Source organism: Stenella coeruleoalba (genome assembly GCF_951394435.1).
Source record: "Stenella coeruleoalba genome assembly, chromosome: 7".
Taxonomy (NCBI): Eukaryota; Metazoa; Chordata; class Mammalia; order Artiodactyla; family Delphinidae; genus Stenella; species Stenella coeruleoalba.
Genome location: NC_137153.1, coordinates 96,054,670 through 96,126,758, shown reverse-complemented (window position 1 = coordinate 96,126,758; position 72,089 = coordinate 96,054,670). Strand labels below are relative to the sequence as shown.

Below are 72,089 nucleotides of genomic sequence, written 5' to 3'. Positions count from 1 at the left end.
TCTGGGAAGTATGCCTTGGCGTGAGCCCTCCCAGAGTCTGTCATTAGCCCCATAAAAGAGCCCAGGTAGGCTCCGGTGTTGGGTTGCCTCAGGCCAAACAACCAACTGGGAGGGAATTCAGCCCCACCCATCAACAGTCAAGTGGATTAAAGTTTTACTGAGCTCTGCCTACCAGAAGAACAGTCAGCTCTACCCACCACCAGTCCCTCCCAACAAGCCTCTTAGATACGCCCACCCACCAGAGGGCAGATAGCAGAAGCAAGAAGAACTACAATCCTGCAGCCTGTGGAACAAAAACCACATTCACAGAAAGACAGACAAGATGAAAAGGCAGAGGGCTATATACCAGAAGAAGGAACAAGATAAAACCCCAGAAAAACAACTAAATGAAGTGGAGATAGGCAACCTTCCAGAAAAACGATTCAGAATAAGGATAGTGAGGATGATCCAGGACCTCGGAAAAAGAATGGAGGCAAAGATCGAGAAGATGCAAGAAATGTTTAACAATACAAGAAACGTTTAACAAAGACTTAGAAGAATTAAAGAACAAACAAAAAGAGACGAACAATACAATAACTGAAATGAAAACTACTAGAAGGAATCAATAGCAGAATAAATGAGGCAGAAGAACCGATAAGTGACCTGGAAGACAGAATGGTGGAATTCACTGCAGCAGAACAGAATAAAGAAAAAAGAATGAAAAGAATTGAAGACAGCCTAAGAGACCTCTGGGACAACATTAAACACAACAACATTCGCATTATAGAAGTCCCAGAAGAAGAAGAGAGAGAGAAAGGACCAGAGAAAATACTGAAGAGATTATAGTCAATAACTTCCCTAACATGGGAAAGAAAACAGCCACCCAAGTGCAGGAAGTGCAGCGAGTCCCATACAGGATATACCCAAGGAGAAACACACTGAGAAACATAGTAATCAAATTGGCAAAAATTAAAGACAAAGAAAAATTATTGAAAGCAGAAAGGGAAAAACAAAATATAACATACAAGGGAACTCCCATAAGGTTAACAGCTGATTTCTCAGCAGAAACTATACAAGCCAGAAGGGCGTAGCATGATATACTTAAAGTGATGAAAGGGAAGAACCTACAACCAAGACTACTCTACCTGGCAAGGATCTCATTCAGATTCGATGGAGAAATCAAAAGCTTTACAGACAAGCAAAAGCTAAGAGAATTCAGCATCACAAAACCAGCTCTACAACAAATGCTAAAGGAACTTCTCTAAGTGGGAAACCCAAGAGAAGAAAAGGACCTACAAAAACAAACCCAAAACAATTAAGAAAATGGTCATAGGAACATACATATCGATAATTACCTTAAACATGAATGGATTAAATGCTCCAACTAAAAGACACAGGCTTGCTGAATGGATACAAAAACAAGACCTATATATATATATATGCTGTCTACAAGAGACCCACTTCAGACCTAGGGACACATACAGATGGAAAGTGAGGGTATGCAAAAAGATATCCCATGCAAATGGAAATCAAAAGAAAGCTGGAATAGTTATACTCGTATCAGATAAAATAGATTTTAAAATTAAGAATGTTACAAGAGACAAGGAAGGACACTATGTAATGATGAAGGGAACAATCCAAGAAGAAGATATAACAATTATAAATATATAAGCACCCAACATAGGAGCACCTCAATACATAAGGCAACTGCTAACAGCTATAAAAGAGGACATCGACAGTAACACAATAATAGTGGGGGACTTTAACACCTCATTTACACCAATGGACAGATCATCCAAAATGAAAATTAATAAGGAAACAGAAGCTATAATTGACACAATAGAACAGATAGATTTAATTGATATTTATAGGACATTCCACCCCAAAACAGCAGATTACAGTTTCTTCTCAAGTGCACACGGAACATTCTCCAGGATAGATCACATCTTGGGTCACAAATCAAGACTCAGTAAATTTAAGAAAACTGAAATCATATCCAGCATCTTTCTGAACAAAACGCTATGAGATGAAAAGTAAATTACAGGGAAAAAACCATAAAAAACACAAACACATGGAGGCTAAACAATACGTTACTAAATAACCAAGAGATCACTGAAGAAAAAAGGGAGAAAATCAAAAAATACCTAGAGACAAATGACAAGGAAAACACGACGATTCAAAACCTATGGGATGCAGCAAAACCAGTTCTAAGAGGCAAGTTTATAGCTATACAAGCCTACCTCAAGAAACAAGAAAAACCTCAAGTAAACAATCTAACCTTACACCTAAAGGAACTAGAGAAAGATAAACAACAAAACCCAAAGTTAGCAGAAGGAAAGAAATCATAAAGACCAGAGCAGAAATAAATGAAATAGAAACAAAGAAAACAATAGCAAAGATCAATAAAACTAAAAGCTGGTTCTTTGAGAAGATAAACAAAATTGATAAACCATTAGCCAGACTCATCAAGAAAAAAGAGGGAGAGGACTCAAATCAATAAAATTACAAGTGGAAAAGGAGAAGTTACAACAGACACCACAGAAATACAAAGCATCCTAAGAGACTACTACAAGTAACTCTATGCCAATAAAATGGACAACCTGGAAGAAATGGACAAATTCTTAGAAAGGTATAAACTTCCGAGACTGAACCTGGAAGAAACAGAAAATATGAACAGACCAATCACAAGGAATGAAATCGAAACTGTGATTAAAAATCTTCCAACAAACAAAAGCCCAGGGCCAGATGGCTTCACAGGTGAATTCTATCAAACATTTAGAGAAGAGCTCATACCCATCCTTCTCAAACTCTTCAAAAAATTGCTGAAGAAGGAATACTCCCAAACTCATTCTATGAGGCCATCATCACCCTGATACCAAAACCAGACAAAGATACTACAAAAATAGAAAATTACAGACCAATATCACTGATTAATATAGAGGCAAAAATCCTCAACAAAATACTAGCAAACAGAATCCAACAACACATTAAAAGGATCATACACCATGGTCAAGTGGGATTTGTCCCAGGGATGCAAGGATTCTTCAATATACGAAAATCAATCAATGTGACACACCATATTAACAAATTGAAGAAGAAAAACCATATGATCATCTCAATAGATGCAGAAAAAGGTTTTGACAAAATTCAACACACAGTTATGATAAAAACTCTCCAGAAAGTGGGCACAGAAGGAAACTACCTCAACATAATAAAGGTCATATATGACAAACCCACAGCAAACATCATTCTCAATGGTGAAAAACTGAAAGCATTTCCTCTAAGTTCAGGAATGAGACAAGAATGTCCACTCTCACCACTATTATTCAACATAGTTTTGGAAGTCCTAGCCACGGCAATCAGAGAAGAAAAAGAAATAAAAGGAATACAAATTGGAAAAGAAGAAGTAAAACTGTCACTGTTCGCAGATGACATGATACTATACATAGAGAATCCTAAAGATGCCACCAGAAAACTACCAGAGCTAATCAATGAATTTGGTAAAGTTGCAGGATACAAAATTAATGCACAGAAATCTCTTGCATTCCTACACACTAATGATGAAAAATCTGAAAGAGAAATTATGGAAACACTCCCATTTACCATTGGAACAAAAAGAATAAAATACCTAGGAATAAACCTACCTAGGGAGACAAAAGACCTGTATGCAGAAAACTCTAAGACACTGATGAAAGAAATTAAAGATGATACCAACAGATGAAGAGATACATCATGTTCCTGGATTGGAAGAATCAATATTGTGAAAATGACTATACTACCCAAAGCAATCTACAGATTCAATGCAATCCCTATCAACTTACCAATGGCACTTTTTACAGAATTAGGACAAATCATTTTAAAATTTGTATGGAGACACAAAAGACCCCGAATAGCCAAAGCAGTCTTGAAGGAAAAAAACGGACCTGGAGGAATCAGACTCCCTGACTTTAGACTATACTACAAACCTACAGTAATCAAGACAATATGGTACTGGCACAAAAACAGAAATACAGATCAATGGAACAAGACAGAAAGCCCAGAGATAAACCCACGTACCTATGGTCAACTAATCTATGACAAAGGAGGCAAAGATATACAATGGAGAAAAGACAGTCTGTTCAATAAATGGTGTTGGGAAAGCTGGACAGCTACATGTAAAAGAATGAAATTAGAACACTCCCTAACACCATACACAAAAATAAACTCAAAATGGATTTGTGACCTAAATGTAAGACCGGACACTATAAAACTCTTAGAGGAAAACATAGGAAGAACACTCTTTGACATAAATCACAGCAAGATCTTTTTTGATCCACCTCCTAGAGTAATGGAAATAAAAACAAAAATAAACAAATGGAACCTAATGAAACTTTAAAGCTTTTCCACAGCAAAGGAAACCATAAACAAGATAAAAAGACAACCCTAAGAATGGGAGAAAATATTCACAAATGAATCAACGGACAAAGGATTTATCTCCAAAATATATAAACAGCTCATGCAGCTCAATATTAAAGAAACAAACAACCCAATACAAAAATGCGCCGAAGACCTAAATAGACATTTCTCCAAAGAAGACATACAGATGGCCAAGAAGCACATGAAAAGCTGCTCAACATCACTAATTATTAAAGAAATGCAAATCAAAACTACAACGAGGTATCACCTCACACCAGTTAGAATGGGCATCATCAGAAAATCTACAAACAACAAATGCTGGAGAAGGTGTGGAGAAAAAGGAACCCTCGTGTACTGTTGATTGGAATGTAAATTGATACAGCCACTATGGAGAACAATATGGAGGTTCCTTAAAAAACTAAAAATAGAATTACCGTATGATCCAGCAATCCCACTTCTGGGCATATACCCAGAGAAAACCATAATTCAAAAAGACACGTGCACCCCAATGTTCATTGCAGCACTATTTACAATAGCCAGGTCATGGAAGCAACCTAAATGCCCATCGACAAAGAATGGATAAAGAAGTTGTGGTACATATATACAATGGAATATTACTCAGCCACAAAAAGGAACGAAATTGAGTCATTTGTTGAGACATGAATGGATCTAGAGACTGTCATACAGAGTGAAGTAAGTCAGAATGAGAAAAACAAATATTGTATATTAACGCATGTATGTGGAACCTAGAAAAATGGTACAGATGAACCGGTTTGCAGGGCAGAAGTTGAGACACAGATGTAGAGAACAAACGTATGAACACCAAGCGGGGAAAACCGTGGTGGGGTGGGGATGGTGGTGTGCTGAACTGGGCAATTGGGACTGACAATGTATACACTGATGTGTATAAAACTTATGACTAATAAGAACCTGCAGAATAAACAAACAAAAAAAACAACTAATATTAAACTTTCTTTGGGTTATTTTTAAGGAAATATGTTAATATGTTTCGGACATTACATGAAATTTCTAAAAATCTTATATGTTCTGGTATAATGTTATAAGTCATAATTCTAGTTATTACTTTAAAATGTATATCTCAGAAATAACTAAATGTCCTTGTCAATTGCATTATTATGAACTTTCATCAAATCTTTAACCATGGTCATTTTTAAGTCTTTTGTCATTCACAGACAGTTCTGGGTGTACTCTGATGCTTTTGCAATAATGTTCCTATAAAAGGGTTTCATCTTCAGGGAATTCATGGAAAAGACTCTGACAAGTACAGGTTTCTGGTAACTGACTATACTGCTGAACTGAATGTATAAGCATTTTCAGAACTCTAACGGAAAACTGATGCATTCATAAAGGTGCTAACAAAAGACCAAGATGAAAAAAAATTAATTACATGGGACTGAGTGAACTGATGAGGATGATTATAATTTTTGTGACTTTGTTTGAAAAAAAAAAGCCCCAAAAGAAAAAGAAATATTGATTGGACATCATCCTTATTTCTTATTTTTGGTATTGGTACTAATTTGATAAGTGCTTCTAAATTTGCCTACCCTGAATAATCAACATAGATTGTATTTCCGCTTCAAGTAGGTAGAGTTCACTATACACTTGACACTAGTAAACTTCTGTTGAATTGTTTTGGAAAACAACAGGAGTTTTTTATTCAAAGAGGTTTCAAGGATTCAGAAGAAAGATAAAATATTTGATAAATATCTTTTAAAAGGAATTCTTAAGGATTTAGTCCCTTTAGTTCCAAAACTTCAGTTGGAGGCAAAGTTTAAGCTTTCCATATGTAAATAGCTCTGCTATATTCTCTGAAGGTAATGCAGCATTTGCTGGGACTTTTTTGTTTGTAATGAAGAGACTGGCCCATGTTCATAATGCTGAACCTTCAAGGAAAAGTTGGTTTGTCAACACATGGTCAAGTACAATTTTGGAATCTCAAGGAAAAAAAATCTTTCAATAACTAGAGGGTAGATGACTGGCAGAATTTTCATGTATCTTTCTAAGGAAATAAATTAAATGACCTCCGGACAGAGGAAATACAAACACACTTAGGCCCCAAAGCCCCAATTCCTGGAGGAATTACAGAGAGTTAAAGAACACTAGTCTACCTCTTGACATCTGAAGCATTACACGAGGCTCTCCATCGACTGAACTAGAACTAGACTGCCAAGCGCCAAGCCTTTGACTTTGTGTCCTTTGGAAACTCAGCTCAAAGGCTACTGCCTTTGCCCCTGGAAGAATTATTTTTGGATTAGAGTAGCATAATAGTTCTATGGTCAGAGTGCCTGCATTTGAATCCCAGCCACTCGTAGCTGACATATGCAAGGCAGAATTCTAAGATATATATAATATTATACATATACAAAAAATAAACGTTTTATATAGATACACATATACAAATGCACAGGATCCTCATAACAACTCTATGAAGTAGATACTTGTATTATTCCCATTTTACAAGTGAGGAAACTGAGGCATAGAAGAGTTGAGCAAGTTGCCCAGGATCACAAAGAAAATATTGGAGCTAGAATCCAACGCAGACAACCTGGCTCCACTCTGCTCTTTCCTCGCAAGGTCAACCACTTACCAGCTGTGTGGCTTTGGGCAAGGTACTCGGCCTCTCTATGCCTCACTTGCTAAATGGAGATAATCATAGATCACTGAATGTTACAAACTTGTAGGGTTGTTAAAAAGATGAACGAAGATAACTCCTGTGTTTTTCTCAGCACAGCACCTGGCACATAGTAAATGCTCAACAAAGACTATGTATTATTTATAGTACTGTCTCCTTGGTGAGAACAGGGACTGCATTTTATTCATTTAACCATATTTGCTGATTAAGTCACTTAACCTCTCTGAGACTTCATATCTTCATCTGTAGAATGGGCTAATACGATATTAACATCACAAAGTTATTTGGGCACATAAAAGTCACTTGATGAATTAGTGGAATCTCTTTATGTAGTACCTAACACAGTCCCACATGAAAATAGGTACTGCAATAAAAACTTCTTGGTCATAGCCATCCATAATGTAAAAGTGATAATATGGCCTCCTCTTCATCACTCGGGATCTGTGAGGATAAATGAGACAATCTTTAGGAGAGAGACTGTCAGCGGAAAGATGCTTTCTAAGTCTAAGGGGTTGCCATTAATGATCATCATCATCATAATAAATTTGGTGTTGGAGAACTCATAACTCATCATGCATGACTCCTCAAGGGAAGCCTATGAAGGCCTCCTTCAATGACACAGCGGCAACTGGTGCCTGAGGCTTTGAATCTACGGAAATATGAAAGAGAAGATAGTGAAGTGACAGAGAAATCAGAAAGGCATTTGAGCTGGCCATTTTGAGAGGGTCTTCCCTTCCATGCCCTCCTGCCCCCACCCTCCACATCTCTCACACCAAATCCCCTTGGGTGGGAACACCAAAGCCAGGGTTCTGGTCTTCTACTTCTCAAGCCCGGGAACACAAACATGTCCATACACCCAGAGCCCAACAGACTCTTGGAGACACTTCCCTATAGGAAAGTCTCAGAGAACCAGACAAGTTGGACGCAGTGCTTCCTTGCGGCAGCCTGACACCAAGTTGTCTATTCTCGGAGACACAGTTTTATACCAAAGGCAAAAGACTGGCCCAGATTGGAGAGGTGAAGTTAAGACAAAACTAGCATCACATCACAATGGCCGAGAGCATACAGGTCTGGACAGGAATCCAGCTGCCCTGCTTAGACTCGTGTGGCAACCTCTCTGAGCCTGTTTCCAGTAAAACAGAAGGTATCTCTGAGGGGACTCGTAAAGATGAAAGGAAATAGAGTCCATGATGTGGCCAAGCGCAGCAAATGACGCATGTAAAGCCCTCAGGTAATGACAGCAGTCATGGTTGTAGTTACTGTGCTGCTAATATTTTGATTTCAATTGTTCAAAGGAAGACTGTGTAGCAAAGCCAGGCTAGTGTGAGGGGAAAGGAGCAGGACAGACAGCTGATCAGATGAAGGGTCTTCCCTGTATGTTCCATAATCTGGTCAAGAGTATGCTGAGTATGCGTGGGGCTACGGTGTCTTTAAAGGAATTGTGTCAGGCTGGACAAACTTCCTGAACTCAGGAGACACTGACACAGAAACCAGACACAAACACATTCACTTATAGATTCAGATTTCCATTTCTAGTAACCACGCCGTATCAAGGACACAGGAAACCAAATTAGCAATTGGAAGATGACTTGGTGAGCATGAGATCATAGAAATTGGAAGGTCCAGTGGGGTATTTATCCAGGTATGTCAAAGCTAAACAGACTCTCTCCCACAGCAGACTCCACCTCCTAAGTGATCTGAATACTTGACATTCACGTCAGGTACATGACATTTAGATACTTCTGTTTTACTGGAAACAGAGGCTCAGAGAGGTTGCCATATGAGTCCAAGCAGGGCAGCTGGATTCCTGTCCGGATCTGTATGCTCTTGGTCATTACGATACGATGCTACCACATATGGTGTCTTCTTCCAATGTACAGAGCTGAAGGCTTACTCCCCTTTGCCCCAGATCCACACAGAACACTTCCTTTGATAAAGCAAAGGTTTTAAAGTAAAATAAACCTGCTCCACCACTGACGAGCTGTGTGACTTTGGTAACATCACTCAAGCTCTCTGAACCTCAGTTTGCTGATCCATAAAGTAGTGCTGATAGCCCATTTCATAGACTGTGGTTAGCAAGAATGTACTTAGGCTTAGCAAGAATGTCCATAAATACTCAGCACAGTACTTGTATGATTATTGTTATAGCAGCTACCACTTTAATTCTATTAAACCAACTCTTCAATTTCTGTGATTCTGGTCCTAAAGACAAATCCTGAGCACACTGTCTGAATGTACAACTCACTGTCTGAATGTACAACTGTCCTGTGTCCACTTCCACACACACAAGTATAGAACATCTCACGGGCTGACCATGTCTGAAGATGGCTCAATTCACTGATTCTTCGCTGATCTGTGGATACTTCACCTTCAGAGGGTGACCTCATTACCTACTTCTGGGGACATCTAACTGTAGCTAACGTGTGCAGGGAAAAGAAGAGGAATTCTGAAGGCCCAAAGGAATGCAAAGGACTGAATATTCTGCCAACAACAAGCAGCTCTGGATCTCATAAAGTGCAATCATTTCTACTTTTCTGCCCAGAACATTTTATTCTTCCCTGAGACCAGCCCCACTCTCCAGGGACAATTTCTTCTCCTTGCTACTATTAGTCAAGCAGCCGGCATTAATGCGATGTTAGTGGGATCAGCTACAGTGATGTCACATTTCACTCCGGGCCATTCTTAATTTACTATAAATCTCAGGATAAAATGTCCCAGATAGCACTTTCCCCAGTGTCTTTGAACAGTCACTTTCTCTTTCTTTCCAAATACCCGCACAAGCCCAAGCCCTGTTCAATGAAGAAACACATTAACAGCAACCTCTCTATTCCCTCTAGGTTGCTTGCAAGTCTCCCTGTGTTTTTAATCTTCGCCAAGCTCCCAAACCAGCCGTGTTGAGTGACGTGAATACCAGGTTTCTCATTTCAGTAAGGAGATGGCTGGATTGGAGTCTGCGAAGATTAATAAAAAGAAAAAAAGTCCACACTCAGAAAAAAAACACCGGCTTGGGGGAAAAATGTAGATCACGATAAAGATTAAGAAGAAAAAAAAGGAAGATATAAAATATTCCCATTTTATCTAGAATGGTGAAAAACTACAGTACAAGTGGGGCAATGCTGACCTCCTCTTTAGTAACGCTGCTGATAAGGAACAGGGACTCAGAATGGGGAGCATATCTGTAGCTAAACATGAGGCTGGGGGCTCGAGATTCAGATCACACAGAGACAGGGGTTGTTGATTTAAGTGATGTGGGAGGATGGAGGAGGTACTGCTTAAAGCAGTAACCAATGCTGCTTATTTGGGATACAACCGAGAGAATATTATTATGGCAGAGAAAAGAAGTTATCTCTTGTGAACTGTCTTGAATTATGGGAGGAGCGAGAGAGGCGCACCACATATGACATTTAGAATTGCAATTTCTAAGCAGAGCACCATGTCTGATACATCATTTATTGCCTCTGCCTCCATCCTCCTGAAGATGCATTGATGACAGATGCGCCCCTCACTTCCCTGGGTCTCCACTTTCACGTTGATGTGGAGGACATTTATTTTCCCTTCGCAACAGAATCATATTTCTTCCCCCTCTCGGAAGGTTTAGTTCATCCCTAAATACTCAGGTCTAGGAAGCGATTTTCTTTTCTCTTTGTGCATGCTTTGCCTCTCCCTGGAGCTGAGCCCCTTTGGTTGAAAGCAAGAATCTATACAAATAAAGGGCACAGGTGAAGAGAGAGAGTTGGGTGGATGAGTGGAGGGAAGATTTCTCCAGTCATGATGGAAATTTGCACTTGACTCTTCCTGGTTTAGCTGATTTTACAGGAAGGAGAAAACAATGCACATCTGATCAGGTATCGGATCCTGCTGGCTTGGAAGGTGCACAAGGCAGTTTCGATTACCACGCAGTGTACACCTCCTTCCCGCTGAAAAGCATTCTGCATACGTGCAGATTCTGGTGGTTGCTCTTTGAAAATGAAGTTTGCACTCCATCCTCCCTGCATTTCCGGTGGAAATGAAGTGATTCCAGACACAGATGCTCCAATTTCATAGATTCAGTGAAGTTTAGAACTGGGAGGGACTGATATATCCATTTTTTTGGTAACTGGAGAAACTGAGGTCTTAGAAGGTAATTGACTCTGTCAAGATGACATATTCTCACAAGTGGCTATATATGTATATTTAAGTGTTTTCTTAGCACTCTAAAATTTTCTTTTTTTTTTTTTTTTTTTTTTTGCATGTATGCTGAGAATCTCACATTTAGCATCGGGTATTTGCCAAGACTGGGCACTGGAAGTACCATGGAGTTCTTCCTTACCATGGTCAACCTGCCTGGGGCTCTGTGAAGGTATAGGAGCAGGTGCAGCTGCCCCTGCAAACCTAACCTGCAGCCCACGTGTAGTCTTAGGGAAAATGGCTTCTCTTCTGTTCTCACTATTCCACATCCCCACAAAGATCCTCGTCACTCCCCCTCTCCTTCCTACAACTCCCCCAAAAAGCTGAGGCTTCTGAAAACAAAAGCTAGCAAAGTCTGTTGTCTGCAAGCAACTTCTGCTTTCAGCCCTGCAGCTAAACCTCTGCAGAAAACAGATCACAAGACACAATTACTATCTTAGCAAATTATTCTGCCACACTTGCCTTGTATACGCCTGCCGCTGGGGCTTTGTTTCTGCTGTGCCTTCCCACCAGGAACCTTCTTCCCCTTCTCCCCAAGCTATCCAAGCTTTGCTATCCCCCTCTATCATCCAGGAAGCCCTGCTTGACCTCCTCACAGAACGCCTAAGGCATTCCCTGTCTCTGCCAATGGCTTTATCTATTATTTCCCATCTCTGGCCTATGTGACTTTTTTCTCCAATCAGATTGTTACTTCCCTGGTGGCTCTACTGTATCCCCCAGATTACCTAATAAACCAGTCACATGCCTTCAAGGTGAGGTTTGGATTTGAATCCTGAGCAAATTATTTTTCCTCTTTGCGACATCATAATAACCTCAGAATGCAGCTGGTAGTATTTTTCCTCAATAGCTTTATTATAACTTTCTTGTTTTTCTTCTGACTATATAGATGATACATTCTCACTGTGAAAAATCCAAACACTACACAGTACCATAAAACATGTAAAGTTCACATGAATTCCACCTTCTTGATGTAAGCACCATTAACATCTTCTTGGCTACCTTTCACGTATCTTTCTGTGACTCACTACATAGGTGTGTATGTATATATATGATTTAACATTTCATATAAATGGGCTTATTTCATACATACTGGCTCTTTCTAAGTGGAGAATACTGATATGCAAAAGTGTCAAGAAACATTATTTAATTAAAAAAATACTAGTTTAATCTGAGCTTCCACAGTTTTTCCCATAGAATGTACAGAAAGCGGAAGTTGTCCCCTAGCTCATTCTCCTGTCTCTAGGCAGGACTTCACTGAAAATATTCCACTTAAGTTAGCCCAGGGCCCAAAGTATGTGGCATAGAGGACAAATGAACATTTTAATTGGAAGTTCTATACCCGACACTAAGATCAGATTTCTTCAGCCTAGAGCAGCTTTCAGACTTGGTCTGTATTCTGTTTACCAGCTGGAAGCACTGAATAGAATGGACAGAGCCTTACACCTGGAGTAAAATGGTTACCAAAGTTAAGACAAACCAGACCAGACTGATATGTATCTTCCCTGGAGATCTTACAGAAGAGACTCCAGTCTGTAGAGCCCAGGGAAGAAACTTAACTTTCTTATCTTAAATCATCCTGTTTTCATTTAAGCCTGTTTCCTCTTGTTCTACCCCTAGTGAGGGAGAACACTTATTAAGTCAGCTCTCTTCCCCCTCCTCCCCTCACCCTGGCCACACACACGTCTTTCTGCAGGCCTAATAATTTTGATTTCCCTTCCTCCCTGGGCCCTTTAATCACTTTTGTGGCTCTGCTCTGCATACCCCGACTCTCTACATCCTTTTAAGGGGGTACAAACTCTCACTCCTCCTGTCTTCAAATGAACTGAAAGAGACAAACATTTTACAACCCAGATTACTCCTTCCTGAATATGAGAAGTAAACATATCTCATCTATTAGCAATGGTGTTAAAATTTACGTTAAAAGACTGAAAGAACCAGCTCCTTTTAATAGTCCTCCTTGAAAGATAAATTTAGAGCCATGAAAAATTGTGTTTGCATGATAAGCAAATGTGCTAATAGGATTTTTCCCACTCGATGACAACATCCCACTCTCTGGGCAGTGGCAAGCGTCACATAGTTTCTCCTGTCCCGTGCAGAGAGGCTAGAGTCTGCATGTGAGTCAATCCATCATCACCCATTTGCGCCACCCGAAGTATGACTAATAGATTATAAATGTTTCCTCTTCTGTTGACTAATTGGCTGGAATATGATACCTCCTATGACACACAGTAGACACGTAAGTTGTGACCACCTCCTAGCAGGTGTGTGTTGGCAATAGAGACACTGATCAGCCAGATGGCCGTGACTGTCAGCGGCCTCATGGAAGAGCCCAGATATCCAGGGCCAGGACCTTGAGTTTCTCATGCTATCCTATTTTCTACAAGGCATTTATCACTATTTGAAATTAAATGATTTATTTACTTATTGCCTGTCACTTCCACTAGATGGTAAAAGAGGCCCTTTGCTCATCACTAAAATGAACTCCCTCACCTCCTTCCAGTCTCTCCCCTGCCCCTCACTTCCTCAGTGAGAAATACATTAAACTGCAAAGTCTCCTACATACACTATCTCTGGCATTCCTGATCCCTTACCTTGATTTCCTTCTCTGTTTTTGTTAAACTGCTTCTTTCATCTCCTAACATATTATGTAATTAACCATGATAAATATCGTTTGTTTATCTCCCCCACCCCTGTGAGAATGAAAGGTCCATGGGGGCTGAAATCATTGTCTGAAACCTGGAAGAATAACTGGATCATAGCAGGTGTTCAATAAATATTTATCAAATGAATGAAAATAAATCATTCACTTTATTCTTAGCTCCTGTAATAGTGTCTGGCATATGAGAGCTGCTTAATAACTGTTGAATCTATTGCTTTCCTGTGGAAGCCCCTGAGCTTACAAATATTTTCTCCAGTGTCCAAGCACTCGCCCATCTAAATGCCTTTCACTCAACGTCTCATGTCCCTAGTTAATAGCATCTGATAGGAAATAAACGAATGTCTGACAAATTAACTAACCAATTAATAAATAATTGAATCGATTGTACTCAATGCTCAATGCACAATGACTGACATCCACATCTGACACTCTTATCCGACTGCCTCTTCCCTCAACATCTGCAGCACTAAACTATCCGTTTTGTAGTTCAATTCAACAAACATTTCCTGGATACCTACTGTATTAAGTCATTATGCTAGATTCTGAGTGGGACAATCAGCAACAACAACAAACTAACAAGTGTTTGTTGAGCACTTACTTGGTGCCAGGTGCCATACTAAGTGCTTCACATGCATGACCTCATTTAATCCTCATAGTAACAATATGAGGCAGGGATTATTGTTATGCCCACCTTACAGACAAAGAGACTGAAACCTCTAGAGGTAACTTGTCCAAAGTCAGGCAGACAGTCAGCCTAGACAAAGCCTGGATCCTCACCCAGACACCATCCCCCCAGAGCTCATACTCTTAAGCTCGATGATGACCTAAAGATTGAAGAACAATCAGAAGAAATGTGTTTTCTCAAAGAAACTTGTATATATTGAAGGAGGTTAAAAAAAAAAAATTTTCAAAAGCTCTGAATCTCTCATCTTTTGGTCCCTAGTGACTACCATAGACTATAGTCCAGAGTGGGTAATGAATACATTTGGGCTAATAAAAGAATGATACTACGCAATAAAAAGAGTTAAAGCTATGAGAGAAACATGAATTCTAATTGGAGGAAACTGAGAACCACCCAGAACAACTGAAATATTTCAATCAAGAATATGTAGGATTCTAAAAGATTGAGAGGACAGCCATTCTTCGTGGAGAGTGTATTGGGCATCTACTGCCACATAACAAACGTAGTAGCTTAAAACAAAAATAAACATTTACTATCCTTATGGTTTCTGTGGGTTTGGCATTCAGGAGCAGCTCACTGGGTGATTTCAACTCGAGACCTCTCCTGAGGTTGCCATTAAGATGTTGGCTGGGGCTGCAGTCATTTGAAGACTTGACTGGTAAGAAGATTCTCTTTCAAGGTGAGAAACACATGGCTGGAAAGTTGGAGCTAGTTGTTGGTGGAGGCCTCAGTTTCTCCCCACAAGGGCCTCTCCACAGGCTGCTTGAGTGTCTTCAGCAATACGGTGACAAGCTTTCCACAGAGTGAGTGATCCAAAAGAGAAAGAGAGAGATCTAGGCAGAAGCTATTTCTTGATGACCTACCCTTGAAAGTCATACAGCATCTCTTCTGCCACATTCTATTGTTAGAGGCAAGTCATTAAGTCTGACTCACATTCAAGAGAGGAAGAACTAGGCTCTACCTTTTGAAGGGAGGAGTGTCAAGAATTTGCAGACATATTTTAAAACCACTAGAGAGGCAGCGCACAGGAAAGCATAGGGAAGATTCTGGAATGACAAGTTTTCCAGTGTCCCAGTTAATGGACTTCTATAACCTGGTGACCTGTTATTTTTGCAATTTTCACATCACTCCATCTATTTCTTAAACTTTGATCCTTTGGTCTTTGTCATTTTGTGGAGAGAATCTGTCAACATTTCTTATCCAGTTTGTCCATTCCTCCACTTCATTTAAATATCATTCTATTCCATGTGCTTAGCACTAGAAACACAAAAGGGAAAAAGACACGACACTTGCTGTCAAGTACTTTGCCATCCACTTGATAATCACATATGTAGTCCACATAATAATCACATACAGGGCTTCCCTGGTGGCGCAGTGGTTGAGAGTCTGCCTGCCAATGCAGGGGACACGGGTTCGTGCCCCGGTCCGGGAAGATCCCACATGCCACCGAGCGGCTGGGGCCGTGAGCCATGGTCGCTGAGCCTGCGCGTCCGGAGCCTGTTCTCCGCAACGGGAGAGGCCACAACAGTGAGAGGCCCGCGTACCGCAAAATAATAATAAAATAATAATAATCACATACAATATGCCAAGGGCCATAATAGAGGTATGTACAAAGTGCATGGTAACATAGATGAGATGGTTTTCTTGTGAGAGTGACCTTGTTGCCCTGCTAAGGAGTTTGGACCTCATCTTCTCTGCAATAAAGGTTTTTAAGCAGGTATTTGCCAAGATTCAGATCTGTAATTTAGAAAGACGATTTTGAGGGCAGTAGAGAGGATGGAGTTGGCGGAGGTTATGTGAGCAATGGCATGTGGAATGGAAAGGATAAAATATAATTGAGAGGTGTTTATTAGAATTGACAGGGCCTAGTGATTGATTACACATGCAGAAAAAAAGATTGGGAATAACTTCTAGATTTCTGGAAGGCATGTGATGATCTCATTAACTAAGATAGGAAATACAGGAAGAGGATCCAGGTGTTTTATGGGGAAAAGAATGAAATAACTTCAGTTTTAGCCATATTGAGTTTGCAATGCCTTTAGTTACATTGTTGAAAGATGTACCACATAGGTGATAAGAAATGTGCAACCCAAATTCCAAGAGAGAAGTCCCAGCTGGAAACATAAAACTTCGGAAATACTGGCACTCAGCATAACTGTGCTAGTTAAACTCATGGTACTGAAGGAGATCATCTAAAGAGATTACAACGTAGAAAAGGCAGCCAAGAATGGGACCTTTGGGGATACCAACATATAAAGGGTAGTGGAGAAAGAAGAGACATTAAAATCAGTGAAAAGGAGAATCTAAAAGAGGAGGAAGACTTTTAAGAGATTTCAGGGTCATGAAACACACAGGAGAGATTTTCAAGGAGAGAGAACCAACAGAGGCAAAAAAAAAAAAAAAAAAATGCGGAGACATTAAATTAGAGGCAGACTGAAAGTTACACTTCACATTTGTCAATTAGGAGATTATTAATCACATAAATGTTTCAGTAAGGTGATGTAGGATGGAATCCAGCTGCAGTAACTTAAGGGGTGAAAGAGAGGTGAGGGAGTGAATACAAAGGTAGACCACATTCACGACGAGTTTCAAAGTGAAGAACCGCAAAGAGATTGAGTGCTACTATTATGAGGTGAGAAAGTGAAGCAGGATCCATGTAATTCCATCCCATTAGGGTTGTGCTTTCAGGATTCTTTTTTATTCTCAACCGAGTCTCAAAAAATCTCCTTTTGGTTTTTGCAACTGCTTCTACCAGATAATGTTATCAAAATGAAGACGATTTAAAGGGGCAAGGAGAAGACCTAGAACAAACACAGGATGTCAACTTCAAGACAGAATGCCAGTAACCGAGAGAATCTGGATTTATCAGCCTGCCCATTACATTCAATGGAACAAATCCCCTCTCAATTCTCAGAGGGATTAGGTGGTCAAAAATTCATAGCATTTTTCAAGGTAAGTGCAGGTCAACTAATTATTAATGAAGGCAACCAAAAAAGAGGGAAGTATGTGTTTATTTGATTTATGAAAACCTTCCCTTTCCTCTAAGGACAGAGCATGTGCCTATGAATATAAAAATCTTAGATTCATAATAGTTTTCATCTAAGCGATATTTTCATCATTTATCAAGACATACATAAGGAGAATCAGAATCTAAACATACATTTCCACACTGGTAGACTGAAGGACAAAGCTTGGAGATCCAAAAGGTAGAGGAGTGCCATCGAACGACTATAATTAGTTCTCTGGTGGGTAAATCTGGGCATCTTAGCAGAGTTCACCAATCAATCTCAGTTATCAGAAAGAACACAGAAACAGAGGCAAACTCTAAAGAATATAAGACCCAGTTTAAAGAGGTCTTACCAAGCAAGAGTCAATTCTTTCTCTCTCAGTGAAAATAATATAAAAGTGTATAGGAAGCATGAAAAATAGAAGAGAATACTGCCCATAATCTCAATACTTCAGCATTATAATTGTTGTAGTTGGGTGCTTTTTTTTTTTTTTTTTTTGGCAGTACGCGGGCCTCTCACCGTTGCGGAGCACAGGCTCCGGACGCGCAGGCCCAGTGGCCATGGCTCACGGGCCCAGCCGCTCCGTGGCATGTGGGATCTTCCCGGACCAGGGCACGAACCCGTGTCCCCTGCATCGGCAGGCGGACTCTCAACCACTGCGCCACCAGGGAAGCCCTGGGTGCTTCTTTTTAATAGCAATAGAAATAACAATAATTGATTACAATCCTTTATTTCACAAACATTTACCAAGCATTTATCTTGTGCCAGAGACTGTGTTAGGTGCTGGCAAACAAAGCAAACCTCTCCCTGGCCTTACGTACCTCATATTCTAAAGGGAAAGCAGACACTGAACGACTAAATATATACTTACTGGACAACAACTGGGATTGACAACATGAAAAAGGTCCTTAAAGGCATTATAAGGACCTGTGTCCTTTACCATCTGAATAAAACAACTCAAGCTCCTTTGTGCATTAGGCTGAAAATCCTGCCTCTGCATGAATATTCCCAAGAAGTCCTGGGGCAGGTGCTTACAAGTCATGGTTGTCTCCTACCAGCCCAAGTTTCCTCTATATCCCCTTGGGCCTCCTCATCAGCTGTCCTAACGCTACTCCAGCTCTCTCTGGTTGATTTCGCAGTAACGACAAGAGGGGTGCTTTATTCTCCAAGGCAGCATTTATAGTACAAGGCTAGCTAAATTAGACACTAATATGGATCTATTAAAAATTTTACAATGAATGAAGAGAAGGAAGGAGAAAGAGGAAAATTAAAACACTAAGCATTGGGTATCAGACATGTTTGCATCAGCTACACAGCCACACACCTTGTCAAAGGAATCTCCTGCTGGAACCCTCCTCTTTCATTAGTCTTTCATCTCCTGCCATCTTCCTAGGATCCGTGTTTACTCAGAACCAGGTTCTTCTTTCCATCTCCTCTCCTCTTCCCAACGCCAAGACTCCTTACAAACTCCTGATCAGAGATGTACTCTGATGAAGCCAAATGTGACTCCACAGCAGAAGAGCTTCTAACCCTCATTTTATTATAATACAGAAAAGCTTAGCATCCTTAATCAACACTTCATCATATCATCTCACATCATCTTAACTTCACAGCAAAGTTCCATTAATATGTCTTCTAAGTAAAATACCAGGTTTCTCCTTAAGAATAATTCCTCACCAACCTTAGAATGTAGAAGGGGTTCCAGTTGTTTTATTGTTGTTGTTTAATAGCAATTTTTCCTTTCAGCTACAACAATTCATCAGTGGGGAAAAATGAGCTCTTTGCAAACTGGGGAGCACAAATTTAAAAGATCATTCTAATCTAAACCCTGGGCAAAGATTTAAGCATAAAAATTCCCAACCCAGAGTTATATTTCATTGTGGAAAAAAGTGGAAGCAATCTAAATGTCCAACAATAGAGAAATGACTGAAAAATGTATGGTGAAATCATCTGATGAAATATTATATAGCCATTCAAACGGTGTTCCTTTAGACTTCTGGCAATAAAGGAAAATGCATGTTATAATATTAAGTCAAAAATGCAGGATTCTGAATTTAATAGAGAACTTAATACCAGATATTCAAAATGTTTGTATTTCTAGGTCCTGAGAAAGCGGAAAAGTAACTAGTGTGACTGGTTCTCTCTCAGCCCCCAAAGATCAGTCACACTAACAGTAAATACGGGAGAGGAAAGCAAACATCTGGGAACTACCTAATACTGTGAGAGCTCCCTGAAGAGCCTGAAGGATGTAGTAATCCCAGGAAGGAAGGAAGTGGGAGTATACTGACATATTATATTAGATGCTCCAGGTATAGCAGAAGATGAATTGAAAGATAGCTTTTACATTCTGCTCCTGACTCACTCTAATATTGTCTTGAAAGGATAATGGCTGACCATTACCCCTGTGAGATAAAAACCATGGTGTCAGCAGGACAATAACAAGGAAGACTCAAAGCCCTGTCGGGGTGAAGGGCCAGAGAAAAAAGGTAGAGGTGGATCAGCAGCTTTCACCACTCTGACCTAAGGACTGATGGATTATAATCCAGGACAATGGCTTTCAAAATATTTGATTTGGGTCCACAGTAAAGAATACATGTTTTTCCCCGTACATATCTTTGTGTGCATTAGAGATATAGATACAGAGAGAGCGATAGAGCTGAAACAAAAGTTTCACTAAACAGTACTTATATTTATCAACTGTGAGGTACTCTGATATTTTCCGCTATATTCAATTCTACTTCATTTTTAAAACAGTGGCTGTACTCTACTAAACATTTACCTTGAAAACCACTTGTCTGAGATCAACTCTACTCAGTGCTATTTCTGCCAGATAGTTCAGAGAAGAATCCCTAACCAGAGATGTTGCCTGGTAGAGTAGCGGCAAAAAAAGGACAGTCAACAATTTCTCTCTCCTCTTTCCTATGTTCACCTGGAAGAATGTAACATAGAGGTTGAGTACTGGCCTCCTGCCCAATATACATCAGTAGATGGTAGTTAATGATCCAAAGAAAAAATAAGTAGGCAGTTAAGGTAAACAATGACTATTTAAAAAAAACAAGCAAACTGAGCATCATATGCCACAGGAAGCATAATTATAGGAACATAAATATTTTACGTTAAGCATAATAAATATTTTCAAAAGAATAAGGGAAGATATTGATTAAATGAAACAGAAATAAGAGTTCACAAAAAGAACCAAATGAAATATTAACTATGAAAAATATAACAGTTAAAGAATGTATGTAAATGAAATAAATTATAAAGTGGATGTTGTTAATGAATGAATTAGTGAGCTGTAAGATATGAGTAAGGAGCTCTTCCAAGGGCAGCAAAGAATTATAATGACATAAAAAAATATGAAAGAAAAGCTAAGTCACATGGAGATGAGAACTGGAAACACTAACTTCCAGATAATAGAAGTCCCAGAAAGATATGGGAAAAAATAAGGGAAGAAATAAAGAAGATAATAACTTTCAGACTGCAAACAAAAAAAAAGATGAAGAAGATGAAACATGTTTAACCTAAAGGCTCAACACAGTGCCACTCAGAATATAGAAAAACCCTCACTGATACATATCAAAACAAATTTTAGACCAAAGAGAATATTAGATACATTAATAAACTTTTTTTAAAAAATTCCAAAAAGGGGCTGCAGATAACCTGCAGAAGACAAAGAATCATAACTTCACACTTCTCCAGAGCAAGCACTGGATGCAAGAAGGCAGTGGTTATTTTCTTATCATGGGAAGAAAAAATTTTGACCAAACTTTGTCCAGCCAAATGATCATTTAAAGGTGAAGGTGCAGAAGTTAGCTTCTGGCCATGACAGAGTAACAGGAACAAGATTTACCCTCTCAACTTAAACTAAAAAACTAGAGAAAATATATGAAACGTGAGTTTTCAAACATTGGAAAACAATAAAATAGATATACCTCCAAACAGACTAACCAGCAAGAGAGAAAGAGAAAAAAGAATTTTCAACATCAGGAATGATGAGGATACATCACTACAAATCCTACAGATATTAAAAGGATAATAAGCAAAATACTGAGAACAGATTATGCCAGTAAATATGACACCTTAGATGAAATAGTAAAATACCTTGAAAGACACAAACTACCAAACCTCACTCTCTATTTATTAAAAAGTCTTTACTTTGCCTTTGTTTTTTAACAATATTTTCATTGGGTTTAGAAACCTAAGTTGACAATTTTTTCTTTCATTACTGTTGAATGGTGTCACCTCCAAAAAGATATGTTGAAGTCCTAACCTTCAGTGCCTGTTAATGCGATGTTATTTGGAAATAGGGTCTTTGCAAAGATAATCAAGCCATTACAGTGGATCCTAATGCATCATGACTGATGTCCTCAAAAGAAGGAGAATATGTCATGTAAAGACAGAGACACAAGAGGAAAAAGCAATGTGATGCCGGAGGCAGAAATTGAAGTGCTATAGCCTCAAGCCAAGGATTGCCAAAGATCACTAACAAAGCAACAGAAGCTAGAAAGAGACAAGGAAGGATTCTCCCCTACAGGTCTCAGGGGATCCTGCCAACACCTAGATTTTGGACTTTTAGCCTACAAAACTATGAGACAATAAATTTCCATTGTTTAAACCACTCAACTTGTGGTACTTTGCTACATCTGTCCTAGGAAACTAATTCAAATCTATTAAGATGCTGCTCCACTGTCTTCTTGTTTGCATTCTTTCCAACGAGAAATCTGCTGTCACTCTCATTTTTTTCCCTCTGTATATATGTGTCCTTCTTCTCTTGTTGTTCTTAAAATTTTATCTTTATAACTGATTTTGACTAATTTGATTATTATGTTCATTGGTGTAGTTTTCTTCATTCCTTGTACTTCAAGTTTATGGAACTTTTTGGATCTGAACATCTTGCTTAGATCAAGACAAAATCTGGTCTTGCTTTCGTGGTTTGTTGGGCAGGCCAGAACCAATGCTTAGTCTAGAGATACTTATTCTCTACCACTGAGGCAAGAGCCTTCTGTGTAGTCTACCCAATGCCCCAGGGATCTTGAGTCCTCCCCATTTGTGTTTTCATGTCCTTTTCTACCAACACTATCATCTGTGTCATTTCTGGGTTGTTTCCTATTGACTGATTTTTCTCTTCTTTATGAATAGTATTTTTCTGCTTCTTTGCATACCTGGTAATTTTTTAATCGAATATCAGACATTCTGAATTTTTGTTAAGTCCTGGATATTTTTGTAATATTACAAATATTTTTGAGCTTTTCTCTGGGATGCAGTTAAGTCTTTGGAAAGAGTGTGATATTTTTGAGGTTTTATTTTAAGTTTTGAGAAGTAACAGCAGAGCAACCTTTAGTTGAGGGCTAATTATACTCCACGATTGAAGCAATACCCCTCTGAGTTCTCTACTTCCTGTTCATGAATCATGAGGATTTTTTCCACTGGACTTGTGGAAGCACAAACTATTCCTGGTCTTGGCTGAGCTCTAGAGATTATTCCCTCTAATCTAGTATTCTCAGCTGGAGGCAATCCCCCACCACCTCAGGGAACATCTGGCAATATCTGAAAACAGTTTTGGTTTTCACAACTGGGAAAAGGTACTGCTACTGTTTAGTGATTAGACACCACAGATGCTACTAAATATCCTACAATACACAGGACAATCCCCACCACCACCACCACCCACACACAGCAAATTATTTGGACTAAGACTTTAATAGTACCAAGGTTGAAAAATCCTATTCAAATACCTTTAGATGATTTTCTCCAAGTTTTGGGACAGGAAAATCTTCAAATAGATGAAACCAAAGAAATCTAGAATGTATAAAATCTCTCAAAATATAAAGACACAATAGGTAACAAAAAGAGATGTCATACTCTTGTGAAACAAAGAGTAGAGCAATAAGATCTAACAATCATGAACCTATATGGATCTAACAGCATAGTTTCAAACTATATAATGCAACAACTAATAGAGGGAAGCAGATAAATTGGTAATTGTGGTGGAAAATTTGGGAGACTGTAATACATGCCTTCAAAAGCTGGTAGATCAAAAAGCCAAAAAGTAATCAGGTATACTGAAGACATAAATAATTCAAAAGTTTATATTATTAGATACATAGAGATCTTTTCACATTATAAAGGATATCCTTTCTTTTCAAACATATGGTCAACATTTACAGATTAACCATGTTCTGGGCTACCAAAAAAAAAAAAGTCAATAAATTCCATATAATTAATACCATAGAGACCAATAGCAAAAAAAAAAAAATTGAAATCAATACAAAATATACAAAATTCCACATCACCCCGATCACCACTGCCTCTACTGCTTTCAGGATCCATAGACTAAAGGGGAAAGGGATTTTCAAAAATTGAGAAAAAAGATAAAACAATGTATTCCTCCTAGAGAACAGTTAGGGAATTTACATCTTCCCCTCTTGAATTGCCACTGTAGTTTGTCTCATGGTGACCTGTACACATTCACCTGTTTTCTGCCTGCACATAGTGTTTTTTGTCCAGAGAACTTCTCTGTGTCATGATTCAACACATTTCTGCTTGAATCATATGCACTTCCCTCTTGTGACCTCACATGCTACATGGCAGACTTTGTCCCTCTAACTTTACCCATTTTTGCAGAAGCCTGCATCTAGAAGCTTGCATGCTCCTATTTGTCTTGTCTGCCCTTTATCCCACCACGTTCCTGTTTTCCTCATGCACCCTTGGAGCCTGGCATGTGAAGTGGACCTGATTCAAAGACCATCTGAGGCCCTAGAGAGTGGCAACCAACTAATATTCAAACTGCCAAGGACGTAAAACCTATAGTTATAGATACGATGATCATAAAATTTGTTAGCCAAACCAAGACACTTCCAGATGAGATGCCAGGATTGCAGAAATAATCCAGGATGTTCCTAAGAGACTGGAAACCTTCCTAATCACTCTAGTTAGAGAAATGGTGGCTGGAAAGCTTCTGCGGATGGCATTTGATTTCTCCTTAAAGAATTTTTGCAAACTTGAAGGAAATTTCCTGGCTAAATTTCTTTCATAATTTGATAATTTAAATAAGAATGACTAAACTACAAATCCCCAGTCCAGACTAGATCTATTATTGAGGTTCTGTCAGAAGATTTTGATTAAATAAAGATGTGATCTCTCTGAATCTGATTTTCACAGCCTTTAGATATTCTGTTATAAAACAGGATGATGATGTTTATGAGGAAAACTTAAGGAGTTTTTTTTTTTTTTTTGGATCAATAACTAGTGTTAAGACAATGCTGAGAGATGATAGAAACAAAGGATTTGTATCTTCTCCCAGAGAGGCCTTCAAAGAAAGAAACGATCGCATCATTAACCAGTATATCCAAGGATGGCAAGAATGAGAGAGCTACCTGACAAAGCAGTTCCACAGGCTCGGGGAAGACTTCCAGAATCAACCAGTTCAAGCGAGACCTAAACTCTGATGGTAAAACCTACGAGACTTCAAGCTTTCTAGGAAATATTAATGCCGTATACTAGTCTCAGCCATGCCCAACCTTTTGCTCCCTGGATCCAACTGGTAATGTTATAGTCTCTGGGCCTCCCTGTACCCCCTCAGAGCGTCAGGGTTCCTATTATGTGCTGAACTTTGCAGCTCATGCCACCATAATTTCTGCTGCATCTGAAGCTGTCACCTCCTACAAAGATGCCTTTAAAGTTAGTAGCGCATATCCCACTATACAGCATTTCTGGCTACCTCCACTTGAAGATTATGTGCAGGGACAGAAGGGAGAAATGTCCCCACAGGAGCTGTAGGAAATTAGAAACTAAATGTTTCTCCTATTTATCCAAATCTTACCCTCAAACACAGCTTAGAAGTCTGAGAGAATGCAGCTGGAGATCGGCAACTCTGGGCCTCCACCAAGACTGGAGCTTCTGAAGTCTCTCCCTCCAAAGTAGATGGGGTTGGGGCAAGAGCTACAACTTTATGTCCCCAGAAAGGAAGCTCCCCAGAGGTGGTCATTTTTGCTACTACCTGTTAGACCAGAAAAAAACAGATTCATGGATTCACTGATTCATTCATGGATTATGAGCACATGGTTTGAAAACTTCCTCACTGTCTTACAGTTATAAATACTAAAACCACAAGTTTCTTTTGCAAATATTTCTTAATAAGATCAAGAGGTCAATTATTTCTTTTCAAAAAAACTGGCATTTCACAGTTATCAGAATCAATTTTCTAAATTTTTTTGTGAGTAGCCTAGGCAACGGTAACCTTCTTCCACTTATGTTTTCTGGTTTGAGGTTTATTTTGACTTGTTTATATTTTGTGTATCCAATGTACATACCAAATGTCCTAAGTATAAAACTTGTCTCAATTACAAAATAAAGGCTTCATTCAAAAAATCCCATATATCTGAAAGTTAACAATATAGTATTAAATAGCCCTTGAGTTTGAAGGATATTAGAATAGAAATTAGAAATACTTAGAACTGAATGCAATGAAATATAATATGCCAATATCTACATTACACAGCCAAAGAAGTATTTATAAGTATATGGGTTGAGATATATTTTATCAGCAAAGACAAAATAATTTAAGGGAAAAAAGCTAAGATTTTAGGGCAAGAAGTTGGATAAAAAAGTCCCAAGAGAACATGTATTCCAAGAAACACAAAGGCAGTTAAATAATAAAAGATAAGTACATAACTCAATAAAATAGACAAGAAAAGAAGAGGAGGAAATGAGTTTAACAAAACTAAATCTGGTTCTTTGAAAAAACTTAATAAGGTAGTCCTTTAGCCAGACTGAGCAAAACAGGGAGAGGAGGATACAAATAATTAAATATAGAATTTAAAAGAATAACTACAGATACAAAAAAAAAACTATATAAAATAATATTATGAACAACTGTCCTTTAAGTCATTTGAAATCTAGACTAAATGAATACATTCCTGCAAAAAAAATTATAAAATGTTAAAATTGGTACAAGAAGAAATAGAATAGTTGACCAGACCAATAAGCATAAAGATGTTAAAATAACAGGGAAGTTAAAAAGACGTCTCCACTGGAAAAATCTCTAGGCCCACAAAGCTGTTTTGTTGACTCCTACCAAATTTTCAAGGAACAGATAATCCCTATTTTATATAAATTGTTCTAGAAAATAGGAAAAGTGAGAAAACTTTAGATTATTTTATAAGACTAGTGTCATGTTGCCCCCAAATAAAATAAATTTGGTGCCATAATCAAAGTTAGCATTTAGACAGAGCTTACTATGTGCCAGGTATTCTAAGTGTTTTCTCTATTTTAACTCATTTATTCATAAATACAAATTATAAGTTAGGTATCATAAACATTAATTCCATTTTACAGATGGGGAAAACGAAACCAGAAAGAAGAAATCTGCTTCCTCAGATTACACATCTAGTAAGTGGCCAAGCTGGAATTGAAATCTAGGCAGTCTGGTTCCAGAGTCTGCATTCTTAAGCTTTATACCATACTTGTCCTAAAGAAAGAACTTAGAGGCCAAATTGATTTGATAGATGCAAAAATATTAGGTAACAACATCTAATAGTATATATAAAACAAAATACATCATGATCAGGTAAGGTGTATCTCAAGAATGCAAAGATGGTTCAATAACCAAAAATATTCCAAGGAAATGCAACACATTAATAGTGAGAAAACTAAATGAGAAAAATCCTAGATACAGCAAAAACTATAAAGTTTATCTGCTATTTATGACAAAACTCCTAGCAAACCAGGGATTGAAGGGAACTTCATTAAAATGGAAAATATTATATCTGAAAATTCACTATATATATTTCTCTTATTAGAGAACGTTTAAGTACATAAACAAGACAAAGACGGTTTTTACCATTTACCATAATACTAGGTCATGCCCAATACAGTAAGAAAAAAAATAACAGATGTGAAGACTGTAAGGAAAGAAATAATACTTAAGATCCATGTAAATGGAGAGAAAACTCATCATATTAGATGATAATAGTTTATATCATAAAATTATTAATTTCTCCCAAAATTAACCTAAAAATTAAATCTTATACTATATTTCATTTAGGTCTTTAAGGAACTCAATTCATTCCAAAATTTATATGGAAGAAAAAATGCTTATGATTAGTTAAGTCAGGTTTGAAAAAGTTGAGTAAAGAAAGAGTGGAGACCTCTACTCAATATTCTGTAATAACCTATATGAGAAAAGAATGTAAAAAAGAATGAATATATATATATGTATAACTGAATCACTTTGCTGTACACCTGAAACTAACACAACATTGTAAATCAACTATACTCCAATAAAATTAACAAATAAAGAGTGGAGACTTGTTTTCCAAATATTAAGATCTGTACAAACCCATTGCAATAGAATCAATATGTAACAAGAACAAACAAATCAGTGGAGGAGAGTAGACGGTTCTGAAACAGATCCATGAATTTACAGTAACCTGATATATAATAAAGGTAGCACTACAGAGCACTACAGAAAAGGCTGATTCTTTATAGATGGTATTAGAAATAACTGGCCCAGTACGAACAGCAACTAAACCTAGACCCTTACTTTACACCATACACAACATTGGTTGCAGATGGATTAAAAATGTAGATGAGAAAGACAACAATGAGGTTGATATAAAATAATGTAGGAGAATATCTATATCCCCAGGGTAGGGAAGAACTTCTAAAACAAAACTCTGAAAGCTTAATCCATAAGGCAAAAAAATGATAGATTTATTACACAAAAATTATGAACATCCATTTCATGGAGAACACCTTTGATAATGTTAGCAGACAACTGACAGATGGAAGAAACTATTTTCATTATCTAAAAACAACAAGAGACTAATATCTAGAATTCACAGGATATGCAAGGAATTCCTAAAATCAATAATGAAAGAACAGGAAATCTAGCCAGAAAATGGGACAAAGATATAAACTAGTAATACACAGAAGAGGAATTTCAACAGGCTAACAAACATATGAAAACATGCTTACACTCATTTGTATTTATAGGAATGCATATTAAAACAACAATGAGGGATATGAAAAAAGGGGAAATCACTACAGATCCCATGGGTATTAAAAGGATCATAAGGGAATGCTGTGAACAGTACTAGGCCTATAAATTTGATAACCTAGATGAAATAGACCAATTCCTTGAAAAACACAATTTGCCAAAACTCACACAAGAAGAGTATGTCCTTATATCAATACATTTGTCCAAACCCATAAAATGCATGATACCAATAGTTAACCTCAAGGTAAACTATAGACTTTGAGCATTTATGACGTGTCAGTGTAGGTTCATCAGCTGTAACAAACGTACCACTTTAGTGGGGGATGTTGATAATGGGGGAGGCCATTATGTGTGTGGGCAGGAGGAATATGGGAAATCTCTGTATCTTCACTTCATTTTTGATGAGAGCCATAAAATGTTCTAAAAAACAGTCTTAATTTTTTTTAAGTTAGTCATTAAAATGACCAAAAAAACTTTCAAAAATTAGAAAGCTGGCTAGTACCAAGTATTAGAATGGATGAAGCAATACTGGACACCTCCTACAATGGTACTGGCGATGTTGACAAGTACAACCGTTCTTGTGTGCAATTTGGCAATACTTCAATTAAATGTACATATATCTTTGGGTCCAGCAATTCCACTCCTGGGTTTATATCTCATAAAAAGAATCACACAGGTATTAAAGGGAACACGTGCAAGGATATTTCATTGAGTTATTAATAGTGGTGAGTTGGAAACAATCTAGCTGTCCATCACCTTACCAAGAGATGAGTAAAATGTATTGGACGTAGAATGCTAAGCATTATTTAGAAGCTACTAGGTATATATACACAAAACAACATGGATAGATCTAAAAACACAGTACTGAGCAAAAAGTAAGAGAAAACCTTGCAAGGATCATTGATGATGTTCCATGAATTGAGGAGCACAATTAACTCAACACTTTGTACCAGAGAGCCTAAATAAATAGCCAACGGTAGATTTTAAAATATGTGTTTTGGGGACTTCCCTGGTGGTGCCATGGTTAAAAACCCGCCTGCCAATGCAGGGGATGTTGGTTCGAGCCCTGGTCCAGGAAGATCCCACATGCCACGGAGCAACTAAGCCCGCACGCCACAACTACTGAGCCTGCGCTCTAGGGCCTGCAACCCACAACTACTGAGCCCACGTGTCACAACCACTGAGCCTGCGCTCTAGAGCCCACCGCCTCCTCCACCATCGTTAATCATGTACCCGAAGGAAGAGTAGAGATAGTGAGCTGACCAGGTATCATCAGAAGCAACAGCAGACCAAGCGATAAGTTTAGCCCGCTGTGGCTGCTTCTTCCTCTCTTATTCAGCCAAAGCTTGAGCTGTTCTGATATCCTCCAGGAGTAAGGAAAGGTAAACGGAATACAGCACAGATCACCAGCCACCCAGCATCCATGCAGTCTACCAATGGGTCGTCCATCTGTCCCTCTAGTGGCACCCAGCCTATTCTTAATGGATCCCAGCCTTTAAACATCCATTTGACCTCCTTCTCCTTCAAGTCTTTTTCTTTCCATTTCTTATCCCTCAGTTCCATCTTCACTTTCTAGCTGCTCTCCAAGGCTTCACCTTTTCGAGTACCTTTTATGTGTTAAATATTGGACTCTGGTGCTGGGCTCCAGTGAATGTTGCTTAGAACCAAAGGTTAAGCAGAGAGCAACTGTATTGATTAAACATCCATTTTCTTTCCTTTTGTTTTTGTAAGAGCCCTTGACGTTGTCTCTGACTGACAACCCCACCTGTACACCTCTGGCCCCAGATTCCCCCCGGTAATGTCACTGAGAGCTACAGAGCACCTCACCCGCTCTACACAAGACACAGATCCTTCATGTACAGATTTCAAAGGAAATGTAGCTTTTGTCTCTTCTCCTTTCTTTCTCCATTCCTTAGACATATTTTATTTCCACAAGTCCCTGTTGAATGAAGAAAAGTGAAATGGGGAGAAGGGAGAGCTCTCAGCACTGACCCCTCCCTTTTATGCAAATGTCTTCAGCTAGCAAGCTTTTGAATAGGCTTTCAAGAAGGTGACAACCTTGTTAAATTAGCTTTTCCTTCTTGCCTCTCACAGTGTGAACGACCTAAAGAATCCTTCCTGCAAGACTAACAAAATTACACCCATTAAAGAGCTCGGCATGAGAGGTATGGTATGACGGTTGCTTTGCCCTGTTGTTCGTTCACGATAATGACTACATCAGCTGGCTCTGCCTCTTCCTTGCTTGTCCCTAAAAGTGTAACATTGCAAGTAATAGGGCATCACCTTGCCATCAGAGAAGAGGATAAGCCTCCCAAGTATAGAAGCCAAATGTCCAGTTACTAATATGTACCTAACAATAAATGAAGTGGTACAATTCCAAAAATTCATCTCCTTCCCTACAAAACTCCATTTACACTATCAGGTGAAGCCTATTCATAAGAATAGGGTCATGAGAATGATCATTAGAGCTGGCAGGACTGACTAGGGGGTCCAATGGTAAAAAGCACTGTTTTAGCAATTTGAACCTCTATGGGGTCCCTTCATTGGGTTTCACCCACATCCTCACCTCTGCTAGTTCACTTTAGACATTTTCAGGGAGAAAGGCTAACTTGGATCAGATTCTGCATCAGTGTCACTAGGATTTTAACTAGATGAAAGCTGGGGGACAAAGAAATGAAGTGCAAAGAGCAAACTCCTGCCTTTCTCTTCCTACACTTATCAAGACCCATTAGGAACTAACTCAAACATCCAGAAATGTGATAGAGCCAGATTCTATCAACTTGCAAGAGCAGACTCTTAAATTTTCAGGAATTCTGCAATCCAGTTGTCAATCACAGTTATTATTAAAAATTAAATTATACACAAATCAAATTATTTACAAAATAGAAACAGACTCACAGACATAGAAAACAAACTTAGGGTTACCAAAGGGGAATGGAAGGGGGGTAGGGATAAATTAGGAGCTTAGGATTAGCAGGTACAAACTACTATATATAGATAAACAACAAGGTCCTACTGTATAGCATAGGGAACTATATGCCATATCTTATAATAAACTATAATAGAAAAGAATATGAAAAAGAATACATATATATACATAACTGAATCCCTTTGTTGTACACCAGAAACTAACACAACATTGTACATTAACTGTACTTCAATAAAATAAATAATATTTTTAAAATTAAATTATATAAACTTATTATTACATGTTATATTATAAACAAAGCTAAGAAATATTCAAAACTCAACACTTCTTAACTATTTCACTACATTTTACTGTTATCTACGCTCTTATGGTTATTTAAATCTGTTGATTCTGTATGGTTGAAATACTATACAAGGGTGTGCTATCGTGCATCTGTTCTAATTCCATGTCCAGTGATATCATGTTGGTAGCTGGAAATCAACCATATTGGGAGTATTTACACCACAGTAATTGGCAAATACTACAAATCAGGGCTTGATTTATTGTTCTGTGGATTGGCTAGACTGAGGCTCAGTGATCTATGGCTCAATGGACAAATCTAGCCCTTAGCTTATTTTTGTATGGTCCACAAGCTAAAAGTGTCTCTTATACCTTTAAAGGGTTATAAAGAAGAAAGAGGAGAAGGAGGAGGAAGAGGAGAAGGGGAGAAGAAAAAGAGACAGAGACTCCCCTTCCTCTAAAGAACTCAATAATCAATATGCTTTGAGGCCTATATGGTCCCTGTTACAACTCCTCAACTCTGCCGTTGTAGCACACGGCCATCACTGGGTATGGCTATGCTTCAGTAAAATTTTATTTATAAAAGTAGGTGGTGGGTCAGATTTGACCATTGTTTGCCCACCCGTGATCTAGACTTAGGAAAGCATTCTGAGGGAATCACTTAGCTATATGAAGTTGAGAATGAAGGGTACCGTATATTTTATTATGATTTGTAAATGTGTGCTATACATCCTTCATATCAGTAAAATGTATAAAAACAATACCACACACATACATTTTTATTAGCAGTGCTATACTGCTCAAAGTCCACTTCTTCACAACATCCGTAATCCATGCTGCTCTCTTGCTTCTCAACAAACCTTTGTTGAGTGCTTACCACATGCCAGACACAAAGGATAAAAGAGTTAGAAAGACGAGGTCCATGTTCTCCAAGAGCTCACAATCCAGTGTGAGACCAACAGGTAACAGATCAATGGCACAGGACAGAGGAACAGGTGCAGAAACACAAACAACCCAAGTGCTGTAGGGCAGAGAGAATGAAGAAACCAATGTTCGCTGTTCCAGGTGATTCCATGGTGAGAAGCTGACCTCATCCACCCAGCAACCCCATGAAGTACATGTTATTGCCTCCATAGTATATATGGGCAAACTGAGATGCAGAGATTTAGTTAATATGCCCAAGGACATACAGCTGATAAGGCTGGTTTGACACCAAGGTCCTTGTTCTTTCACTCCACTCCCAATTAACCCCGTTTATAAAATACTCATATTCATACCTTGATCCAGTGCAAAATGTCTCTCCCCTACTCTTCTCGATAGGTTCCCTCTCTCTCTAGTATGTCTGCCATCTGAGTTTATTATTTCCCCAAGAAGTTAACAGTAAACGTTAATTACAAGTTTTAAAAGAACAAGTGTCAGTGCAGCTCTGAAGCTGTACCAGTAGTGCGTTGAACTGTGACCAAATTAAAACACTGGCATTAGTTACCATTAACACGTTCAGGTATTTTCTCTTTATGGCAACAGTGAGCTCTTTGAGAGCAGGAGTCAACCATTCTTTCCACAGTGTCCAGTAGAGGGCTGGTCATACAGAAACTGTGTCAAAGCACCTGAGTAATTGGGGAGGCTGCAGTAGGGTCTGCAGAGCCAAATTTCAAGCATATCACCAGCCGGACTTCCCACAGGGTAGAGTCTTTATCTCTAGAGGGACAAGGAAGCCCAAAAAGAGAAACTACCTGCATTGTGATCTGAGCTCCAGCAGGAGCCTGTTTGATGCAAAGTTGATACATTTGTCAGTTCACAGAGATATAAAGAAAATCAACATTTTCTTAAATGTATAGAGAAGAAGATTCACAATCTCCCTTGGAAATTTCTTCTAGAGCAGAGGTTCTTAAATTTTGATGTGGATCAGAGCCACCTGGGGAGCTTGTTAAAAGTATCTTTACCCAGTCCACTCCCAGATGGCCTGATTTAGCAGGTCTCCAACCAGATCTGCACACACCCCTGGTTAAGCAACTTCTAGAGTTTCTCAATTCCTACGGTGAATAATTTTTTCCATCACGCCTAACAAATTGATATGCTACAGATCCACATACTCTTTAATCTGCAATTCTGAAATCCAAAAGCTCTGAAATCTAAAGATCTTTACGTAACTCATCTAGCAGCCAAACCTGTTGTGAACTTAACTCATTTGGGGGTAAAACCGGACCTGAACTCACTAGAAACTTTTTAAAATCTCGGTTTATCTAACTTTGTGTGGATATGCGTATGCTTTGCTACAGAAACATTAATCTGATGATTACAAGGTGCCACTCCAGACCCTCTAGGGGTGTCACAAAATAGAAAATGTATGCCCCATTTTACTTCTGTCCAAGTAAATCATACACATTTGATGTGCGAAATATATCTGGTTCCAAGCATCTCAGATGGAAGACTATTGACCTCAATGAAATCCCTTGTAACTTTGGTTACTCAAGGATGGGGGATTTAGGGAGATTAAGGAAGCAAATTCACCAACATTCACACTTTGAGCAGCCTCAGTTTTCCCAAGCTATTTAATCTTCAGAAGCAAGAGGCAGAAATACAAATGCATGTGAGTGAACACGGGCTTCCTGGCCACCTGTCTTTGGAAGTCCTGTCATCTCCAGGACTACACTCCAATAACTTATTACCCTAGTCCAGGTAAGACCAACTCTTCATCCTTTTTGATGCTCAGTACAATTATCTCATAAAAACAGTCAAAACCACATCTTAAGTCCACGGGTATTTTAAAGGTTTCCATGGCTCTAAGCCGCTATTATCCAGTCCCTTTTTCCAGGGTAGACGCATTCAAGAATACCGAGAAAGTGTATAGATAATAGAATTGGGTTCCAGGGACTGAGGTATAATCAAGCCAGCAGCGTTCTCAAAAAAATATAACACAAGAAGGGCATGAGGGTCAAACCAAGAGAAGATGCCTAGATATCAGATGCTGAGTTAAGGCAAACTAATTAACATGACCTTCAAAGTCCTGCATTACCTTGTCCAATTTTCTGTCCTTTCACATCTTTACTCCATCTCTCTTAACTTTATTCAATTCACTGGAAAACTCTGCTTTTTCTTACTCCTTTTGTATATGCCATTCTTTCTGCCTGGAATACTCTTCACACCCCCTTTCCCTTTCATCTTGAGTCTTCTCTGCACTGTCCCTCACCCCAGTCCGAGTTATTCACCTCCCACTGCCCTGCACTGTCTCTACCAGAGCCCATATCCACTGCATTTTAATTGTCTGGTAACTAGTCTTCACTTCCCACCAGCCAGTGGTCACCATGAGGCTGGGAACTACACCTGTCTTCCATTATCACATTCCCAGTGCCTGACACCAGGCCCGGAAGTGTTTCCATGCTCAACAAATGTGTGCTAAAAGAATGAGTAACTGAACATATGAATGGAAAGGGGGCAAGAAACAGGAGGGAAGGCAGGGAGTGGTCAGGAACTCTTTCTGGAAACATGGCTGGCACGTGGGTGTCCTCTCTTGGTGGGTGGCCTTTGACTGGTGAGTGGTGGGTTCACTAAAGGTAGAGAGGCAAGACTTTCCTGATTACTGTGATTTTTTTCGCTACCCCTAAGTCTATTGCATATCGTTTGCCAAATTTTCTTTATCTACAAAATGGGGATTCTGAGATCCACATCACTGACTTTTTATAAGAACTAAATAAGACCATGTAGTAAATATAAATAATAAAAGCCGTATTAAAATACAGGTTCTGGGCAGTCCTTAGAGTTCACACACTTGATTGAAACTGATGTCCCGGCAAAATTACAGGTGACTACAGAGCATTAGCCTCCAGACTCATTCTTGAAAAGCAGAAATATCAAATGTTAGAGCCATGCACACCACGAATCTACCTCATGATTTTCTCCATCCCTCCAGCCCACCTCCATCAAAAATAAACCATCTCGTACATGTTTATGGTTGATGTAAACTGAAGATTAATCTGGACGAAGGAGCTATCCCAACATGAGGAAATCCTCACCTGATTAATCAAGAACTGATTATCTGGAGATGTTTGCAATGGCCAGACAGCCACAATCTCAAAGAAGAAAAATACAGAAATAGTCAAAGGAAGAGACAGACAGGTGAAGGATGAGGTAGAGGAGAAAAGGGAAAGGTGAGCAAAATGAAATCCAGAAAGATTTCATGATTGTCCATTTTTTTGTGTGAGCATACGGAGAGAAGTGCTGGACCTCTGCAACGATTAGAATGATAATAACAATCCCATATTTTTTTTTGATAGTAGATTCTTTGGGACTACAGAGACAAAAGACTTTGCACACAAATTATAATGCCAATTACTCAGAGTGATACGTTGTATAGATATGTATGAATGTTTATTAATAAATATCACATGGCCAAAATAACACACTGGGGAAAATTGTAAACAACGATCTGTTTTAAAGAAATTCATTTTCAAAACTCATAACATTCGAAATATATAAGCAGACTTAATTCCGTATGAATATCCCCATCATCTTCAGTTGCTCAACCAAGCAAAGGCATGACTGGCAGTGGAGGGCTTGAATGTAAGTCTCAGCTACTCTCCTTATTTTCTCTGCGACTTCTGGCAAGATGCCCAGCTTCTCTGGTCCTGAATTTCTACAGTTGTAAAATGGGATAATGATAACACTTACCTCACGGTAAGTGTTGTGCATAGCAAATGAAGCAATCTAATAGTTCCAAAGTGCCAGAGTTTGACAATTATTTTACAATCTGAAGTAAAATGGGAGAAGAATGTATGGATTTTTGATAAACCTATGTATTCTATAACATGCCTAGGCTTTATTTAGATATTACGTCTTTCCTCCTTTTTTGGTGGTAAAATCGTCTTTCTATTATTAAACTAAAGAGCTGGCAAAGGTCCAGATCTCTCTGTACGGTTTTAGTAAATGTCTATTGTTTTGGTTTTTGTTCTGTTTGGTTATTTTCCTCAGTTGGCAAAATAAACAGTAGACAATTCAATGTTGTTTCTGAACTGTTACTGATCTTTGAAATCCAAAAGTCAGAGTACCACTAAAATAATACGTGAATGGCAGAAGACCCTGCATGGGCCTGAGCTATGGTCACCAAAAGAATCAGTTGTGCTTGGAGACAAATAGGGACCACCAGAGGGTAGCTTATTTGCTTAAAGAACAAAGTAAACTCAGAGGAAAAAACCGTGTTGAAAGATAAGAAATAGTCCCTCAGACACAGCAGTTAATGATCAGTGGGGTCAGAAGATGATTTTAAGGTCAGTGTGTTACCTGTCCCTTGAACTTATCTTTTATAATTTATATCTCAATAACACTTATGAGGTTAATTTTATATGTGAACTTCACTGGACAGAGGGATATGCAAAAGGCTGGTAAAACATTATTTCTGGATGTGTCTGTGAGGGTGTTTCCGGAAGAGATTAGCATTTGAATCTATAGGCTGAGGAAAGAAGATCACCCTCACCAAGGCAGGTGGGCAACATTCAATCAGTTGAGAGCCCAAATAGAACAAAAAAAAGAGGAAGAGTGAATCCATCCTCTTGGCTGGAGTTGGGACATTCATCTTCTGCCCTCAGACATCTGCACTCCTGGTTCTTGGGCATTTTGACTTGGACTCAAACTTGTATCATTGGCTTCTCCAGTTCTCAGGCCTTTGAGCTTGGATTGGATCTACACCACCTGCTTTCCTGGGCCTCCAGACTGTAGATGGCACATCATGGGACTTCTCAGTCTCCATAATAGCATGAACTTATCTCTCATAATAAATCTAGCTAGCTACCTACCTACCTACCTATCTACCTACCTACCTATCTACCCTATTGGTTCTATTTCTCTGGAGAACCCTGACTAATAAAAGGCCTCACTGGGACTTTCGAGAGGACTATAATAAAACTAAAAGTGCTGTTTTCACTAAACTTCACAAGCACTGGGGTAGGGGCAAGATAGTACTGCTTTGGGCTTGAGGAATGGAGCCCCATTTGTGTCAAAACAGGGAGAGGGTTCCTCCCCACATAGATGTTCTTACCACAGAGGTACCAGAAAACAAGGTCACTAAACTTAGGCAGTGTCAGCTGTGAGAAAAAACACCAGTGACTTTGGGAACACAATGAGACTGGGCCCTCACTTTAAGCTCCTTTGACGGCAGGCACCAGTAGCCATGGCAACAGGGAGGCACCTTCACAATGCTTCTTTTCAGGCGGCAGACCTCACCAAAGTAAATCCAACCTGAAAAGGAGGAAAATGGCCAACACCAAAGCAGTAGCTATGAGGACGTGTTTGTGAGGACCTATGAAAGAGCCCCCAGGGACTCCCAGAAATACAAGGAACCAAGAGATAATAACAGCAAGGAAGTAGGGATATGATACAGAAGAGAGAGGTAGGGTCAGTACCTGAAAACTACTATTTATTACTGTAAGGTCCACTGGGGAAAGCCATGCTCACTGCAGATTTCCAGCTGTGTGACTACGGCTGAGTCCCTGAACATTTCAGAGCCCTAATTTCCTCACGTAGAAAATGGAGTAACAACAGATACTAATAACTAGTTCAGAAAATAATTTTAAGAATTAAACAGGATGACATATTTGAAAGTGTTTCTTAAATGCTAAAGTGCTACGTAAATATTAGTTTTCCTATTTAAGAGTGGGTTATTATGTGAGGTTCAGTGCTGGGGTCCCCTCAGGATTTAACCTGTAGTACGTCCGCTACAGAAATCACAGCTGAAAGCACGTCTTCAAGGAGAAAAAGTGAGGAGGGAATGATCACACTTGATTATAAAGTGGGATAGAGGAGAAAACCCACCCAGTTATAGCCAGAGGACCAATAAGCCATTAACGTAGGGTGAAATTGTGAAGGAGGGGAATATGTTGCATATATTGTGATTATATAGATATTATTTATTTCCTATAAAGCTCTGTAAGGGACAGATTATCACTCCTGTTTTATAGATCAGGCAAATGTGACTCAGAGACATGAAATGGCATAGCCAAGACCACATAGCAAATAGAAGACAAGCTAACATTTTTAACCCAGATATTTCTGGATCTAATATCAGATAGCATTGCTCTTCTTCTTTTCTTTTCTTTCTTTTTCTTTTTTGACTATACAGAGAATCCACAATCATAGCAATCGTGACCTAAATAAGATGACTAGTCACTAAGCACATTGCAGCAGGCCCCATGCCTTCTACACTTTGCAAGCCCAACCCAAATCTTTTTTCATACCCAGTAGCCAGCTTTGCCTCCCCCTAAAAGGTTCTTCCAGATAGGCTTGTACTTGAACACTTTTTAAAATGTTCTTTTGGGTGGGAAATCATTTTATTTGTTTGCATGTATCCTGAAAGCACTACAGCAAGATCACTCAGATGAAAACTAAAATCCCTTCACTGTGTGTAAACGCAACACATGTAGCCTACGTGGGAATAAAACCTTAAATTCAAAGCACATGAGCCGGCTGAGAATGAAGCAGGCAGTGAGTGAGGATGAGAACCCCGTGCAAGGAAAACCACAGGCTTGTGGTTTTCTGCTCTAGAATGCCATCATGCCAAGGGGATGATGTGGGGCGGCACTCCTGGTAGAGGCAGTGTACCATTATTCAGCCCTTTGTGAAATGCGGCATGCAGGGCAGCACATGTGGTAGTAATAGGAAAGATGCAATTCTCCTTGGCTGCTTTGCAAGCTTCACTCTTTGGATAATTTGGGGACTTTTTTTTTTTCTTCTTTTTAACTGTGAGAAGTTCTCCCAGAACTGGACTGATTATAAGATGAGGGTATGTCTTGATCTCTGCCAACAGAGAAAACTTGGCTGAATGAGATGTTTTATTTTTTAAGTTGTGTGCACTTTTGCTAGGGACAGATTTGCTCCCTTCAGATCAACCTTCTCTTCTCAGAAAACAAACTCAGATGCTGCCGTGGAAGAGTTTAAATCTTTCCTTATAGGATGAAGGACCTTCAGTGTTGTTCCGAAATAAAATCCCCAGTGTGCATCGTCAAGATGCCAGGCCGAACGTTGAAGACAATCTCATTTCTGCAATCTACAGCGCCCTGCACCGATGGGGTAACTTCCTTCCGATGAGTTAAAACCCTAAGCAGTTCATGTATTGTTTGCAGTTCATTAAATTGTGTCTGACTGCTATGGACCCTGGACACGTAGTAGCCAAAATGAAGAACCTACGACAATTTGTTTTTACCAAAGCCAAAGAGGCTTTAGAGAAGAAGCAAACCTAATACATGACTTCAGTGAAACCACGCCCATGCAAAAGAGATTCGGGGAGCATGGAGGAAAGAGGACTGAAGACAGAAAAGAGGCTTTGGTATGAGTGACTGTGCAGGTTAACCGTCACCAATTCTCTGAGCCACATCTGTAAAATAGGAATAAAGATACCTCTCTCCTAGGGTTGATGCATACCTGAAAGGACCATTGTGAAAGTTCCTGGCTTAGTCCCAGGCACAAAGTGATGCTCAGTTATTGCGGGCTTCATTCTTTCCTTTTTCATCTGCCTCACGTGGTTAATGTGAAGATTGAATGTGATTATGGGGGATGGATTGGGGTCCCATTTACATGTGGGATGTTACAAGAAGAAAAAAGAAAAGGTAAGAAACAAGGAATTTAAAGAACAAGGCCCTACCCACAGAGCCCACCAGGGTCCAGATATCTGTGACAGGTTCAAATCCCTGGTGATCTCCTCAAGGAACCATAACCATGCCTTATATGTAGGCTTATCAGAGAATTCAAGGGAAATCAATGGAAAGAATGCCAAAATCATAGACCGTACTACTCACTCAATGAACAAATATTTATTGAATACCTACCAGCCACTGTCCCTGAAGCTGAGAATAAAGCAGTGAACAAATGGTAAGTACCTGCCCAAGATAAGCTTACGTTTCAGTGGGGAAATACAGACAAAATATTTAAATGAGCACAGGAAATACTATAACGGAGAAAAACAAAGTAGAAGAGGATTGGGAAAAGTTGGGGTTTGTGATTTTTAAATAGGGTCGTCAGGAAAGCTCCCATAGAATATGTGAAGATCTGAAATAAACTGAGCCAAAAGGATATTGGAGAGAGAGATGCAAGAAGAGCCTGCAGAGACCCTAAGGCAAGAGAATGTCTGCTAAGTCCAAGAAATAGCAAGGCACCCAGTATGGCTGGAGTAGAGGAATCAAAGAGAAGAGAAGAAGAAGTAAGGTCAGACGGGGGTCAGATCATGCGTGATCTTGTGGGCCTTCATAAGGGGTTTTGCTTTCACTTGGTAAGAAGTGGGAAGTCATTGGAGGGTTTTGAGCATAGGAGTAGAATTATCTAACTTTAACAGGACCACTCTGGTTGCTGTGTTTAGGAGGATGACAAGGGCAGAAACCAGAAGATAAATCAGGAATCCATTACCATTTGCCACTGATAGGAAAGTTGGAGCATAGGAATGATTTATTTGCCTACTATTACAACACAGTCTATGGAGGAATTCGTGAAGAAGACCTGCTTTGGAATAATTCCCTAAATTGATATCATCACCTAAAACACCATCATTCAAAACACGGTGGGGAAAGGGAGGGAGCAGTGCACAAAAGTCCATCATTTCATTGCTAGGTTGCTGTTTGCCCCTGAGACATCATATATATGTTACCCAAAAGGACATAATCTATTTAACCTACCAGATCTTTTGAAATAGATACACCTTTGTAAGAGTAGAAATTTACCATCAAGTTTTTGCTATCAAGCATTGTACAATGTTTTTCATACATCACTGTAACTAAAAAGAAAAGAAAAAACAAACCATCTCCAACCATGGGGCAATCTGATCTGCTTTCCAGTTGACTAAGTTCTCAAATGTAAAAACAGAGAATGCAGGAGCCAAATTCATCACTGGGAGAAGCTTGGGCAGCCTGAATAGCGAAACTATCCCGCCGGGGAAGGAAGGATACAGGGCGAAAGACATCTTAGTTTAGAGAAATCATGTCTCAGAGAGAGCAGAACTTTTTCCAGGTTGAAAGACCTCCGGACCAATCAACATGCAGATGCATTCAGGAACGAACTTAACAGTTGGAAAGAACCTGGGAGCAGAGGACAGTCATTGTTGGGAAATCGTTTACGTAGGAATGCCCAGGAAAGGGAAAGATTCAATCATGAAGGTTCTCTGTATGGGAAGCCAAGGGAATTTCACTACTGAAGAGCATGGCGGCTCGTTGAGGGTAGTCCAATCTGAAGCTGGGGGTAAGGCTGGAGAAACTAGGAGGGAACAATTACTCGTTTCCTCCATGACTAGGAGAGCCATCAGGGAGAGCTGTCTTTTGTGGCTGAGGTTATACCATGCCAGTGGAGGACTGTGAAGCTAAACAGAGCTGACAGTTGAAGTCTGATATTCTTATCAGGCTGAACTGAATACCTCAACTCCCCCTTCATACCCAGAATTCCTTTATCTGGTCACAAAACCATTTTTAGACTACCGGTAACTGACAAAGCAAGTACAACGCTTTTCTTTCCGTGGAAGAAAGCTACCAATGAGAAGTAAAGCATAAGCATCCGTGACCCAAAGGCATTTATGGCTAAATTATAAAATCTTTGATGCAAGTGGAGCTAGAGGTGATGGTAGAAAGTTACCAACAACGGAAGGGGAGAAGTAAAATACAGGAGGGTAAAAAGATTAGATAGAGTTTACAGTTTGGGTCTATGGGTTGGAAACCTAGATCCGCCACACATTAGTTTTGTGACCTTAGATGAGTCACTGAACTTCTCTGAATAAATTTTTTCCACTCTAGAATGGTATTAGTAACTTAAAAGAGGATAGTAATTATAATATAGAAAGCTCATAGCACATAGGTTGTGCTCTATTATCTTTGATTCTTTCTTTCATCTTAGTACATATATAGAGATCTGATTATAATTTTGTCAAAGATTAAAATTACAAAATTACAAATGACTATGTAATTTGGTTAATCACCATAGCAGATTTCATCAGCAATAACTTCACTTTGGGTCCCCTATTAATTCATCTTTAAATTAACCACAAAATTTCTCACAGTTCATTCATTAATTCAATAAACATTTGTTGAATTTGCCCTATAGGCCATGTATCACACGGAATATTATGGGACATGGAAAAAACACTGTTATTGTTTCTGGTTTCTTTTTTTTATAATCCCACAGCCTATGGGTGTATAAACAAATAGTCACCACATTGTGATAATCATTACTGTAAAAGAACGTACTCTAAGAGTTCAGAAGAAGGAATGAGCAATTCTACCTAGAGAAAAATACCAGCCAACATTTATTGAGCGCTTATTACATTTAAACCAAACAATGTTTTAAATATCTTACAGATGCCAACTCATTAAGTATCACAACAACACTGTGAAATAGTTACTAGGATTATTCCCATTTTGCCTATCAGGAAACTGAAGCACAGGTAAGTCAAGTTACTTGTCCAAGGTGACAGCTATCTACTTTGTTTCAGAGTAGTTAAAACTTGAATTTGTTGTTTAAGCTAAGGAAGACACCAGGAGAGGAAAACTTGAAGGTACATGACAGAAGGAGAATAAGAAATTGAGCAACACCATAGAGAAAACAGGAAGGGTGGCTCAAAATCGGTGCCTGAAGATGATACAGGGGAACGGAGTAAGGAGATAACCTCCCCTGATACTGGGGGGAAAAAAGAAGATACATGGTAAATTCAGAGGTACACGAAAGAGAGCTGAGGACTAGACTTCCTGATGGCCTCATCTGCCTGGTAAAATGAAGGTAAAGTACACTGGTGTGAATCAGAAACCTGAGACTCATCCTCATTTCTATCCCTCCCCTCACTTCCCATGAACACCCATCGCCTGGGCCTGCTGATCCTACCTCCAAAGAGTATCTACCACAGAGCTCTGCCTCTCCATCTCCAGAGCCACCTCTACAGCCTGAGTCACAATTATCTCTAGCCTGTTCCCTGCGAGAGCTTTCCAGCTGTTTTCCCCACTTTCTCTATTAGCTCCCAATCCATTCTCCATACAATTGCCAGAAAGAGATTCCAAAAGTAAAAATTGGCTCTTTGAATACAATAAAAATCCCTTACTCCGCCAAAACTGTCTCGGATCACCTGGCCCAGCTGTCCTCTCCAGCCCAATCCTAGGCCAGTCTCTCCCCCTATCTGTAGTCCAGTCATATTGATATTCTTTCCATTTTTCAAATAAACCACGCTCCTTATTACTCAGGGTTTTCTCCATGCTACTTGCTCTCACTGAAATGCTCTTTCCTAGCTCTTTCATATATTTACGACTGTGTGAAGGACTCCTTCTCTTTCCTGAAGCCTCAGGCTAAATGCTTTCTTCTCAAAAAGGCCCTCAGTGACCAGCTTGTCTAAGAAAATCCCCTAACTACGGCCCTACAGCAGGGATTTAGCAGTTAAAACAGTGGAGTAAGGAAACTGCCTGATTTCAAGTCCCAGCTCCATCACTTGTGTGACCCCAGGCAAGAAACTTTAATTGTTCTCCAGTATAAAATGGGAATAATATAAAGTAGTTATTCAGAGGCTGGTTGTGATGATTCAATAAATTAATAATCATAAGAAACTTATGAGTCCCCGGTCCTTACAAATGCCCGGTGACATATTTATTAACATCCCAGCACCTTGTCACTTCTCTCTGATACTTTAGTTTGTAATTTTGTGTTTCACGTTAATTGTATGGTTCACCCACTATTTCATAAGCTCTAGGAGGGCAGAGAACTGGTCCATAACCCCAGTACAAAAGTGTCAGCGGCTTAATCAGTACTTGATGAATGGAGAAATGAATGCATGAGTTAATATCATGTGCAACTCAGTGTGTAGGGTCTGAGAGAGTCCAAACTGTTGTTGAGAAGAAAGCAGAACTCATTAACCATAGAGACCCAGCTAGGTAAGAATGTCTGAGAAGCCAAGAAGGGTCTGAGAGGCAGAGAGCAGAGTGGTTCCCAAGATTAAAGGCATCGTAAGAATCAGTAGGAGGCTCACTGAGGGTGAGAGTGGATCAGGTGAAAGGATAGGAAGACGTGGGAGTAAAGGAAGCATCTCAGTCTGGGGTGAAGGTGAGATCAAAAAGTAGTTATTTCTACCCCAGTGACCATGGTTACAGGACAGATGAGGGTGATCAGAGTTGAGAGGCCAAGAAAGGGAGAGGACCAGTGTACTAGAAGAGTTACTGCGAAATTGAATTCCCTGTGCATCAGGACAGAGAGGTCAGGAAGTAAAATGCCAAGCCAGGTGCTAAGGTCACTGGGAAGAGTAGAAGAAAATCCCAAAGGTCAGTTAATGACAGCAATGAAGATGGGAAAGAAATGGTCCAAGTGGTAACCTGAGTTTCTCAGAAAGAAGACTGAAGAGTGTTGACAGAAAAATCATCCAAAGCAGCAAGGAGCAGTGGAAAAATGTGCCAGCACTCCTTCTTGGTCCCATGAGTTAAAAGAAATGGGAGCATTCTGAAATAGGGAGGAGGAGTTGGATAGCCCAGAGGAATATATTAGTGAAGGGGGCAGGCAGAATGTGGAGAGCGTTTGAGTCTTGGACAGATCTGACCAAAGTCAAGGTTGAAGAGATGCAGTGATGGTGTGATGCTCAGACTCCCTGAGTTTTGCCCTCTGCTCTAAAAGGGATGGGGAACCGCAGGCTGAATTTTAACATAATCCAGATACTATTTCGGGAGGAATGTGATGCGTCCACCCCAAGGCAGAGAACCACCTTAAACTCGCTTAATCTCTCTCTCAATCTCAGTCTCTCTCCCCATTTTCCTCTGGCCCAGAGGTGACACAAATGTCCAGCTACAAACTGATTGAAGCATCCTTCCTGTAGGCCTCCCCAGCAGATACCAGGAGGGAAAGGACAGAAATTAAGTCCATATTTAGGTAGCAGAAAACACCAGAGGCTACTGACAGCATCATACCTCCCTAGGGGAAAATCTCAGGCTAGAATTTGTCTAAGCAGATGCAGGAATTTGCTGTTTTCCTCATCCTTCCTCACATGCCCTGCTTGACAGACTCTTCAGATCAGAACCAAGACTGCAGCCTGCATCAGCCATATCATGGGGAATACTTGGGTGAAATACTAGCGCTCAGCCCTCCCTCATTTTGAGCACTAGGTCAGGTGAATTACTTTAAATACATGCAAGGCCCTTCTGTTTCCATGGTAACTGCTCTAAGAACCGTAACAATGTCAATCATAGAAATGGTGAAATCATAACTTGAACCCATCTTGCTGACAAAGATATCTTGAGAAGTAGCCACTGCTCAGTGTCAGACTTCTGCCTCTCATTTGGGGGAGAATGTTTTGTTTACATCCAATCAGTTATGGGAATAAGGGGAAACGGTAGTTAGTCATTTTCCTTCTGCTCCACCAGGTCCACCTCTGTCTGTCTTTTGCTGATATGCTTGTAACTCATTTTCCCTGCTTGAAATTTACAGATGGAACAATTCGTTTTTCCACCTCCTTTTCCTGCATAGGTGTAAGCACTTGAAGACAAAGTATTGATGCTTTTCCCATGCACGTAAAAATAAAAAAGAACGGCTTGTTCATTTTCATTCCATTGTGCTCGTTCTTTTAATTTCTTAGTGCCTATTTTGATGAAACAACCTCACCATATCTGGAGATGAAGTTCTAACCTGGGGATCCTGAAATAAGACCCAGCGTCTTTCGCTGCCCTGAGAAATGGGACAAATATCTCAGTTGACAGATCCTTACAGGAAGAGAGAAGGTGAAGAGTAATTCTCATTTCCTCCTTTCCTGTTCATGCAAAAATCTACACTCTGGATTCTAAAGTGATCTCCCACAGAAGTAGTAATATCACATATTCATAACATCTAGAACCTACATGACAATTCCCACCAAAAGGGTGTTTGGGCATATTAACCTTCAAAATCTGTTGACCATTTTATTTCCTTGGTTTCATTTTTTAATATATATTTTAGGACACTCTTGCCCTGTATAATATTTTTATCTTCCTTTCTACTATGAAGAATTTCAAAGCAAGAACATTCCTGTGAGTTTATGAGAGGCTTCAGTTTGGATTCCGAATTGTTACAAAACCAATATTTATTTTACATTTTTCTTCTTAATAACATTATTTGATCCAGAGAGAACTAAAAAAAAATAAGCTATTGATGTCTAAAATTGCAGAGATAAACTGACATTGTGTTCTGAACGTGTCTTTTCATGAGAAGAATGGAATTTTTAAAAAATGTAATCAAGTTATACAGAGCCTCTCACCCTCAGGTCATCAATTCAGATTTGTCTGAGGTTGAAAGTTGCACAAAGTTGTGGTGGTCGCTGGGCTCTCAGTGCCCTCTGAGAAATGAGTTGGAGGTCCCAGACGAGGTCACTGCTTTATAGTCATCACCACATAGTGGACACCCATGGGCTCTTCGGGGAATAACCATTCCAACAGAAGCCCGTAGATCTGGCCTTAGATTCATAAGTTGGTCTTACACACCCTTATGTTAACAGGTGTATGTTCTCAAACGTTAAGCTCCACAAGAAATAGAAGTCTTTTTTTTTTAGTAACTGAAAAACCTTTACTCAGTGTCCTGCTTATGCAGGTGAGTGGTGACAATCCAAGAATGATGAAGGTGAATAAGGAGAAAAAAAGGGAGAGGAGGACAAAGAGGAGCAGGAGAATGAAAATAAACTAAATTAGAAAAAAAAGTAGGGGAGAAATAAAGATGAAAAGAGACAGAAAAAGTAAAGAATAAAAGGAGAAACAAAAAAGAAAAGAGAAAGGAAGAGGTAGGAGAAAGAAATGAAGGAGGGGGCTTCCCTGGTGGCGCAGTGGTTGAAGAGTCCGCCTGCCGATGCAGGGGACACGGGTTCGTGCCCCGGTCCGGGAAGATCCCACATGCCACAGAGCGGCTGGGCCAGTGAGCCATGGCCACTGAGCCCGCGCGTCCGGAGCCTGTGCTCTGCAACGGGAGAGGCCACAATGGTGAGAGGCCCGCGTACCCCCTCAAAAAAAAAAAAAAAAAAAAAAAGAAAGAAATGAAGGAGGAGTAGGAGATGTGAAATTCTTTCATGGCAATGAGTAGAAACCTCTCCATTCCAGTAGGGCTTTTGTCAGTTTGTTTTATATTCATTATTCTCACAACGGGGATCGTTCTTGTATAGGAATTTCACTTTTACAAAAGCCAAATTTGGCCAAAAATCCAGACTTAATAATCACCCTCCAAAGAAAGGAAGTCACTGGGGAAGATTATTTTGCATTCCAATCCCATAGGGAAAGCATTCCTTCATCTCAGATTAGAAGCCCAAGGCATGAGAAGTTGTAAGAACCCAGAGAAGGACCCATCAACTGTGTACTACAGCCCAAGGAAAGAAGTCTCACATCTATATGGGGAGAGGGAGAAGACTGGATGTTTGATTTCTCTTACCAAAGTGGACCTCTGTGGACCACACTCCCATCAAGGAAGCAGCAATTTAAAGAGCAGTTCTCGATTTGTCTGAAATTCTCCCTCTTGGCTAACTTGTTATGAATGAATTACTTCGGGGAAAAACAGTTCCTGCATTCTCTCCCTCAAGAAGTTAAAGAAGACAAAGAGATATATTTTAGGCTATGGGCAATATAAATTACAAAGAAATGAGAATCAGACAAACATGTATATACAGAAATATTCAACAATGTTCTGAATGTGACAGGAACGTAAAGTGTGGCAGGGCATGGGATTTAGCCACTGTAATGTCAATAATTCTTTCAGGAGGGAACCTTTCTTCCTTTGTCCTTATCATTGAAGGGGATTTCCACTTCCCTCCCTATAGGACAGGCCTAAGAAGTGAACCTGGAGTAAATTCTTCCAGTTTCTCTTTTAAACCATTTAACTCAGCGCAGCACTAAGTTGGCTGGTGAGAGTCTGTCATCCAATGGACCACAGTTCTACCAGAGGGTAGGTCAATGCATTCAGAGGCCACCACTGTCTGAGATGTCTCTTCTCTCCTGTTTCTTCTTGGACTTGCCTGTGTTTGGATGGACTGTGCTCTAACTGCACTTTCAGACTCCAGAGAGGATAAAGATTCCTGGGCAGAGACTCTATAGAGCATGGAGGAAGTTAACTATTTCCTAGCTTCTCCACCTGCTTGCAATAAGGGAGGTAAGTTAAGTTGCTTTCACTGGACATATGCAACCGCTCTCCATTCTAGTCGGAAAATAGGAGACCCTACACCATTCTCTAATCCAGTTGTTGTTAGAGAGTCTTGCATTTGAGAAGCGTGGAGGGAGATTTACTTGACATTTCCCTGATAAAACCGACAGTTGAATTGCCTTTTTGTTTCTCTCCCCCCATCCCCAGTAAATAATAAACGGCACCTCTTTCCTTCAACAATAAAATAATAAAAGTTGCCACTTATTCAGTACTTATTATATATCAGTTTCTGAACTACATGCTTTACACACATGCTTCTAATTTTAACAACTCTGTAGGGTAGGTGTTATTATCCTTTTTTTTTTTTTAACCTATGAGACCAAGAGAGGTTCAGTAACATGCCCAAGGCCACTCTGAACCAGGATTTAAAATTCAAGATTTTGGCTCTGATATCCTCCATTTCAATAAATAATAAATGTCTCCCAAATGTCCCTAACTATTTCTCTCAAAAACTTTCTATAGGACTTCTGATCAAACTGAAGACTCAACAGAAGTCTTTTGCCATTTCTCCCTTCCAAAACAAAATTGCAATGATACAAAGGTACAAAAAGATATAACACCCGATGACAAGACAATGGAAAAGAAGTTGACACGAACAAAATTTTGGAAACTAGAAAGCAGATGGAAAGGTAGTAACTTATTTATTAGATCCATGAAAGTTGAATCCTAAACTGATGATGAAGGCATGATAATGAAGGTATCCCAGAAACAAGCCTATGCAAGTTCAAGAACTCTAAGAGGCTCAGGAATTCACGGCTCAATGTACTTTTGAAAGTTGGGGTACCGATGGGACTGAAACAGGAGACTTAGTTGGAAGTCTGGGTCAGAATCTGAAGCTGGGGAACCTCTCTCCTCCCATCCCAGCAGAAGACTAGATGTATGCTTTATAAAGAGGTTGAACCAGAGATTATGGTCTTGGGGTCATTAAGCAGAACTGAAGTCTGATGTCAAACTGAAAGCTGGAGGGGTAAATGGAGGTCTACTTACTGAACACTAAGAACCTCAGTCTCCTTACCCAGTTCAGCAGCAGGAATGCTGGAAGCCAAGCATGCCTTCCCCAGGAAGGAGATTTGGAAGATTCATCTCTGGGGAAAGTGATCAACCCAATAAATTAAAAAGAGGTAAAGATACTCATAATTGCTTTCATCCTTGTACAACTCTGCCAGATCACTGTACAATGAAACCCACCATTTAACAAATTCTGTCCCCGCTCCCAGAATGTTCAGTTCCCTAAGTTTTTAGTGTCTTGCTCTTTGAGCAAACAGCCCCACATCACCAGATACTTGAGGGAAAGCTTCTGAGGTGAAAGAAACCAAAACAACAAAAAGTAAAAGGATCTCAGAGGAAAGAAAAATAATGCAAGAACCAGAAGAAAATATCTCCAAAAAACTGACCTCTTCACAGAAATAAGAAGGAATATTGTAAGGATAAAGCAAGAGTATGCATCTATTAAAAGAAAAGAATCAATCTACGTAAAATGAGATCTTTTGAAATTAAAATTAAGTGAGTAGAAATAAAATCAATAGACAGGTTGGAAGATAAAATTGAGAAAATCTCTTAGAAAGTATAAAATAAAGAAAAAGAGATGGAAACTAGGGGGGAAAGAGAAGGAAATCAGAGCCACACTTTGGAATTTCTAGACAAGAAAAGAGAAACCAGAGCAGAGAAGAAAATTCAGGGACATTCTTCCCTTTTCTTGAAGACTATAGCACAAGCTTGCAGTCAAATATCTCCACTGTCCTGTTCTGGAGAATCTAAGAAATCCTGACAGCGTTTCTTCATTTCATCCCATCTCCATGCCCTTCAGTTAAAATTGGCAGTGTTTCTGTGGATATAATCCTATCTCCATTTCTGGCTTCTGCTGAAGTGGCTGAATTCATGGTTCACATCCATACTAATCTCCTTATCAAATGGTTATTCAACCACACCCTTCAGAACAAACTTTCTCATTTTTTGCAATAAGAAGAGGCTGAAAATTTTCTAAATCTTCATGCTCTGTTTCCTTTCATTTAACGATTTCTTCTTCAATTCATTTTTCTCCTCTCACATTTTGTCATAGCAGTCAAGAGGACCCAGAATGTTATCTTCAACATTTTGCTTAGAAATCTTCTCAAATATCTCATTTCATTTCTCATGAACTCCACCTTCCAAAATATACTAGAACACAAGTTTTTTGCCACTTTATAACAAGGATCACCTTTTCCCTAGTTTCCAATAATGCGTTCCTCATTTCCATCTGAGACTTCACCAGAATGACCTTTAACACCTGTATTTCTACCAACATTCTGTTCATGATTATTTATGCATTCTCCAAGAAAATGGAGACTTTCTCTCCAGCTCTCCTCTTTTCTGAGTCCTCACAAGAATCACCTTTAATGACCATATTTCCACCAACAGTCCCTTTATAGCAATCTAGACTTTTTCAAGCATGCACCTCAAAACTCTTCCAGCCTCTACCCATCACCTGGTTTCAAAGCTGCTTCCACATTTTTAGGTATTTGTTACAGCAGCACCCAACTCTTGATTCCAAAATCTTAGCTTAGGCTAACATAAGTAAATACCACAGACTGTTGGATGGCTTAACCAACAGAAATTTATTTTGTCACAGTTCTTGAGACTGGAAGTCTCCAATCTGACAGAGCTGGCTTCTGGTAAGACCTCTCTTGCTGGCTGCAGATGGCCACCTTCTCACTGTGTCTTCACATGGCAGAAAGAGAGAGAGAGGGCAAGCGAGCTCTTCCTCTCCTTATAAGGTCAATGGTCCTATTGGATTAGGCCTCCACTCTTAGGAGCTCATTTAACCTTAGTTACCTCCTAAAGACTCTATCTCCAAATACACTCACATTGGGGATTAGGGCTTTAACATGAATTGCGGGGGAGGGGGCACAGTTCAGTCCATAGCAGAAGACAAAAACCTCCAAGAGGGATGTCACCAAAAAAAGAAAATGTAAAACTGATAGATTATCTGAGGAATTTGAATATAAAGGGAAGAAATATATTCAGTTGGCAAAGAGTTCAGGGATGAATTAGTGATATATGCACAGAAAACTAAACAAAAAATTTTTGGATCATTTTTAATTTCAGGAACATAAAATAAACTATATCTCCTCCTAGCCCCGAAAAGGGAAATGTAATCATAATACACTCCATGACTCAGGTGTAAATAATGTTTATTTAGTCTTAATCGTGTAAACACTGAGTCTGTTTTTAGATCTCAAGTGCAGATGGTTGAATCAATCACACTCCTCACCAGCACTGGTCTCACCACAGCCCCCCCTTATTTATGCATTCCCCTTATTTCCATTTCCCCATATACAACCACCCTGATATGACTGAAATGTATTATTTCATTTATATGAGTTCTTTTAAAATGTATATTAAATTATATGCATGTATTTTCAATTTACACAACTTTAATTTGCTCAATATCTTAGTGTTTTTCTGAACTCTTTCACTCAGCACTGTGTTTTAGGTCTATGCATATTTCTGTGTGTACATCTAACTCACTGCTTCCAACTCACAAGTATTCCTTAAAACACATCCACCATATGTAGTTATCTGGCCCCTTACTGATCAACAGCTAGATTGTCTCCAACTTCCTGCTATCACAAATGATGGGGAATTTCTGCACGATGTACATCCTGGAGTGTGACAGAGCTGCCTAAGCAGTGGCGTAGGGGGCAGAATCCTCTCCAGGACTGCTGCCCTGGTCCACACTTCCACCACTGGTACTTTGCAGTTCTTGTATTGCCACAGACCTGCCAACCCTTAGCACCATCCAGCTTTCCAATGATAGCCAATCTGGTAGGAGAGAAGTAATATTTTGACGTTTCCGTTTTTCTAATCACCAACGGGTGATCGGCTTGTTAACCACATGGGTTTTTTTTTTTCCTTTTTTAAATTAACTCTTCATACCTTTCCCCATGTTTTTACTAATTTCTTTTTTTTTTTTTTAATCTGCATTTTATTAAGGACCACCTATGATGACAATGCCAATTTTGTTTGTTTGTTTGTTTTTGCGGTACGCGGGCCTCTCACTGCTGTGGCCTCTCCCATTGCGGAGCACAGGCTCCGGATGCGCAGGCTCAGCGGCCATGGCTCACGGGCCCAGCCGCGGCATGTGGGATCTTCCCGGACCGGGGCACGAACCCACATCCCCTGCATCGGCAGGCGGACTCTCAACCACTGCGCCACCAGGGAAGCCCTTTACTAATTTCTTATCTTTTTTGATTTGCAGAAATTCCTCTACAATTTAGAACTTGGTTTCTTTTAACTTAGAAAACTAAGCAAACAAGAACACAAGACCATTAATAATTCCATGAAAACCAAAGAAAGAAAATTTAATCATATTCATTACATGACCCAGATGTAAATAATATTTTCACAGTCATAACAATGTAAACGCTGAATCTAACAAAAAATCATTACCATAAAGATGGAAGGACTAAAAGTGAGTGGAGAACTTCCCTGGTGGCGCAGGGGTTAAGAATCTGCCTGCCAATGCAGGGGACACGGGTTCAATCCCTGCTCCAGGAAGATCCCACATGCCACGGAGCAACTAAGCCCATGTGCCACAACTACTGAGCCTGTGCTCTAAAGCCCACGAGCCACAGCTACTGAAGCTTGCATGCCCTAGAGTTGGTGCGCTGCAGCTACTGAGCCCACACACCACAACCACAGAAGCCCACGCACTCTAGGACCTGCGTGCCACAACTACTGAGCCTGTGTGCCTAGAACCCATGCTCCGCAACAAAAGAAGCCACCGCAATGAGAGGCCCATGCACCACAACAAAGAGTAGCCCCTGCTCTCCACAACTAGAGAAAGCCCACACGGAGCAACAAAGACCCAACGCAGCCAAAAATTAAGAAAAAAAAAAAAGTGAGTGGAAAGAAGATGTGAAGCTGAGAGCCAAATCTCATCTTTTATGTTAGGAAGACAATAGATAATTCTTATGGGTTGAATTGTGCCCACCCCCCCAAAAAATAGTATGTTGAAGTCCTAACCCCTCGTACCTCAGAATATGACCTTATTTGAAAATAGAGTCTTTAAAAAAGTATTCAAGTAAAAAAGAGGTCATTAAGTTGTGCTCTAATCCAATATGTTGAGTGTCCTCATAGAAGGGGGGAATTTGGACACAGAGACAAACATGCACAGAGAGAATGTCATGTGAAGATGAAGGCAGAGATTGGGGGAGGTACCTTACAAGCGAAGGAACACCAAAGATGTCCAGCAATCCACCATAAATCAAAAGAGCCCTGGGACAGATGCTCCCTCATAGCCCTCAGAAGGAACCAACACTGCTGACACCTTGATCTCAGACTTCTAGCCTCAAGACTGCAGGACAATAAGTTTCTGATATTTAAGCCACAAATTTGTGGCACTTTTTTATGGCAGCCCTAGGAAGCTAATGCAATAGGTAGGAAGGTATGCAGGTAGGTTGGTAGGTAGGTAAGTAAATAAGTAAGTAAGTAAGTAAGAAATGGCAGTATATCCATGATATCCTAAACATGGAGGCAACCATAAACGTAAGTGGTAGCCTCTGGGAAGTGGGAATAGGCATAGAGTGGGAGAAGACTGCTGTTGTCCATTATAAACCATGGAAAACGACTTGATATTTAAACACTGTGTCCTTGCAACTTTTATAAACATATATCTTTAAAAAGCTATCTTGCCACGTTCTAAGCTTCTGCAGCATCTTAGGGAAGGTAAGTTCTATATTTTTACTACTTTCACAGCATCCAAGCAGATTTTGTTTTTGTTGTTCTAGTAAGAAAATGCTGGTCTTTAAGTTTCAAAGTACACCTGTATGGCTTCAAGGCCTTGCATATTATTGAACAAGTCTTGGGCTGAGGCCTAAATTCCAGCTGTCATTAATGGGCAAAAGTATTTACATTTCAGGAGTTTGGGTGGTGAGCGGCAGAGTATTACAGAAAGAGTACAAGCTTTTGAGGGAGACAGCACTGGGTCCAAGTCCAAATGCCCCTGCTTATTAAGTTCTATGGCCTGACTTGAGTCCATTTAAATCTCCGTACCTCAATTTCTTCATCTGTACAACTGGAAAATAAGACAGTACTTCATGGGAATTCTGATGGTTTTCATGAGAAACACTTAGCATAATGACAAGTTCATGATAAGCACTTGATAAATGGTAGTCATATGGTTTCGATATCCATATTAAGAAGCCTTTCCATCCTTTGCAACTCTGTCTTCAGTCACTAGTTTGAAATTCTCTCCTCTACCCCCCATCCTTCAGTCTTGAATCACATCATTAGTCAATTTTGCTGCCTGGTTATATGATAATGTAGAACAAAACCTCTAGTTTACGTCCTAGATCTGCAACCTACTTGACTTCTGGCAAGTCACTTAAAATTTTCTGAGCCTCGGGACATCCCTGGTGGTGCAGTGGTTAAGAATCCGCCTGCCAATGCAGGGGACACAGATTCGAGCCCTAGTCTGGGTAAACTCCACATGCCGTGGAGCAGCTAAGCCTGTGCACCACAACTACTGAGCCCACACGCTTAGAGCCTGTGCTCTGCAACAAGAGAAGCCACTGCAATGAGAAGCCCGTGCACCACAAGAAAGCCTGTGTGCAGCAACAAAGACCCAAGGCATCCAAAAAAAAAAAAAAAAAAGGCAAATAAGTAATTAAAAAGAAAAAAAAACTCTGAGCCTCAGATTCCTCAGCTGTAAAGTAGGTTAAAGATATCAATTGTAATGATTAAATGATCTAATGCACATGTAAGCGCCTATGGCAGGCACAGCATAGATGCTCAGTTTATGACGGCACAGGGTAAGCTGGTAGGCAGCCCCGTTTCCCGACATATAAAATTAAGTAGCATTATATAAACACAACACCCCATATTCTTTAGCTATCTTGTAGAAACGTTCTGTGAATGTTTAAGAGCCAGCTCCCCTCTTCAAGAAGATACTTGAGAGGGACTTTTCTGGTGGCGCAGTGGTTAAGAATCGCCTGCCAATGCAGGGGACACGGGTTCGAGCCCTGGTCTGGGAAGATCCCACATGCCGCGGAGCAACTAAGCCTGTGCGCCACAACTACTGAGCCTGCACTCTAGAGCCCACGAGCCACAACTACTGAAGCCCACGTGCCTAGAGCCCGTGCTCTGCAACAAGAGAAGCCACCGCAATGAGAAGACCGAGCACCGCAACGACGAGTAGCGCCCACTCGCCGCAACTAGAGAAAGCCCGCGTGCAGCAACGAAGACCCAACGCGCCAAAAATAAATAAATAAAAATAAATAAATTTTTAAAAAAAGAATATTTGAGAGATATAAGTTGTAGACATAAGGAACATTCGTGAATAGCCAACAGCTTTGCTTCATAAAATGCCAAAGAATTAGGTTCACACAATGCTCCAAGCAGAGCAGTGTCCAGGTTACTTTAATTGAATTAATTTCCAATGAAATCCAGAACTCTGCCCTATTTGACAATTCTATACAAATACAAGGTAATGTGAGCAAGCTGTAATATTTAAGAATAGTAAATAAAACTTAAAACGTAGTAAATCTTAAAACAAGCACCTTTTTGTCAGTTACAAGTACTGCCCACGTTTCAAAAACAATGCAACTTACAAAACTTCAAATGTACAAAATGTCTAAAACTTTCACCACAAAAAATTTTCTCAGACTTCCCAGTGAATTCCATCAAATAATGATCTGATTACAGAAAACTGCCTTGCACACAAAGCTCCAGGAACACAGCTCTTGCCCAAATGAGGAACACTCACAGTTAGAACAGGATTTCCCTTGCTTTGACGCCCATTATCCAAGTGAGTAGGGGCTGAGTTTAAATCACCCTGTCCCTGCCAGAACGCTCTCGTTCCCTCTCGTCCTCATCACTGCTGTGGTGTCCTGTCAGGGAGGAGATGTAGGGCTCTCTAAATAGTTGAATTCAGCAATCCTCTAAAATGCTGATGCAGCTCCCTTGGCTAAGTGAACACAATATTTCTGTGACAACTTTCCATAACCCAAGGTAGAGCTCTCTTAGGTCAGCAGAGGTGATGATGGTTTCCTGTCAACCAGGAGAGATCACTCCAGGTTGTCCTTCATAGGTGGGAAGAATGTCTTCCCTTTTTATTTATTTATTTTTTAAAAATAAAACCCACACCCAGCACAAAGCACTGAAAGGCATCATTGAAATCTGTCTTCTCTTGTGATTCTTCCATGCCGAGGTCAAAGCCCCACACCTGGGCTAGATGGCTAATCATACAACGTGGTAAGCCATTCAAGCACACGTGAATTCGTTTTGATATTGTTGTTCAGACTGAATTCATCCTCACATTGGCCCATCGTAATAATAACAAAGATACAGACGTTTCTTTTCGGTTTATAAGGCACTTTGACATACATAATGTATCGTTTATTCTTTCCAGAAATTAAGTAAGATTGTCGTCTTCGTCGTACAGATAGGGAAATAAGTTTTTAAACATAGTCCTTCTTGGCTATGATCCTCCCTAAATGCTGCACCCAGATGAATCAATGCTTTTTACATAAGCAGAGCAGAGCAAGGCCGTGTGCCTTCTGTTGGAGCACATGCAGGTCCCAGTCACTCCTGTGTCAGCCACTGAAGTGCAGTGGATGTTCTGCTCTTGCCCACAACACGTAAGCACACATCTATTTAGGAGAAAGAAAGGCAACAACCAGCAACAGAAAGCTGCCATAACCCTGAAAGCTAAGGAGATACATAGGCCTCCTATGTGAAAGAGGTTGCACTTTATGAGAAGAGATGACATTTGTTGAGCATTTACCATGTACCAGGCACTATACTTATTGCTTTCCATGTATTATCTCATTTAACTCTCAAAACAAACCAACGTGGTAGCTGCTATTATTATCCCAGTTTTTGAGGTGAAGAATATATTAGGGTTCTCCAGAGAAACAGAACCAATAGGGTATGAGACTTATTATGAACGACTGGCTCACACAATCATGCAGGCTGAGCAGTCCCATAGTCTGCCATCTGCAAACTGGAGGCCCGGGAAAGTTGGTGTTGTAGTTTCAGTCCAAACCCAAAAGCCTGAGAACCAGGAGAGCCAATGGTATCATAACCGAAGGCCCAAGAGCCAGAAGCACCAATGTCTGAGGACAGGAGAAGACAGATGTGCCAACTCAACCAACAGAGCCAACTTGCCTTTCCTCCCCTTTTTTGTCCTATTCAGGCCCACAATGGATTGGATGATGCCTACTGGCATTGGTGAGGGCTATCTTCTTCACTCAGTCTACATATTCAAAAGCGAATCTCTTCCAGAGACCCCCTCACAGACACACCCAGGAATGTTTTACCAGCTACGTGGGCATCTCTTAGCCCAGTCAAGTTGACACACAAAATTAACCATCACAAGGGAACACAGAGATTAAACTGCTTACCCAGGTAGCTGATGCCACAGCCTGGGCTCCAAATCTCTCTGCTTTACTGTTCCCATCACTGCCCGATCTGCCTTGTTTCCTCTCCTTTCAGATAGCTCTTAAGAGTTCCCTAATATCCCAGTCTAGAGTCAATGTAGCCTTAGACTTGGAAAACAGGAGCTCTCAGAGGAAATTGGGAGTATCCACCCATCACATTTGATAGTCACAAAAGAAACAGCCCGTCTCAATGCTATTGCTTGGTATTTCATTTTTATCAACCTGGCCTTTTGTAGCATGAAATATTTTTAAGATACATATGGATTCTGAGAAAATTTTGTTCTCTGCTCACACGTCTCGAAATTCACCTTCCATTTACTTTGTGATTTAAGGTCTTGAAGCTAGATGTACCTACAATGTGCTAGAGATTTAAAACTAAACAAAAGAGAGGTAACAGGCAGGAAGCAACCAAGTTCAATATAACACATCCAACATTAATGGTATGAAGCAAATGCTTTGATGACCAAGAGTAAGGAAAAAGTAATGTATTCATCGTAAATGGTAGGGCTATGACTTCATCAAGGTGGTGCTATTTGAGCTGGGTTTTAAAGGTTGTGTAGGAGTCTACCATGGACCCAAGGGGAGGAGAAGGGCATCCCAGGAATGGTCAAGGAATGACTGGAGCATAGGAGCTGCTAGTTACAGTGTTGTGAAATAAGATATCAAATGGTGGTGGGGAGACGACTGCAAAGAACCCTAATTCATGAAGATAATGAGATTTGTGTAATTCCTCATACTCTACATAGCACCTTCATCTTCATTTTCACTTGATACTTAAATTAACTCTGTAGAGTTGTTATTATTTTCCCCTCTGCAGAAAATGAGAGGTCAGGCCCAAGTCCTCACAGTTGGATCCAGAAATGTTATAGTCTTTGGCCTCTAAATCCCATACTCTTTCTAGTACTGCAGAAAAATCAGACTGCCCCACAAATAACAAATGTTGGTGAGGATGTGCAGAAAAAGGAAACCTCGTGCCCTGTGGTGGGAATGTAAATTGGTGCAGCCGCTATGCAAAACAACATGGAGTTTCCTCAAAAAACTAATAATAGAACTACCATATGACCCAGCAATTCCACTCCTGGGTCTATATCAAAGAAAATGAAAACACTCATTCACAAAGGTAACATGCACCCCGATGTTCACAGCAGTATTATTTACAGTAGCCAAGATACAGAAGCAAACTAAGTGTCCACCAACAAATGAATGGATAAAGATGATGCGATACACACACACACACACACACACACACACACACAGGAATATTACTCAGCCATAAAAAAGAATGAAATTTTGCAACAACATGGATGGACCTAGAGGGTATTATGCTTAGTGAAGTAAGTCAGAGAAAGACAAATACTCTATGTTATCATTTATAGGTGGAATCTAAAAACTAAAACAAAATGGAAACAGATTCACAGATACAGAGATCTAGTGGTTACCACTGGGGAGAAGGAAGCGAGGAGGGGCAAGACAGGGGTAGGGGATGAAGAGATACAAACTACTACGTACAAAATAAATAAGCCACAAGGATATATTGTACGGCACAAGGAATTATACCCATTATTTTATAATGGAGTATACTTTAAATGGAGTATACTCTATAAAATTATTGAAACACTGTTGTACACCTGAAACTAATATAATATCGTCAATCAACTATACTTCAATTTTTTAAAAAATCGGACCACCATGGGAAGAGCCCAGCGGAAGTTCTCTCTGAAATGTTCAAATTGAATTGTATGCCCTTAGGGTTTGGTGATCTGCAGAGCAGCCTGCCACCAGAAACCACTCCTGTTAGCCGCATCCTGAAGGTTCTCTCCGTATCCATGGTGCCTCTCTCAAAACTGTTAGCAGCTGGGAATGAGGTGATGGAATTTGATGTAGATGAGGAAAAAACCTGAAGTCAATTTCAGGCTTTCCTTCCATTGCTCCTTCATCCCCTTAATTTTTCTCATCCGAAGTTTGTTCCAGGAAGGTTTTTTATGTGTGTATTTACTTATATATATTGTCTTATTCCACAAAGAATCTGAGGCCATTCATATAACATACATAGAATGGTAAAATATTCATTTTTAAATCATAAAGAAAGAGGGAAACGGAGAGAGGAAGGGAGAGAGAGAGAAAAAAGAGAGAAAGAAAGAAAGAAAGGGAAAAGAAAGAAAGGAATTGCATTAGAATATGAGAGACAAGTCATGAGGTAAAAAAACTACGGTTAAGCTGGTGATGCGATCTCTACCAAAGCTCTGTTTGAGCTGTAATTTTTGTTCTAAGCTTCCTGGCAGACAAAGCAAGCCCGGAAACGTAACGTGTGACACAGGTCTTTTCATCCATGAGGAGGAAACATACAAACTCTTCAGCAGAAGCAAGTATTTTTTAGTAATTAACTCTAAAATAAATTTTTCTTAAGAAGTATCCTACAGGTGACTCTGAGAAATGCAGTGAATAATATCAACCTAAGTGTCCATTGACAGATGAATGGATAAAAAAGATGTGGCATGTATATACAAGGGAATATTACTCAGCCATAAAAAGAAACGAAACTGAGTTATTTGTAGTGAGGTGGATGGACCTAGAGTTTGTCATACAGAGTGAAGTAAGTCAGAAAGAGAAAAACAAATACCGTATGCTAACACATATATATGGAATCTAAGAGGAAAAAAAAAAAAAGGTCATGAAGAACCTAGGGGCAGGACAGGAATAAAGACGTAGACGTAGAGAACGGACTTGAGGACACGGGGAGTGGGAAGGGTAAGCTGGGACGAAGTGAGAGAGTGGCATGGACATATATACACTATCAAATGTAAAATAGTTAGTGGGAAGCAGCCCGCACGGCACAGGGAGATGAGCTCGGTGCTTTGTGTTCACATAGAGGGGTGGGATAGGGAGGGTGGGAGGGAGACACAAGAGGGAGGGGATATGGGGATATATGTATAGCTGATTCACTTTGTTATAAAGCAGAAACTAACACACCATTGTAAAGTAATTATACTCCAATAAAGATGTTAAAAAAAAAGGTATCCTACAAGCGACTCTGAGAAATGCAACGAATAATATCAACAATGAGATTTGTGTAGTACCTTAAATGCAACGGAGGGTTTCATCCAGCCGCCCAAGATGTCACCAAGCTATAAGTGAGCTTCTGTCTTAGTCGCTCCCATTTCTTCCTGCTGCTCAGAGAGCACGCAGCCCTGGCGCATGGGCGTGCGCGTGCGCGCGCGCGCTCTCTCTCTCTCTCTCTCTCTCTCTCTGGGAGTTCCTCCACGCCCTAGAGGGCATTTCACATAGGATGCCTGCTTTTCTCCCACTTGTTGGTAACATATTTTTCAAATTAGCACTTGGTAGCTTTGAGGGAAACCCAGACATTGTTGGGAAGAGAGTGAGAGGCCAGCTGAAAAAAACAAAAAGGAGAGGTCTGCTTTTTTCTCAGCTTGTTATAAGTTTGCAATACAAGTAAAGAAAAATAAACAGATTCTGCAACTGATATAGAAGTTCCCTGGCTTGATGTGGCACCAAAGCCTGGTCTTCCCCCAGATTCTCTGCTATTTACAAGCAGGGAGCTGTTTCTCATTGGGAAGAGGTGAGACATAGCCTCCATTCCCACCTCCTCCTTGTCTTCATTCCCACATTTCCCTGTGGATGGAGAGAGGTGGATGGACATCAGGTGAATAGATGCTCACCCTGGGAGACTCCATCCTGCGCAGGAAGCCACATGGGTTCCTGGTTTGTGAGAAATATCTGCTACTGAAGCCGCATTTTTAACTCAGGGAGATGCCTCCCTGCTCCTGTCAGAGGGAGAAAAACTCAAGCTCAGCTGATCTTCATTAGCAAATTGGATGAGCTGGGCTCCGGCTAAGGCCTTCCACCTGGCCTCTCTCCCGCTCCTTATGAGGACTGTTCCCATCGTGACTAAGGTCTAAAGAGGGGAAAGGGGCAAAAAGGAAGGTTTTCCCTGAGAAGCTGGGAATAGATCAAGAAAAGTGATTTCTTCAATTTGATTAGGGAGGCGGCATTAGGGTCCGGCAGGGTTGAGTGGTGGAGAGATTTTGTAGTCGAAGGACCCCTGCTTGAAACCCGACTCCGGCAGTTGTCAACAGTACCCTTGGGCAAGTCCTTTTACCTCTTTGAACCTGTGTCCTCCTCCATAAAACGGGGATAATCCCTTTGTAACTGTAAAAACTGGGATGCTCTTTGTGAACGTGCTTTAACTGCTTAGCACGTTGCAAATTCTAGTTGTTATTAGACAGCAGAAGATCTGGTTTCCATACCCTCCCAGATTCTCTGCTTCTAACATTTACTGGCTGGGTTGTTTTAACCAATCCCTTATCCTATCCGAGGCTCAGTAAAAATATTGTGAAAAAGGAAGTTACCGCAGAGCACAGGGCTGTTGTGAGAATCAAGTGAGACTTAACATCAGGAAGTACTTTGACAACTGTAAAATGCTAGACAAATATTAGTTGTTAATATTATTAAGCAACAGCCTAAAGGCCTGTGCTCTGGTGCCAGCTTCACATGTGTCTTCACCCTCGGCACATTCTCAGTTGGATTTATCACATTCTCCTACAAGCTGTCTTTTCCCCTGACAATTATTTAATTCCTTTCTCAATAACCAAGTTCCCTGAGTGGAGCCCCAGAATCTGTGGGGAAAATAAATCTATTCCTGTCTTTGGGGAACTTGTACCAGGCAACACAGAGAATAAATAACCAGGATAGCGGGAGGAAGATAAAGTGAAAGGGAAAGAATACGGTTGTTGAAAGGGAAGATTTGTTTCTGACGCCCAGTACTGGCTGAGTGATCCTGGGTGAGTCTCTTGGCTTCCCTGAGCTTTAGCTTCTTTTTCTGTAAAACGGGTCTGATGATAATAATAATAATACCTGCCCCAGGCACTTGTCGTGAGGATTAAATGAGAGACTGCCTACTCACAATGCTGTATAAATGCTGCCGTTATTTTAAAGGAAATGTTAATTGATGCCACTTACTGAGCATTTTCTCTGCCAGGCTGTGGGCTGAACCTCTTAAATATATCGTTACAATTAATCCTTACAACAACTTTTAAATTAGGTGTTATAATCCCTCTTATAGAAATAAGGAAATCAAAGGACAAAGAGGCAAATTACTTGGCCCAATTCTAAACAGGAGTTTCTGGAACAACCTCAGATCCATGATGCTAGTTAGTCCTCTTGATGGGTGGAGAATTATAGGGAGAATGGAATGATAGGAAAAGGAGGAAAGCAGAACCTTGGAATGTGGGACAGCATCAGAGCCACTTTCTCATGGAAACTGCCTGGTACCTTGCCTTCAAATTCCCCGAGCTACTACTCACTGAATACCCATTATGTGCAAGGCACAGTGGAGAGCGCTTAAATGGGTTATTGCAACGTCTCACACTGTGAGATGGGCATTATCTCCATTTTACAGTTGACAAGACTCAGGAAGGGCAGGAAAGTAAGTTGTGGAGAAAATTCTGGAGCCCAGGTTTGTCCGATTGCAAACAAAGCCCCATGTTCTTTCCACTACGCATTTGATTTCTTTCTATACACTGATATCGGCAATAATACAACTTCTCAGGATTCACTTATTAGCCTAAGAGTGGACTTCCAGGCTGCCTTCTGCTCACGGTAGACTTACAATAAATGTTTCCTTACTTGGCGTCCCACGGAAGCAGATCCTGAGACAAGGATTTGTGTGCAAGTAGGTTATCTGAGAATGATCCCAGGAAACACCAGCAGGGGTGGGGAGACGTGAGATAGTCACTGAAGGGTTTATTGCCAAACAAGGAGTTTGATTCCATTGGAAACTCTGGGGATGTGGTGGAAGATACACTTCAGACATCGCTCTCCTTTGAGTGAGGGAATTGGGATATTTACACACAAACTCCTGTCTGGCATTAATGTTTTGGTACTTCTGCCCTGCTGTACAGCAGAGCAGCCCAAGACACACACACACACACACACACACACACACACACACACACACACACACACACACACACACACACACACACACACACACACACAGAAAAGAAGCAAACAAAACAAAATACCTCCCAAGCAAAAGATGCAGATGCTTGAAGTCACAACATCACTGAGTAAATAAATGAACCAAGACCAAGTGAATGATATGTTGGTGGTGAGGTGCAGGAATGGGGTGTCAGGGGTAGGCAGGCTGCATAAAGGAAAGACAAAGGGTAAGGAAAGGTCAAAACATTTACCCAAGTACTGGCTTGAGGATTTATCAGGCTCTAATCCTTGTCACATGATGTCATGTACATCAAAAGACCTGACGCAGACTAGACTATTGTTCCAACTTTTCATTACCTAGCCAGTAACGGGATTATAAATCTCCACCCTTTGCCATGTAACTTGGCAGTGTCTCCTGCTTTGGGTGGGGTATACCTCCTTACGCTCTGACTCTGGGCTTAACCAAGTGACTAGGCTTCGTAAACGGGATGGCAGCAGATAAGACACAAGCAAAGACTTGAAACAGGGTTGCTTATTCGGGTTTGCCAGAACTATCATGCTTGTTGCAAAAGAAAGATGAGCTTCCCCAACCAAGCCCAGCCTAGATCAGCTAACCCCAGCCAGTCACAGACACATGAGTGAACCCAGTTCAAACACCTAACTGAGCCCAGCCTAGAACTGACTTGACCCACAGACACATGAGCTTTAAAAAATGCTAATGGTATAGTGCTGAAATTTTTCTGATTATTAAATGCTCTGAACCCAAAGATAATGGCTACAAAGATTGTATTTCTTTCTTCTGTACTAGCACCAAACATTCATTCAAGAAATTTAGTTCATCCAACATTTTATAAGTGGCAGCCTTGGGTCACCATCTGAAATTATTTATTTGTTTACTAGTCATTTATCATCCCTTCACTGAACTCTGAGTTTCAAGAAGTCAGAAACTTTGTCTTGTTCACCCATATATCCCAAGTGCCTAGCACAGTGTTTGTCATAGACTGGTTGTTTAATAAATATTTATTGACTGAATTCATACCAGCTATTATACTATATACTGTATACCTTCAAAATGACATTCTTCTAACAATTTATTAGAGAAGACAATGTATCCACACAACTGTAACTGAGTCCTCCGATCATTATATCATGGAAGCATAGAAGAGCAAATAATCAAGCAGAGAAATAATGGAAGCCTTTGCTAAAACAATGGCATGGGAGTCACTATTTGTTGACTCAGGGTGAGTAGCGATTTTCCTGATGGAGGTGAGAAAAGAAGGCATTCCAATCAGAAGGGGCAGCATGAAGAAAGGTACAGAGGTGTAAAAGAATACCTAGAGTGCCTAAAGCACAGCATGTGTGTACAGGGAAACAGTGAGTGGGGCCCAACTACAAAAAACCGTAAGTGACATATTACAAAAATTGCACTGTGTCCTCTAGGAAATGGGGAACTGTGGAAGATTTTTAATCATAAAACTTCTATAAAACAAAAATAACGGACTTCCCTGGTGGTCCAGTGGTTAAGACTCCATGCTTCCACTGCAGGGGGCACGGGTCCAATCCCTGGTCGAGGAAGTTCCACATGCCTCGCAGTGTGGCCAAAAAAAACCTATTATTATAATAAAGAAATTTAAAAACTAAAAGGAAAGGACAGAAGGGAAAAGTAAAAGGATAACAGTATGAGGTACAAGACAATTAGCTGAGATTAAAGCAGGAGTCAGGCAAAATTAGAAAGTAATAACAGAAATGATCTCTCTATTAGAAAAAGGATTGACGCTGAAAAATCAAGACACACATATGAAGGGAAACCTGAGGTCCCTAAGAACTCAAAGGAGAAGAGCAAAAAGTTCTAACTTATTAGGGAAATAAAAAACAGAAGAAAATAACAATGCAATCTAGGAATATTGGATGCTTCCAGGAATCTTGAGTAAGAAAAAAATAATCAAAGACATAACTGAAGAAAGCTTCCCAGAGCTAAAAGAAATTTTTGACTATATTTTGAATATTTGGTCTAGCAAAATCAAGAAAAACAATCCTAAACCCAGATATCTGAAATTTTTTGATTATATAGTTATTTATTTATATTTATTTATTTATTTATTTATATAAATAAATAAATTTATATTTATTTTAATAAATATAAAAATAATTTTATATTTTTTATAAAATTTATTTATATAAAATAAATTTTTATTTTATTTTTATAAAATAAAAAATAAATTTATATTTATTTATATAAAATAATTATATTTATATATAATTATTTTATAGTTATTTATTATATAGTTATTTATTTTTTGATTATATAGTTAATGGAGAAAGTCCTAAAAACATCCAGCAGAAAAAAAAAGTAGTTATCTCTAAAGGAACAAAATTCAAACTGGCCTCAGATTTTACTCTGAAACACCAAAATGTCAGATGATAATAAAGCAATGTCTATAAAGATTTGAGGGGAAATACTGTAATATGAGTATTTTTGAACCCAGGGAAACCACTCTTCATTTGAGATTCTTATGCTGTGTTGTGTGTAACTTAGGAAGTGACTCCTAATTGATCCCTTCCCACACATTTCTCTACCTCCAGTCTATCTTCCATACCCTTTGTATTGGTTCTTCTTCCTCACTAAAAACCTTTCAGAGCTATGTGATTTTAAAAAGTGTGATGATATGTTAATGATAGAATCTAGGTGGTGAGTATTGAAGTGCTCACTGTCAAATACTTCCAACTTTACTGTATGTTTGGAATTTTTATTTTTATAATTAAAAAAAAAGAAAAATATTTCAAATCATCCTAATTGTCTATGAGATAGAATCCAAATTGCCTGCAAAGAGACATGCAAACCTCCTCAATCTACCCCAACCTACCTCTTCAGTAGCATCTTCTACCCATTATTCTCACCCCATTTCCCTCTTCTAGTCACCATGAACTCCAGCTGTTCTTGAAATGCACTCTTCTTTCATGACCTTCCATTTATACTCTTCCCTTGCCTGGAATTGCCCTCTCCAAGCTTTTCTACCTGTTTATTGCTATTCATCCTTGGAGACCAGAATAAACACTATATCTCCATGAAAAGCAGTTAATTGCTCCTCTACTTCTCCCAGAATTCTTGGTTTACACTTCTCTTGTGCACACATTCACCTTGCACCATATGTGTTTGTGTTCCTATCACTTCACTCCAACATGAGTGGGCATCTTGAGAATGGTGACTGTGTCCTTCATCTCTGTCTCTAGCAAAAGCCAGAATCTTACAGAATACATGTCCATAAAGGACATGTGGTTTCTCTCCAAGGTATGTGGGGTGGGTGGGGGCCCAAAAGGAGAATTTTAACTGAGAGAGCATTAAATTTGAATTTTTCCTGCAGCAGCTGGGCTTGAGAACAGACAAAGATGAATCTGACATCTCATACAAGTTAAGTTTTACAATGATATGCAGTGAAAAATGAAAATGCAGGTCCCCTTGTTCAAAAATTATTAAGAATTTCACAATCATGACAGTGTAGCATTAAACAAAGTGCAGGACCCTTTTGAGTGTGGATCCCTGTACACCTGTAAAGGTGACACGCCCATAAACCATTACCCTGTTTACTCAAGGATATCAACCTGATTGGGGTTTCCTGAGTCTCTACCAGTTTCCTTGAGTACAAGCAGTGGTTGTCTGCCTGTCCTTGGTGAGGTACAGACAGGGAGCAGAAACACCCAAGTGGGAGGTCATCAAGTCTCTTATCTCTCCCTGCGTCATTCTGAGACTTTATGTGGTTTCAAAAACTGTTGTTAGTAAGCCACATCTGAATCTGATGTCTGGGTCCTGAGTACAGATTCCTATTCTGCCTGCAGGCTCACAGTGCTATATTGTCCATAAGTTATATTACGGTACTTGTATTGCAACACGGTAATGATGACTAGTCTATGATCAGGCCTCACTATGTATCTCCTACTTGACAAGACTTAGGAAGAACTGAGCACAGTGTCTATGAGAAGATAAGACATTTTCGTACTAGTTGGTGTTCTCATTCAAGAATACAGAACATGCAAAAAAAAAAAAAGAAAAGAATACAGAACATGCTATGTCTTTTCATTTATCCAAATATTCTTTATGACTCCTATAATTTGTTAAATAGTTCCTTCATGCTTTTTAAAATTGCTACTACTTGTATTGTTTTTGTTATAGTTGTACGTTAGATATTTTTCTCTATCATATTGCCCAATATTCTGTTTATTATATAGAGAAAATCTATTAATTTTATATATTTATCTCATATACAGATATTTTACTTAACTCATTACTTCTAGGAGTTTTTTATAGTTGATATTTTCAGGCTTTCTAGGAATATAAACATGTACAAATAGTGATGTCTTTGTGTCTTCCTTTGCAATAATCTTTTATTTCTGTTCAATGTCTTATTGTATGGCCCAGAACTTCCAGAAAAAAGTTATATAAATATATCTTGTTACTGATTTTGGTGGCAATGAGCCTAATGTTTCATTATTAAGTATCATAGTGTTTATTTTTGAATAGTTCATTTTTGCCACATTGAAAAAAATTATTCTTAGTTTCTTAATATTTATATTTTAAAATCTAGAATAGCATGTTATTAAATGCCCTTTCACTATCTACTAAAATTATCATATAGCTCTTTGTTCTTTTACCTAGAGTTATGATTTATTATATTAATCAATTTCTTTCCATCCTGGAATTAATAAAAGAACGACCTTCATTTTCCCAGAATAAGCCATACTTAGTCATTATGAATGATTCTTTTGATGTATTATTGTATTCAGTTTGCTACCATTTTATTTAGGATTTTTGTATCAATTAGTGAGAATGGCTACAGTTTTCTTTTGTATACTATAAGTATTGCATTGCTCTAAAAATTTCACAAGATCTATTCATATTGTGCATTGTTTATTTTAGAGAATTAAATGTAATATCATAGGAATTTCACCTCCATATTTTCACTCCTTTGATGAAAAAAACGAATCACTGCAAATTCCCTCCAAAGATGGAGTACTGTTTTGGATTAATTTTCTTAACAGAATGGGAGAATTCCAGGGGCTTCCATTTGTAAGCCTCTGTAAGTAAGGTAGTGGACAGTCCATAGGATTAATAATAAAGCTAGAAGACCAATCCTGTAAACCAAGGGAAGCTGGGTATACCAGACTATAGCCAGTGCCTTGCCATGGTCACTGACACTGCTATCATTGGACCCCAGGTGCCACTCCCAGCATTCCAGACTACTTATTCTAAACTGCCCCTGCTTCTTTCCTCCACTGATTCAGATTCAAAACTCTGGTACGGCTGCCTGTACAAGGCCCAGTTTCTGGGTCCAAGGAAGGCAATTATATGTCCATTTCAGTTTATATTATGGGATGTGGGTCATGCCTCGTACAAGAACTCACACAAACATATGGAAGGAGTTTGGAGGATGGGCCTCCTCCCCTACACAACAAAAAATGCTTCCTATGCACTTCTATGCAATAGAAAATGATTTACATATCTGTCCATTTTAATTCTGAAATAACTCAGCACTAAAACCATCTGGTTCCAGAGCATTTTATCAATAATTCTATAAAATATCACCTATTCCTTTCATTATTATTAGTGTGTTGTAAGTGCTTGTATTTGGTGTACCCAAAGATGAGTAAAACAAAGCCATTGCCCCAGGGAACTTATAGCCAATGCTATGTGATTATAGTTCTCCTTGTACTCTAGCATCAAGCAGAATGCCTGCACACAACTGGCTCTTAGAAGAAGTTTTGTGAGAGAATGCTTTCCAAAACGTAAAATAAAATTTAAGAGATTCATTTAAAATACTGTTGTCTTTGTTTGGGGATTCTGATTTAGTGACTACATTAAGAGTCTTCTAAAGAAATCAAACCTAGCAATTAGATAACTCGAATGGGCATTAAGAGTGATCCATGCATAGATAAATGAGACCACTAAACCTATGAAATATAGAGGAATTGGTGAAGGCAAGTGTAGGTACCAATGTCTTCCTCAAAAATGTGTAATTTGAATGTGACAGTGAAAGTTAGCTACTATTATACATAAAAGTACAATAAAAATTGCTAATCATTGTTCATGGGAGCCCCAGGAGGAATCTGGAAAACTGTAATAGTCAAAAATAAGCCAAACCATCTAATTTCACAAGCATAAGGAGTAACAACTAAAGGCAAGTCCATCCACCATTTGTCAGAGCGAACATGTTGAGATTTGGAACCTTCAAGAACTAAACCATCTAATTCAGCCAATCCTTGAGATGAAAATTATAAGTATTCTGGTAATAATAAGAATCCCTTTAGAAGTGAGCATATGTTTACAGAAGATATCATTATGGTCCTCTTTTCTTAACCAAGGATTCCTAACCCAGGCACCTGAATAAGGATGCAAGGCCCGAATTAGGCAGGAAGTGACCATTTCAGAAACCTCTGCCTAACTGTGGAGCATGGGAGTGTTTTCTTAAGACTTTCTTTTCCTGCTGCTTTTTAAACTTTTTTTTTCACTAAATGGTTCAGAAGGAAAATTACAAGATAGAATGAAAAAGAGATGAAAACTCCTAGCAAAATGATGATATGTCAGTCCTTTTAAAAGACGCTCGGAAGACTCTTTACAATGGTTCCTGTTGATTTTTAAGCAACGCAAATGTGCAAATCATTGCATTACTTTTCATCACACCAGAAAGTGTCTGCATTTTTATTTTCGTGGGGCAGGGGCAGATGAATTCCTGGAAAAGAAGCTGGCGCCATGCCACCTCTCAGAAGCTGATGCGGGTGGGAATCTAGAATCTGGGCAGGAAGGTGACTGACTACGTGTATTATGTGAGCGTTCACAAATAGCCCTTTTGACATCCATTATCTTACCATAACCCCATACGGTAAGGAATTAAGATCCCAATGTAACAAGTAAGAAAATTCAAAAAACGTAAAGGACTTTCCAAACATCAGTTCAGTGTTACAAGATTTAACATCAACATTGATGCACCGAATTGATTTGCTAACGTGATCACCCAGGCGGGTATCACCGTCCCCTAACTCTGCACTCTTTTGAAGCTCCACGAATGACCAAAGCTTCCCAGCTCAAAGGCCGCCCTTTAGTAAAAGGAAAAATAGCCACAGCTCCCACAGACAACTCCAAACCAACTCTGGGAGTTCCCTGAATGTGGACAGGAATTGTGACCTGCTTCTAATCCACAGAATACCTCAAAGGAGACGGGATGTCCACCTTGTAAGACTCCACTTCCCCAGCCAGCTCACTCCAGCTCTCCTGCTGGCTTCAAGGAAGTAAGCTGCTGTGTTGTGAATGGCCTATGGAAAGGGCCACTTGGCAGGGAACGGCAGGCGACCCCTAGGACCTTCGGGTGACCTCTAGCCAATAACCAGGGAGAAGTCAAGGCTTCCATAAACCACCAAGGAATGAATTCTGCCAGCAATCTGAATGAGCTTGGAGGTGTCTTCTTCTCCAGCCAAGCATCCGTATGATAATACACCTTGGCAGGTACCTTGACTGCACCCTCTGAGACTCTGAGTACAGGCCCCAACTCAGCCATGCCTGGACTTCTGAGCTACAGAAACTATGAGATGATCAATGTGTACTGTTTTAAGCCATTAAGTTTAGATAACTGACACAAGTGGAGCTGGGGCTGAACCCAGGTTATCTTAACACAAACCTTTATTTCTTCAGTTGCACAAGTCAGAAACAAGTTGTAGAGCTAGAACAAGCTTATAAACTGTGAATGTAAGTGAGGCAGGGGCTCAGTGGCCCCAGTGAGGTGACTGTCCCTGCGCTGAGGCAGCAACTACATCATTGACCATCTCTCCATGAGAATGAAGAAAAC

The 72,089-nt window shown here is 39.7% G+C and overlaps 1 long non-coding RNA gene across 1 annotated transcript; it reads right to left on the bottom strand.

Annotated features, from left to right (window-relative positions):
* Positions 1–25,050: 25,050 nt before the first annotated feature.
* LOC307189213 lies at positions 25,051–64,559 on the bottom strand. The gene is made up of 3 exons (XR_013829120.1): positions 64,341–64,559; positions 61,377–61,687; positions 25,051–25,542 (listed from the first exon to the last, which is right to left on the bottom strand). It is a non-coding gene; the product is annotated as an uncharacterized lncRNA (long non-coding RNA).
* Between the last annotated feature and the right edge of the window lie 7,530 nt (positions 64,560–72,089).